The sequence below is a fragment of the Coregonus clupeaformis genome, chromosome 24, assembly GCF_020615455.1.
Source record: "Coregonus clupeaformis isolate EN_2021a chromosome 24, ASM2061545v1, whole genome shotgun sequence".
Classification (NCBI taxonomy): Eukaryota; Metazoa; Chordata; class Actinopteri; order Salmoniformes; family Salmonidae; genus Coregonus; species Coregonus clupeaformis.
Genome location: NC_059215.1, coordinates 40,318,871 through 40,389,492, shown reverse-complemented (window position 1 = coordinate 40,389,492; position 70,622 = coordinate 40,318,871). Strand labels below are relative to the sequence as shown.

Sequence of the window (70,622 nt, the reverse complement as noted above, 5' to 3'; positions counted from 1 at the left end):
CTCACACAGTAAGACCACAAAGTATGTTTTTTTTGTTTTTGTTTGTTTGTTTTTACATCTATTGCAAATGATAATAGTTCCTCACAGTATTTGAAAAATCCCCCTTGATAATCACCAAGCCTCGGTGTGAAAGACCAAAATATAATGTTCTGATGATCCCATCAGTGGAGGCTGGTGACTTGAAAAATTGAGGAGGATGGGAGACCCACGGTATAGGCGCGGGACGCACGGAGACGACAAAGTGTGTTTCAAAAATCATCAAAGACGAATTATTTTAACCTAAAGCATTTAATAAAGACATTTATAGTACAATATTATTTGGAATGGGAATGAGAGGGCTACTTACACAGTGTTGGGAAGGGATCACACCAGTGATTGAATGAGGGTATGAGGCATGAGTTGTGGTGTTCAGAGGCTTGACCAGTGCATGACAGGATTTGACTGGGAAGACAAAAAACAATAACACAACACACTACACAGTTAGACAAAAGCACTAAGAATGAGTTAGTCCAAGCAAGGAGTAAAATCATTGATGTGTAATAATGTGATTGTGTTTGTGTATGTGTATGTGATTGATACACACCCTTGAGCAAGGCACTTAACCCTAATTGCTCCTGTAAGTCGCTCTGGATAAGAGCGTCTGCTAAATGACTAAAATGTAAATGTAAAATGTAATGCATTCCTTCTAAGCTATTCATCACATACAGATCCAATTATGAGAAAATAGAACCCCACAGTTCTCTCGCAGGTGCTTGTAGGGGCACAGATGACAGACAGCACAGTGTATGGCTTGACAATTGTGTTAACCAAGAGTTTGTGTGGTTATTTCTCAAGGACGCACACTGGCCTTGGCTAAAACAAAGAATGCTAACTGAAGGTAATCACAGGAGATGGCTGGAACTTATCACGGCTTGTGTACTTTCTCTAGTTACTTCCTTTTCCTCAGAGATCGCCCAGGATGCTCTGCTCCACATCACCGGTGGGCAGCGCTACAGCTCTCCTGTGACGAACTAATATTTACTCTCAATAGTCTTTCGTACACTCAAATTTAAAATAAATACATCACTGAAGGCTTATCAAGCCATATGAAAAATTAATGGAGATTTACTTACATAATATTGATCTTGAAACAAAATGAAATGAATAAAAACTGACTGACATCTTAGTAAGCAATCAAATGACAAACAAAAACCACATTTTGTGTGCTTACGTTGGTTAATGTTCACATCCAAAACTCGCCACTACAAACAGTATGGCCCTATGCAATATCACCTATATGCGGTGTTCAGATAAACGATTGCATGAATAAACTCACCAGTTGAAAAAGTATATGGCTTCATTAGCCTACTACTGTATAAGCAAGACGAGTGGCGAGCTCAGGAGAGAGAGAGAGAGAGTACCGGGCGACACAGAGCATAACGAGTGACGGTGGATGGTGGTTGGAAGTGCGACCTTATTTGAAATGGAAAAGTGTTGCGGTAGCTATTGATAAAGCAGAACATCAATATGCGTTCTGTGGGATGCACTGTTGAGCGCTACATCCCGAGGGTTTCGTGCTGATTGAACGAAGATTGTGACAGCCGGTTAAATGGCATCCCTTGAGAAGGCAAGAACAAGATGTATGTCAGGAGAACTGCAGCACTATCATAAGGAGACGTATACTTGGAATACGGAGGAATGGAGGGAAAAAGAGAGGCAGAGGAGGTCTAAGAGAGAGAGGGAGGAAGAGGGTGAGATTGAGTCGGTAAAAAATGGCGGGGAAAAGGGTAGATGGTTTGTTAAAGAAGAATGGTAGAAAGTCTAAGCAGAGTGAGCTGAAGATAGGAGGAGAAATGGAAGTGAATGAGGGCGAAGTATTGGTGGTGCAGAGGTGGGTAGAGTAGCCAAAAATTGTACTCAAGTAAAAGTACTGTTACTTCAGAATAATATGACTCAAGTAAAGGTAAAAAGTAGTCATCCAAATAATTACTTGAGTAAGAGTAAAAAAGTACTTGGTGAAAAAACTACTCAAGTACTGAGTAACTGTTGAGTAACGTCTGATTTATTTTTTAACACAAGACAACAATCAGACAGACAAAAATACAAAATAATCATCTTTAATGAATTACAAAATAGCTTAAATTAAAATAATTCAGGTAAATTCAAGTATTAAAAAATAAAATAATAATAAATTAAAAATAAATAAGCACAAGTAACACAAATTTCCAAACCTTTATACTTTTTTTACCAGGCAGAACTAGAACGAGGCAGCCCATAAACTCTCATAAACTGTGTGTGTGTCTCCACAGTGACAGAACAACAGAAGGAAACACACAAACATTTCATACCAGGCATGCTGAACAGAAAACTGCACACCAGAAGGAAGCGGTCAACGTAAAATAATCAATAGGTGTTGATTAGGCCTACTCAGTGCCTTTGTATTGCATGGCAAGCAACAGCCCTTTTTCTGTGTGCCTAGAAATGAATACTCTGATCTGTGATTAGGCCACACTGCACATCTCACTGAGCAGAGGAAAAGAGCAGCAGTACACATCAACTGAAAAAGCACCAGTCCATGATAGATGGCCAAATAAAACAATATTGCAGGCCTAGTATCCCAGAACACAAATTAAGCTGAATGCATGTTCTCTAAAAGGCATTAGAGGAGAGTGATGTAGTTGTAGATCGGGCATTATGTTTACTTCCAGTTCCAATATCTAACAAGAAAAGTCAGCAAAAAAAAGTCACACTAACTATATTGCCACCCTGTGGTTTGTCACTGACACACTATAATCCTAAATGACAGTAACATTATACAGAGTTATATAGGTCAATGTCTACTGGTTCACATTTGAATTGATAAACAAGTATATTTACCAGCATTTAAGATGTTCTCCTCTGTGGTCCAGGATGTTCTGAATCTTGGTAGGAGTATTGCTGCTGCAATCAGCTCAGGCACTTTCATGACGTCTCCAAAACGTTTCTGGATCCCTTGCTGCAGGGCGTGAACAAGAGGTGTACACATTTTGCAAGTTGACTCCAACTTCTTCAGCTTGTCCCGCAACTGGTAAAGTGTTGGCAGCAGGAGGCCCATATGCACAGATGATTCCCCTTGGAGGATATTAAGGGCCATGGCAACAGGCTTCATCACAGCAGCATACTCGACCAAAAACCCATTTTCAGCTGGATTGAACCTATAAAAGATGTAACGATAAAACAATTACTTATAGCTATTTCTGGTACAATGTCTTTATTATGCATCGTACATGTTAAATACAAAAAATATATATATATATATTTCATTCAAGTCATCCACAATTGTCACACCACCATGCAAAGAAAACTTAGTTACTTGAGACAAGTGGATTCACCCATTAATCAGCAAGGCTTATTTACTTTTATTATTCTTTAAAAACAAAATATACATTTTGTCAACTTACATCTTATCTTTAATGCTGTGCAGACATTGCGAATTGCTTGTTCTCCTTGCTCTCGGTGAATGCGCACAATCCTTTCTACAGCGAGGAACAGGGAGCTCCAGCGTGTCTGATTGGGTCGGAGAAACTGCAGCTTGCATTCACGTTCCACTGTTTCATGAGCCATGGTTGACCTGCTGGTTTTATTCCAAAGAGCATGACATTTTGCAGACAGAGACAGCCTCTTGTAGGTTTCGTTTGCAGCTCCTCCTGCAGCAGTGGCATCAACTGTGGATATAAGATTGAGGAGATGGCATGCACACTTTTGGTGCCTTGGAAGTTGGTACTCAAGGCCTGTGTTGTCATCCAGAATTGCAGACATCTTGATACTCCACCTCTGACTCACTCTGATCTTCTGTTGCATCATCAAGGGTGGAGTCACTCTCCTCTTGTACATTGATGGCTTCCTCCTCTTTCTCCTCACCATATAATCGAAAGGAAGTTTGAGCCACTGTCTGTCGTCCTGGTCACTTTTTCCCTGATGTGGTACTCAGAATGTATTTCCTCTAATGCAGCAGCAAGGACATCAAACGTGTGCGAGCCTTTGACAGGTCTACAAGCCAATGTGGAGTGCCTCTCCAGTGAGGTGTTGTCTATCCAGTGACAGGTGACACCTAAGTAGCTACGTTAGCAACATAATTCACAGCACTCAGCTTTTTGATGATTATGCTCTTCTTGTGTTTTGCAGCTTCTTGTATTCTTGTGCATAACGTTTTCCTTGTCATTACTGTATGAGGTTGCAAGGTTTCTATCAAAGTATTGAAGGATGGCGTCTCAACCACAGAAAATGGTTGGTTGGCCTCACATACAAAATTTAGCATCAGCTTGTCAAGCGTTGCTTGTGTTACCCGCCCTGGGGCAGCAAAGGCTGTGATTTTTGCATTTTTCACAAGAGTATCACTGGAAGAGGAGGACTTACGCTTTCTGTGGTTCTCTAGTAAGTCTGTGTACTTTGCCAGTTTGTTGGGGTGAATCCTCTGTGGACAAAAAAAAAAATATGTGAGGCTACAGGGAGATCAAGACATTAAAAGAGACTTATTATCACATCAAATGTGGATATATATATATATATATATATATATATATATATATATATATATATATATATATATACAGTGGGGAAAAAAAGTATTTAGTCAGCCACCAATTGTGCAAGTTCTCCCACTTAAAAAGATGAGAGAGGCCTGTAATTTTCATCATAGGTACACCTCAACTATGACAGACAAATTGAGAAAAAGAAATCCAGAAAATCACATTGTAGGATTTTTTTATGAATTTATTTACAAATTATGGTGGAAAATAAGTATTTGGTCACCTACAAACAAGCAAGATTTCTGGCTCTCACAGACCTGTAACTTCTTATTTAAGAGGCTCCTCTGTCCTCCACTCATTACATGTATTAATGGCACCTGTTTGAACTTGTTATCAGTATAAAATACACCTGTCCACAACCTCAAACAGTCACACTCCAAACTCCACTATGGCCAAGACCAAAGAGCTGTCAAAGGACACCAGAAACAAAATTGTAGACCTGCACCAGGCTGGGAAGACTGAATCTGCAATAGGTAAGCAGCTTGGTTTGAAGAAATCAACTGTGGGAGCAATTATTAGGAAATGGAAGACATACAAGACCACTGATAATCTCCCTCGATCTGGGGCTCCACGCAAGATCTCACCCCGTGGGGTCAAAATGATCACAAGAACGGTGAGCAAAAATCCCAGAACCACACAGGGGGACCTAGTGAATGACCTGCAGAGAGCTGGGACCAAAGTAACAAAGCCTACCATCAGTAACACACTACGCCGCCAGGGACTCAAATCCTGAGTGTCCCCCTGCTTAAGCCAGTACATGTCCAGGCCCGTCTGAAGTTTGCTAGAGTGCATTTGGATGATCCAGAAGAGGATTGGGAGAATGTCATATGGTCAGATGAAACCAAAATAGAACTTTTTGGTAAAAACTCAACTACGTCGTGTTTGGAGGACAAAGAATGCTGAGTTGCATCCAAAGAACACCATACCTACTGTGAAGCATGGGGGTGGAAACATCATGCTTTGGGGCTGTTTCTCTGCAAAGGGACCAGGACGACTGATCCGTGTAAAGGAAAGAATGAATGGGGCCATGTATCGTGAGATTTTGAGTGAAAACCTCCTTCCATCAGCAAGGGCATTGAAGATGAAACTTGGCTGGGTCTTTCAGCATGACAATGATCCCAAAGACACCGCCCGGGCAACGAAGGAGTGGCTTCGTAAGAAGCATTTCAAGGTCCTGGAGTGGCCTAGCCAGTCTCCAGATCTCAACCCCATAGAAAATCTTTGGAGGGAGTTGAAAGTCTGTGTTGCCCAGCGACAGCCCCAAAACATCACTGCTCTAGAGGAGATCTGCATGGAGGAATGGGCCAAAATACCAGCAACAGCGTGTGAAAACCTTGTGAAGACTTACAGAAAACGTTTGACATGTGTCATTGCCAACAAAGGGTATATAACAAAGTATTGAGAAACTTTTGTTATTGACCAAATACTTATTTTCCACCATAATTTGCAAATAAATTCATTAAAAATCCTACAATGTGATTTTCTGGATTTTTTTTTCTCATTTTGTCTGTCATAGTTGACGTGTACCTATGATGAAAAGTACAGGCCTCTCTCATCTTTTTAAGTGGGAGAACATGCACAATTGGTGGCTGACTAAATACTTTTTTCCCCCACTGTATATATATATATATATATATATATATATAGAAATTGTTTAAAACATATGTAACCTAAAAGACAAACATTCGCCTATCCACAGCAAAAAAAAACGAATTTAGGAAACTTACCGCTACATGTTTCCTCAAGTTAGATGTTGAGTTCTTGAATGCTGAAATGTCCGTTTGTTTTGGTAGACACAGAAGACACCGCATAATGTAGCTGTTCTTTCGCACTTTTACTAAGGTAAACATGCTTTCAATATGAGGCCAGGGGGTGCGGGTGTTCCTCCTCGTCTGTGTCTGCATTGCCGACGGCTAATTCTGACATTTTTGTGTTGCTATGACTGTAAAAGCCAACCCGTCCCCGCCACTGAGATTGAGTATGGTAAAGTGACGAGACTGCACAACTACGTTTGATTGGTGAAACACAGTCACGTGGTAGAGCCTTAGCGGAAGTCTCTCTCTCTCTGTCAAAATAAAACATTAAAATAAGGCATATGCGGGGGGATAAAGACAATGACGCGTAGAATACCAAAGAGGTAAAAAGAAAAGAAACGACCTCATTGTAGCCTAATGTAGCGGAGTAAGAGTACAGTTTCTTCTTCACAAATCTACTCAAGTAAAAGTAAAAAGTATAGTGATTTAAAACTACTCCTAGAAGTATAATTTTTTCAAAAACTTACTCAAGTAAATGTAACGGAGTAAATGTAACTCGTTACTACCCACCTCTGTGGTGGTGGTAGGTGTGGTGAAGTTCTTGGAGCCCGAGGATTGCACCGAGGGTCAGGATAAAGATGAGTCTGTGACAGTAGGAGTGAAGTTTTTGGAAAAGTTGGAACCTTGTCTTTTGGCTGATCCATTTGTGGTTTCAGGGTGGGTGAAAACAGAGTTGCGTGCTGTGGAATCGGTGAGGGTAACCAGAAGTGGTCTTGTGATAATTGTTTGTGTTTCTGCTTGTCAGAGGGAGCAGGCGCTCCGCGTTAAACGAATGGGGGCAAGAGATGTGAATTGTTTTGCGCTCAAGAAAGGAGTGATTACTGGGGTAGCAGTAAATGTAAAAGTTGACCAACTGAAGCGGAAGATTCCCGGTGTTTGTGATGCTCTTCATTTGGTGCGACGCAGACAGGGTGGCGTGAGTGGTGAAACAGAAGAGTCATTGTCTGTTCTTTAGAGTTTTGATGTTGAGTCTTTGTCCGACAAAGTGACGTTAGGATATATAAGTTATCCTGTAAGAGCTTTTGTGCCGAATACATTACGTTGTTACAGGTGTCAAGCTTATGGGCATGTGGCAGCAGTGTGTAGGAGGGAGGTTCCTATGTGTGAGAAGTTTGCAGAAGGGCATGAGACAAAGGAATGTGTAGCATTGGGGAAAGTAGTGGTATGTGTTAATTGGGGTGCCCATGGGGCTGGGGATCAGAAATGTCCTTTGCGAGAGAGGCAGGTTGAGGTTTCCAGGGTTAGAGTACTGCAGAAGTTGTCATATGCTGAGGCAGTGAAGAAAGTAGAGGAAGATGGGTCAAGGGGGAGGGATCCTGAGAGGAGTGGTGTGAGTAGTAGATCTGTACCAGTACAGAGGGATAGGCCAACAAGTGATATATGTTTCAGTAAGATTGGATTTTTAGCATTTATAGCAATGGTTATCAACTGTACTGCCGGGATTTAACGTAAGTTACAGAAAATGGAGGTCGTGGTGGCAGCTGCAGAGAGGTATTTGGGTGTGCAAGACTTGACATCAGAAGAGTTACAGGGTGTGTTAAGTGGTGGTGTCTCATCTTTTCAGGTTGTTGGCCTGAGGTAGGACTAAATTGATTTAAATAGTGGAGTAGGGTGGTTGTCACAACTTACGCCGAGGCTGCCTCCCCTCCTTGTTCGGGCAGGTTTCGGCGTTCGTCGTCACCGGCTTACTAGCTACTGCCGCTCCCATTCTCATCACTCCACTTGTCTTGTCTTGTCAATCACACACACCTGGTGCTCGTCCCCTAATTAGTCTGTGTATAAGTGTTCCCTCTGCCCCCTTGTCTTTGTGAGTGATTGTTCTATGTGGGAGGAGAGTAGCTTGGTTGAGATACTCTCTCTTTTATTTTGCCAGGGTTGATTTTCCCCTGTGTCATTACATTTATTGTATTTTCTTAGACTGTGTTTGGTCAGGGAGGATTGTTTCCCCTGTACCTGTTTCGAATCGCCATTGTAGGCGCATTGTATGTCTGGAAGGAATTAATCTGCATCCGGTTATTTTACTCCTGCGCCTGACTCCGTCCATCATTCACCACAGAATCACTCACCCACTGATATGGAGTCAGCAGGAGAAGACCGCATGCCTGGAGTCGTGGCAAGGGTCCAGGAGCATTCCACGATGCTGGCCAGCTTGGGGGAAGCGATGGATCGGGTTCTTCAGGTCGTCCAACGCCTGGAGAGGAGAGGACCCGATCTGTCGAGACCAGCTGGCCAACCGGATCGAGCCACCTACACCCCAGCACCCGGAGGGATCCAGATATCCCGGCCACCGGTGTTTGATGGGACGGCAGCGCGCTGTAAAGGATTCCTTCTCCAACTGGAGCTGTATTTCTCCAGCATCAGGCCGGCGCTGTCACGGTTAACTAAGCCAGAACCCAGAAGCAGACCAGGACACGGTACGTGAGACAAAGGTGAGTGTTTATTTATAGAGTCCGAGTGAAGCTGAATAATCCAGGGAACAGAGCGGGTGGCGTGGATGGGTTGTTGAGGGTGCAGTGGTAGGTCCGGTACTGGCTCGGCAGCCGCCGACCATCAGGCAGAGGTTGGGTGAAGGTTCCGGGTGAGAGATGTTCATGGCTAACGATCCGGCAGGAACTGGATGTTGGGCCAGAGCCTAAGAAGGGTGATGATCAGGACCAGGTGTGCAGATTGCTGATGGGATGCAGGTGCGGAAAACCAGAGCGCTCCCCGGAGCGTTCCCGAACCCTCGGGAAACTGGAGAATACGAGCAGGAACACTAGTCACCAGACAGGACCCGACTCAGACAGCCGGGATCGTCACAGTACCCCCCCTCCGACCGAACGCCACCGGGCGGACTTCCCGGAGCGCCAGGATGGAGGCGGTAGAAGTCACTGATGAGGTCTGCGTCTAGGACCTGTCGCCGCGGAATCCAACTCCTCTCTTCAGGGCCATACCCCTCCCAGTCCACGAGATACTGGAAACCCCGGCCCCGCCGTCTGGAATCCATGATGCGACGCACCGTGTAGGCAGGACCACCTCCGATCATCCGAGGAGGAGGAGGAGGAGGCGGAGGAGGCAACAGAGGACTGAGGAAGACAGGCTTGAGGCAGGAGACATGAAAGGTGGGATGGACTCTGAGCGTCCTCGGTAGTTTGAGTCGAACTGCCACTGGATTGATCACCTTCTCCACCACAAACGGACCAATGAACTCGGCAACAACTTCCTAGACTCAGTCCGTAACGGAAGATCCCGTGTGGCCAACCAAACCCTATCTCCGATGGTATAGGTGGGAGCGGGGAATCCGGCGACGATTCGCCTGGAGCTGATACCGGTCCGAAACTCTAAGGAGTGCCTTTCTGGCCCGATGCCAGGTCCGGTGGCAACGCCGAATATGGGCCTGCACAGAAGGCACTGAGAGCTCCTTCTCCTGAGAAGGAAACAGGGGAGGTTGATAGCCATACAGGCACTGGAAGGGAGACATCCCAGTGGCAGATGTAGGAAGAGTATTGTGGGCATACTCAACCCAAGGCAACTGAGAGGCCCAGGAGGTGGGGTTGGAAGAGACCAGACAGCGTAGCGTTGATTCCATCTTCTGGTTGGCTCTCTCCGCCTGACCATTGGATTGGGGGTGAAAACCAGATGTGAGACTGACCGTAGCTCCAATGGCCAAACAGAAGGACTTCCAGACAGCAGAGGTAAACTGAGGGCCACGGTCGGAAACGATATCACTGGGCAAACCGTGGACCCTGAAAACCTCCCTAACCAGGATCTCGGACGTCTCCGAGGCAGAGGAAGCTTGGCAATTGGCACAAAGTGGGCGAACTTGCTGAATCTGTCCACGATAGTCAGAACGACCGTGTTCCCCTCAGAAGCGGGCAACCCCGTGACGAAGTCCAGGGCCAGATGCGACCATGGTCGCCGGGGAATAGGAAGGGGTGAAGTAGTCCAGAGCTGGGCCGATTGGTACTCTTATTCTGCGCACACACTGGACAGGCAGCAACAAAACCCCGAGTATCCTCGGCCATGGCAGGCCACCAAAAAGCGTCTGCGAAGAAACGCCATAGTCCGAGCCACGCCAGGGTGACAAGCCATCTTGCTGGCGTGGGACCATTTGAGGACAGCAGGACGAACCGACTCAGGCACAAACAACCGACCGGGGGACCGTTACCGGGACCGGGCTGAGTCCGAAGGGCCGCCAGCACCTCCTCCTCAATCTTCCACATAACTGCTCCCACGACGCAGTTCCGGGGGAGGATTGTCTCGGTCTTGGACCCACTCTCCTCCGTCTTGGAGAACATCCGGGACAAGGCGTCCGCCTTGCCGTTCTTAGATCCAGGTCGGAACGTCAGGGCAAACTTGAATCGTCCGAAAAACAACGCCCACCTGGCCTGACGGGAGTTGAGACGTTTAGCCGATTGCACGTAAGCAAGATTCTTGTGGTCCGTCCAGACCATAAACGGTTGCTCCGCCCTCCAACCAGTGGCGCCACTCCTCCAAGGCAAGTTTCACCGCGAGAAGCTCCCGGTTACCCACATCGTAATTCCTCTCCGCAGGCGAAAGGCGACGAGAGTAGTAGGCGCAGGGATGGAGTTTACTGTCCGTGGAGCATCGCTGCGACAGGATGGCGCCAACTCCCACATCAGACGCGTCCACTTCAGCAACGAACTGACGGGCCGTGTCCGGTTGAGAGAGAATCGGTGCGTTGGTGAATCGCCTCTTCAAATCCAGAAACGCTCGATCCGCCTCCGGATTCCACTTGAAGGTCCTGATGCTGGAAGTCAAGGCAGTTAACGGAGCGGCCACCCGGCTGTAATCCCGGATGAATCTGCGGTAGAAATTCGCAAACCCCAAAAATCTCTGGAGCTGCAATCTCGTACCGGGCTGGGCCCATTCCAGAACCGCTCTAACCTTCTCCTGGTCCATCCTAATCTCTCCCCTGGAGATGATGTACCCGAGAAAGGATGTCGTGTGGGCGTGAAACTCGCACTTCTCGGCCTTCACAAACAGGCGATTCTCCAACAATCGCTGCAGAACCTGCCGGACATGCTGGACGTGGTCGGAAGGTTCCTTCGAGAAGATCAGAATGTCATCCAGGTAAACAAACACAAAGAGACCGATCATATCTCTCAGGACGTCGTTCACCATACTCTGGAATACCGCTGGAGCATTGGTCAGTCCAAACGGCATCACCTGATACTCGAAGTGACCCATCGGTGTATTGAAACCCGTCAACCACTCGTCCCCCTCTCTGATCCGGACCAGGTGATACGCATTGCGTAGGTCTAGCTTGGTGAACACCGTAGCACCCTGTAAGGAGTCGAAGGCAGAACTCATCAAGGGCAGGGGATACTTGTTCTTGACCGTGATGTCATTCAACCCCCGATAATCAATACACGGTCGAAGAGAGCCATCCTTCTTACCCACAAAGAAGAATCCTGCCCCCAGGGGTGATGACGAGGGACGAACGAGACCAGCAGCTAGGGACTCCTTGATGTAGGTCTCCAACGCCTCACGTTCAGGTCGGGAGATACTGTATAACCTTCCCTTGGGGTAGACAGCTCCAGGGACCAGGTTGATGGCACAATCATATGGTCGGTGGGGAGGGAGTGACAGAGCCTTCTGCTTACTGAAAACTTCCCCCAAATCGTGATATGTCTCGGGAACCAGGGACAAATCTGGGGGTTTAGCCTCAATCACCTGACTGGGAACCGAATGGGGGCAGGCAGTCTTGAGACAGTTAGCATGACAATCAAGGCTCCAACTCGTTACCTTGCCCGTCACCCAATCGAACGTGGGATTGTGTTCCTTCAGCCAGGGGTATCCAAGGACCAGAGGAACATGGGAAGACGGCAGAATGAAGAATGAAATCATCTCAGAATGATTCCCCGACAACCGCATCTTAACCGGTTCAGTCCTCATCGTGATACGTGCCAGACTACTGCCGTTCAGAGTGGTAGCTTCAATGGCTTCCGGCAATTGCTCCTTGGAAAGCCCCAGCTGTTCCACCAACTCGGCATCTAGAAAGCTTCCATCGGCACCTGAATCGAGAAAAGCGTTAATCGCTAAGCTCTGATTCCTGTTCATAAGGGTAGCCGAAACGGGGTCTGACAGAGGTATTGAGAGGAGTCGAAACTGGCTCGCTAAAAGTCCTCCCAACTTTAGCGAGCCGCGCAGTTTGACGACCCGACTGGATCCTGAGAAGCTGATCGGTTGGACGGGACCCATTGCTTCTCCCTCCTTCGGCTCTCGGACTCGATTATCCACCCGAATAGACAAAGCTACCAAGCTGTCCAGGTCACTAGGCTCCGGATAGGAGATCAACTCATCCTTGAGCTGCTCCGACAGACCCTGGTAAAAGGCCGCTTGCAGAGACTCCTCGTTCCACCCACTCTCCACAGCCAACGTCTTGAACTCGATCACGAAGTCGGCCACGCTGCGAGTTCCTTGGCGAGCGAAAACAGGCGCCTAGCTGCGTCCCTCCCTCGGACGGAATGGTCGAAGAGCTTCCTCATCTCGGCCGTGAACCCCTGGTATGAAGCCATGCAGGGATCCTGTCGTTCCCAAACGGCTGAAGCCCACTCCAGCGCTCGACCACGCAGCAACTCAATCACAAAGGCTATCCTAGCCTTGTCTGTGGCATAAGAGTAGGGCTGTAGATCGAACACTAGTCCACACTGCATAAGGAAGGAACGGCATCTTCCCAGCTCTCCCTCATACTTATCCGGCGTCGGAACCTTGGGCTCACGGATGGACACAGCTTCAGAAGCGGCAGGCGAGATGGGTGAAACCGGTAGTGGATCCTCCACCGGACACTTGCGTTGGTTCTGGACCTCCGTCAGACCGGTAGAAAGGTTCCGAACTGACAACGCGATCACCTGTAGTACCGTGCTATGATGGCCCAACATCTTCTCCTGCTGGGTAATAGCATGGCGAACAGAGTCCAGGTCCGCTGGGTTCATTACTGGCCGGATCGTTCTGTCACGGTTAACTAAGCCAGAACCCAGAAGCAGACCAGGACACGGTACGTGAGACAAAGGTGAGTGTTTATTTATAGAGTCCGAGTGAAGCTGAATAATCCAGGGAACAGAGCGGGTGGCGTGGATGGGTTGTTGAGGGTGCAGTGGTAGGTCCGGTACTGGCTCGGCAGCCGCCGACCATCAGGCAGAGGTTGGGTGAAGGTTCCGGGTGAGAGATGTTCATGGCTAACGATCCGGCAGGAACTGGATGTTGGGCCAGAGCCTAAGAAGGGTGATGATCAGGACCAGGTGTGCAGATTGCTGATGGGATGCAGGTGCGGAAAACCAGAGCGCTCCCCGGAGCGTTCCCGAACCCTCGGGAAACTGGAGAATACGAGCAGGAACACTAGTCACCAGACAGGACCCGACTCAGACAGCCGGGATCGTCACAGGCGCCATTGGAGCGGGAGAAGGTATCCGTCCTCGTTTCCTGCATCTGCGGGCCAGCGGGGTGTGGAACGAAGGAGGAGCCGTGTTGGAGGACTACAGGAAGTTCGCTCGCCTCATTCGGGCGGTTTTCGATCACCCGCCCGAGGGTCGAGAGGCGAGCGAGCGGCTGGTCCAGCTGAGGCAGGGGACAAGGACCGCACAGGACTACGCGCTGGAGTTCCGGATGCTGGCAGCGGTGTCCGGGTGGAACGAGCGGGCCCTGATCGACCATTTCCGGTGCCACCTACGGGAGGACGTCCAACGGGAGCTAGCCTGCTGGGATGCCATGCTATCATTCTCCCAACTGGTGGACATGGCCATCCGGCTGGACAATCTGCTGGCAGCCAGAGGACGTCCTGGTAGGGGTCTGCCCGTTCCCACCCCGGACGACTCGGATCCCGAGCAGATGGAGCTGGGTGGAGCCGCCAGTCGAGAGAGCGGAGGAGGACAACGACAGTGCCACTCTGGTGGCACGAAGGGACAATACATCTCACGTCGCAGTCAACGTTCTTTTGGGTCTGGAGCAGAGCATGTGAGCGGAGTGGAGCGGGCGGATTTTGGACAGAGTGCAGAACAGCATTTTTAAAAGGACGGAGCGTCGCCCTATGTCCCGCTCCAATTTCACTCCGCTCCCACCACGAGTCTGAAGCATGCTCAAGCCTGACCCAGAATCCATCTGTGTCTTGCACAGTCATCAACAGTAGACTATTTTCAGTCAAAACTCGGAGTTCACCAAGTACTTCAAAAAGGAAAATGAGAAGTCATACAGATGTACTATTAATATAAAACTAACTAACAATGATAATGTGGTACAAGAAAAATAATGTGGTGACATCGTTTCAGTCAGTAAAGATTCATTTTGGAATCTAAAAAGACACATCTCTCAAAAATACGAAAGTGTGCTACGTGAAAAATACAAATACTTATTTTCCACCATAATTTGCAAATAAATTCATAAAAATCCTACAATGTGATTTTCTGGATTTTTTTTCTCATTTTGTCTGTCATAGTTGACGTGTACCTATGATGAAAATTACAGGCCTCTCTCATCTTTTTAAGTGGGAGAACTTGCACAATTGGTGGCTGACTAAATACTTTTTTTCCCCACTGTACAGGGGCAACATACCGCAGATCGTATTTACCAAAAGTATAAAAGTGTACTGAAATATTGGAACGTGCAACGACGTGTGATTCGGGTCGTCACTGACAGTGCCAGCAACATGATCAAGGCGTTTAACCTCCTCCCTGGCACTGAAGAGGAGGCGGAGGGTGAAGTGACCGCGGATGAGGGATGAGGGACCACCTGCGCCCTCGCAAGTCCATGTGGAAGTGATAACCACTAATGTAGAAACTATGATAAATCAGTACTTTACTGTGTCAAATTTACATCTGAGATGCCCCATTCACATGCTTCAGCTGGCGATCAAAGACGCCGTTAACGAGCACGACAACATTAATAGGCTGTTAGTGAAAGTCGGGCACCTGTTATGGCAAAACAAACTCAAGTCTAATGTTGCTAACATCACCCTGAATCAAGTACGGCAGCTGACGCACCTTGTCAGTGTGCTGACACCACTGGCAGACCTCACAGACAAAATGCAGAAGAAGCTGGGGAACCTGGGGATGATCCTCCCTGCTGTCACAGAAATCAAATCCCTGCTCACCGATGACACTCACGCTGCACTTCCAATGGGCATCGCTGCTTTTGCAGAAACATTGGCAAACAACGTGTCAATTCGCTATGGAATATATTATACTGATAAACATCTCATTTTAGCATCAGTGTTAGATCCCCGTTTCAAGACAGAATGGGTAATCTGAGATGAGTCTGTATGCAACAAACTCTGGGAGATCCGCGACCTCCTCATAAAAGAAGCGGAGGAAATTAACGCTCCCAGCGGGACACTCGAGACCGACACCCCACCCGCCACTGACCTGAATCCCGAGCCTGAACCAAAAAGAGCTCGCCTGTTCGGGTCATACTTCAGCGATCAGCTACGCATATCCGGAGACGCCAAAGGTGAAGTCGAAAATTACCTCTCATCCCCGAGACAGAACCCGGACGCAGATGTTATTCGATTTTGGAAAGAAAACTCCACGTCTTTTCCCCGCCTGGCTAAAGTAGCTCGCATTGTGTTCAGCATCCCAAGCGGGTCTGCGAGCGCAGTGGGTTTTCTCCGCTGCTGGCATGCTGTCATTTTAATCCACGTGCATGCTGCGCAAAAGTTCACTAATCAGAATTTTGGCCTAATAGTAAATTTACTTTTAAAACTTTGATGTATAGCCTGTACATTTTTATTTATATAATTAGGCCCATTGATTCGTTTAATTTTACAGGACTTTTTGTGTATATTCCTTCTTACATAGGCTAGGCCTAATTTGTAATTTTAAATTAAACATTTCTATTTGGAAAATGTTGTCGTTGCTCTTTAGTTCTTTGGGAGGTAAGGCTGTGGTTTAAGCTAAAAGTGAAATACATGCAGATTTTTTTCCTTTTTTGGAGCGAGCGGGGGGGCGATTTGAGTGGAGTGCGATGCAAACTGCGTTGAGCGCTGAGCGATAATGAGCGGACTGGCCTGATGTGGCTTTGAGCTTGGGGAGCAGAGGGGTGAACAGCTCCGTGAGCGAGGAGCTGAGATTCTCACCGCTCCACTCCGCTCATATGCTCTGGTCTGGAGGCGGTAGGCAGGGCACTCACGCATAACCCCAGGTATCCCGATCACATGGTAGTTCCCCAGTGTAAGGCGCTAGTCGATTCAGGCGCAGCTGGGAACTTTATGGACAGGGTATTTGCATGCCGTCAAGGCATTTCATTGGTTCCCCTATCCATTCCACTCCCCATCAGAGCCCTTGATAGTCGACCATTAGGGTCCGGGTTAGTTAAGGAGGTTACTGTACCAGTCACTATGATCACCCAGGAGACTCTTTTTGAGCAGATCACCTTTTTGATTATTGAATCTCCTGCTTACCCTGTAGTATTAGGTATCCCGTGGTTAGCCCTTCACAACCCCAATTTCTCATGGCCGCAGAGGGTTCTTACGGGGTGGTCACGAGAGTGTCCGGGTAGGTGTCTAGGTGTTTCGGTTGGTGCAACCACGGTGGAAAGTCCAGACGGTACCTCCACCTTGCGCATTCCCCCCGAATACCATGATCTGGCGCTCGCGTTTTCCAAGATGCTGGCGACTAAATTACCACCTCATCCGGAGGGGGATTGCGCGATAAACCTTCGGGTAGACGCTGTACCTCCCAGGAGTCATGTGTATCCCCTGTCGCAGGCTGAAACGGAGGCTATGGAGACATACAGTATCTCACAAAAGTGAGTACACCCCTCACATTTTTGTAAATATTTGAGTATATCTTTTAATGTGACAACACTGAAGAAATGACACTTTGCTACAATGTAAAGTAGTGAGTGTACAGCTTGTATAACAGTGTACATTTGCTGTCCCCTCAAAATAACTCAACACACAGCCATTAATGTCTAAACCGCTGGCAACAAAAGTGAGTACACCCCTAAGTGAAAATGTCCAAATTGAGCCCAATTAGCCATTTTCCCTCCCCGGTGTCATGTGACTCGTTAGTGTTACAAGGTCTCAGGTGTGAATGGGGAGCAGGTGTGTTAAATTTGGTGTCATCGCTCTCACACTCCCTCATACTGGTCACTGGAAGTTCAACATGGCACCTCATGGCAAAGAACTCTCTGAGGATCTGAAAAAAAGAATTGTTGCTCTACATAAAGATGGCCTGGGCTATAAGAAGATTGCCAAGACCCTGAAACTGAGCTGCAGCACGGTGGCCAAGACCATACAGCGGTTTAACAGGACAGGTTCCACTCAGAACAGACCTCGCCATGGTCGACCAAAGAAGTTGAGTGCACATGCTCAGCGTCATATCCAGAGGTTGTCTTTGGGAAATAGACGTATGAGTGCTGCCAGCATTGCTGCAGAGGTTGAAGGGATGGGGGGTCAGCCTGTCAGTGCTCAGACCATACGCCGCACACTGCATCAAATTGGTCTGCATGGCTGTCATCCCAGAAGGAAGCCTCTTCTAAAGATGATGCACAAGAAAGCCCGCAAACTGTTTGCTGAAGACAAGCAGACTAAGGACATGGATTACTGGAACCATGTTCTGTGGTCTGATGAGACCAAGATAAACTTATTTGGTTCAGATGGTGTCAAGCGTGTGTGGCGTCAACCAGGTGAGGAGTACAAAGACAAGTGTGTCTTACCTACAGTCAAGCATGGTGGTGGGAGTGTCATGGTCTGGGGCTGCATGAGTTTTATTTAACCTTTATTTAACCAGGAAGGGCTCATTGAGTACTGCCGGCACTGGGGAGCTACAGTTCATTGAGGGAACCATGAATGCCAACATGTACTGTGACATACTGAAGCAGAGCATGATCCCCTCCCTTCGGAGACTGGGCCGCAGGGCATTATTCCAACATGATAACGACCCCAAACACACCTCCAAGACGACCACTGCCTTGCTAAAGAAGCTGAGGGTAAAGGTGATGGACTGGCCAAGCATGTCTACAGACCTAAACCATATTGAGCATCTGTGGGGCATCCTCAAACGGAGGGTGGAGGAGTGCAAGGTCTCTAACATCCACCAGCTCCGTGATGTCGTCATGGAGGAGTGGAAGAGGACTCCAGTGGCAACCTGTGAAGCTCTGGTGAACTCCATGCCCAAGAGGGTTAAGGCATTGCTGGAAAATGATGGTGGCCACACAAAATATTGACACTTTGGGCCCAATTTGGACATTTTCACTTAGGGGTGTACTCACTTTTGTTGCCAGTGGTTTAGACATTAATGGCTGTGTGTTGTGTTATTTTGAGGGGACAGCAAATGTACACTGTTATACAAGCTGTACACTCACTACTTTACATTGTAGCAAAGTGTCATTTCTTCAGTGTTGTCACATGAAAAGATATACTCAAATATTTACAAAAATGTGAGGGGTGTACTCACTTTTGTGAGATATTGTATGTCACCGAGTCCCTGGGCCAGGGGTATATACGTCCCTCCACTTCACCTGCTTCCTCAAGTTTCTTCTTTGTGAAGAAGAAAGATGGCGGTTTACACCCGTGCATTGATTATCGACCACTGAACAAGGTGACGATACGATTTAGTTATCCTCTTCCCCTCATTCCTTCAGTGATTGTCAATGCATGGGGCCCGCTTCTTCACCAAATTAGATCTCAGGAGTGCCTAAAACCTGGTGCGTATTCGGGAAGGGGATGAGTGGAAAACAGCATTCAGCACAACCTCGGGGCATTATGAATACCTAGTGATGCCCCACGGTTTGATGAATGCTCCATCCGTCTTCCAGTCCTTTGTGAACGAGGTGTTTCTGGACATGCTTGGTCACGGTGTGGTGGTCTACATCGATGACATCCTGGTGTATTCCGCTACGTGCGCCGAGCATGTGTCCCTGGTTCGCAAGGTACTGGTCCGACTGCTGGAGAATGACATTTATGCCAAGGCAGAAAAGTGTGAGTTTTTCCAGCAGTCAGTCTCCTTCCTCGGATACTGCATTACTACCTCAGGTGTGGAGATGGAGGGAGATCGCATTTCAGCCGTGCGTAATTGGCCGACTCCAACCACGGTTAAGGAGGTGCAGCGCTTCCTTGGCTTTGCCAACTACTATCGGAGATTTATCCGGGGCTTTGGCCAGGTCGCAGCTCCCATTACCTCCTTGTTGAAGGGTGGGCCGTCCCGGCTCCACTGGTCTGCTGAGGCTGACCTGGCCTTCAGTAGACTGTGGGGTCTGTTCACCTCAGCCCCGGTACTGGCCCACCCCGATCCATCAGTACCGTTCGTAGTGGAGGTGGATGCGTCCGAGGTAGGGATAAGCGCTGTCCTGTCTCAATGCTCGGGCACGCCACCCAAGCTCCGCCCCTGTGCCTTATTTTCTAAGAAGCTCAGCTCGGCGGAGCAGAACTACGGCGTTGGTGATCAGGAGCTGCTGGCTGTTGTCCGAGCTTTGACCGTGTGGAGGCATTGGCTCGAAGGGGCGAAACACCCTTTCCTCGTCTGGACAGACCACCGTAACCTGGAGTACATCCGGGCAGCGAGGAGGCTGAATCCTCGCCAGGCCAGGTGGGCCATCTTCTTCACCCGGTTTGATTTCACACTATCATACATTCCAGGTATGAAGAACGTGAAGGCAGACGCACTGTCCCGGCTGTATGACACAGAGGAGAGGCCCAGAGACAACACCCCCATACTCCCGGCCTCCTGCATCGTGGCGCCAGTAGTATGGACGCGGATATAGAGCGGGCATTACACGCAGATCCACCTCAGTGTCCAGCTGGGCTGCGGTACGTGCCTACTCTTATCCGTGATCGTTTGATCTACTGGGCACACACGTCAAACTCCTCTGTTCACCCAGGTATCGGTCGTACAGTGCGCTGCCTGACCGATAAATACTGGTGGCCTACCTTGGCTAAGGACGTGAGGATGTACATTTCCTCCTGCTCGGTGTACGCCCAGAGTAAGGCACCTAGACACCTCCCAGCGGGTAAGTTGCAACCATTACCAGTTCCACAACAACCATGGTCTCATCTAAGTATTGATTTTCTTACTGATCTTCACCTCTCCCAAGGTAACACCACCATCCTGGTCGTTGTGGACCGCTTTTCGAAGTCCTGCTGCCTCCTTACTCTGCCCGATCTCCTCACGGCCCTACAAACTGCAGAGGCCCTGTTTACTCACGTCTTCCGGCACTACGGGGTACCAGAGGATATAGTGTCCGACCGAGGTTCCCAGTTCACGTCTAGGGTCTGGAAGGCGTTCATGGAACGTCTGGAGGTCTCGTCAGCCTGACCTCTGGATTCCACCCCGAGAGTAATGGGCAGGTGGAAAGGGTTAATCAAGATGTGGGTAGGTTCCTGCGGACCTACTGCCAGAACCGGCCGGGGGAGTGGTCGGTGTTCTTGCCATGGGCAGAATATGCCCAGAACTCTCTCAGCCACTCCTCCACTAACCTAAAGTCCTTCCAATGTGTTTTAGGTTGCCCACCAGTTCTGGCACCGTGGCACCAGAGCCAGACCGAGGCTCCTGCGGTGGATGACTGGTTTCGGCGCGCAGAGGAGATTTGGGACGCTGCCCACGTTCACCTCCAGCGCGCCATGCGTCGTCAGAAGGCCAACGCTGACCACCACCGCAGGGAGGCCCCGGTCTTCGTACAGGGGGATCGGGTCTGGCTCTCGACCCGGAATCTGCCCCTCCGCCTACCCTGCCGGAAGCTGAGCCCGCGATTTGTGGGGCCGTTTAAAGTCCTGAGGAGGATAAACGAGGTCACATACAGGTTATTACTTCCCCCTGATTACTGTATTAACCCCTCGTTTCATGTGTCTCTCCTCAGGCCGGTGGTGGTTGGTCCGCTCCAGGAGTCTGAGGTGCGGGAGGTCCCTCAACCTCCTCTGGACATCGAGGAGGCCCCGGCGTACTGTATTCGAGGCCTCGTGGAGTGGGAGGGGTACGGTCCGGAGGAACGTTGCTGGGTCCCGGAGAGGGACATCCTCGATCCCTCCCTGTTGCGGGATTTCTACCGTCGCCATCCGGCTCACCCTGCTCTGCGTCCTCCTGGCCGTCCCCGAGGCCGGGGTCGGCATGCTGCTGGAGCCGCGCGTCAAGGGGGGGTACTGTCACGACTTCCGCCGAGGCTGCCTCCCCTCCTTGTTCGGGCAGGTTTTGCCGTTCGTCGTCACCGGCTTACTACCTACTGCCGCTCCCATTCTCATCACTCCACTTGTCTTGTCTTGTCAATCACACACACCTGGTGCTCATCCCCTAATTAGTCTGTGTATAAGTGTTCCCTCTGCCCCCGTGTCTTTGTGAGTGATTGTTCTATGTGGGAGGAGAGTAGCTCGGTTGAGATACTCTCTCATTTATTTTGCCAGGGTTGATTTTCCTCTGTGTCATTACATTTATTGTATTTTCTGAGACTGTTTGGTCAGGGAGGATTGTTTCCCCTGTACCTATTTCGATTGCCGTTGTAGGCGCATTGTATGTCTGGAAGGAATACATCTGCATCCGGTTATTTTACTGCTGCGCCTGACTCCTTCCATCATTCACCACAGAGGTGTTATTTTATTATTATTATAATTTTTGTGAGTGTAGGGTATTTGTTTGTTTGTTAATTTTTTCAAGCAAAGTATAAGGGAGTTGTACTCCAGTCTAGTAGGTGGCGGTAATGCAACATGTATTGTCTCCGAGACGGTGTACAACATCTACCGCGATGTTCAGGGTAGCAGGGTGATATGGAACAAACTTCCCAGTAATGTGAATCACAATCCCTCTGATATTCCCACCATCAGTTTCAGGTAGCCCGTTCAGTCTCAGCCCCCATCGGCGCTTGTATCGGTCCTGTTCAGCACTGGCTGTGCGCAGCTCCTCGTTTTCTATTGTCAGGGCATCAACTTTATTTTTCAACAGTTTCACATCAGTGGTGATATCCTTAATGCCTGCTGCATTAAACTCTGGAGTTTTGGAAACGTTTGCAATCGAGAGGGTATTTTTATGAATCCTCTCATCAAAGCCATTCAGCTGAATAGCTTGTTCATCAAATTCTTGTTTAAACCCTGGATTGCCTCGAAGATGGCTTCATTGGTGATAGGCTGGGGTGGTTGAGTCTGCCCAGCATCACTTTCTCGTAGTCTCTTCAGGTTGGGGGGTTTCGACTGGGTTATTTGGACACCTGCACCGAAGAAAAATTCCTCCGACTTCAGTATCATTACTTCTGGGGGAGTGTCAAAATCTTCCATATAGTTGACAGTATCCACCTCGTTACAACAGAAAATCTTCCATATAGTTGACAGTATCCACCTCGTTACAACAGCTCCCTCTACATTTTTCCTAGCTTCCATATCAACTAATGTTACTAGCTAGCTAGCTAACACAGATTTCTTGCTAGCTAGTCTTAGCTGAACTTGCTTGAAGTATAACAAACTGGAAAAGTAATGTTCAGTAAACCAACAAACTAATTGCAAGAAAAGAAAAAAATACAGTAAGAAACGTAACTTTAACTGTGTTCTTCCGTCAAACTCAAATTAGGGCTTGAATTCAATTTATAGTTCAGGAGCTCAGTTTAACCCTCCCGTTGTCCTAGGGTCAAAATGACCCGCCACTGTGTTGAACCAACTTTATTTAATTTTTATATTTTTGGGATCATTTGTGAGGAGGAGGCAGTGAGACTTTAAAGAAAGCATTTATATTCTCCCTGCTTTTGTTTAGCTGAACGATCGATGTTCTTCAGGTCACTGTACCCACCTTTCGACTAATGCTCAGACTTTCCAAAAAGCAAGCAAGGCCAGCAATACAGGCAGCTTGATGAAAGGCTCCCTATCCTTTTGATACCAGTTGGTATTGAACGCCCTCACCCTTACATCCTTCTTCATGAAACTGATCTCAGGCAGAGGTTGACCCTCGCTTTTAATTCGCATATTTTCCGTGTACCCCATCTTCAACAAAAAGTCCACAACATTTTCGGCAGCGTTGGCCATTCTACCATTTTGGCGGATAAAACTGCACACTTGCTGGTAGCTAATTTAAAGAAATTATAAAACCAAGAAAACTATTTATAATATACCTCCTCCATCTCCTGTAATTTGAAAAAATGAATTTGAATGGAATTATATCCCCAAAATGCTCAACTATCACTCTTCACTCTTAATCTCTATCCAACAATGTCACCAAGCTTCTCCACACATAGAACTCCGTAATGCTCTGTGGCACAATCCCAATACAACACACTAGGTTCATTGTCTGATCCTAATTCTATGATTGGATGGACAACATGTCAGTTCATACTGCAAAAGCTTTGATTGGTTGGAGGACGTCCTCCGGAAGTGGTCATAATTACCATGTATGTCTATGGAAGGGAGTGAGGCCTACGAGCCTCCAGACAGTGCTGTTGAAGTTACTGTAGACCTTCATTGCAAAAGTGTATTTTAATCAATTATTTGGTGACATATGTATATATTTAATATAGTTTTACCTGAAAAGGATAACTTTTTAAATATTTCACTATTTTTATTTTTATGAAATTTCTCTGAGGAGGATGGTCCTCCCCTTCCTCCTCTGAGGAGCCTCCACTGGATCCCATATATCAAGTGGAAACATCATAAAATACCTGAATACCTTTCCCTTGCGCAAAAACAGCTAGCTGTCTGTCCCGAGTTCACTGGCGCATGAAACTCTGAGCACTGCAATAGGCTAGTTGATACAATGTTGCATGTTCGCTAGTGACTGCTTCAGGCCAGACCCAGTTAATTGATTTGATAAAATGTTGCACTTCACTAGCAATAGCTCAAGTCAAGACAAAACGGGAGGCAGACAGGCTGAATATAGAGAGATGAATGTGATTTAAAAAACCTGAATTTTCATCAGGAAATGTTCTGCTGTTTTTATTTTGTCGGTGTCATGTATTTTTACTTAGTTGACAATGGAAGTTATAGGCTTACTGCTGCATTGGTCTATAGGCTATAGGCCATCTCTGAGTTCTATGTGCTCATTTCTTTAGCTGCCACTGTATCGTGGTGTTTCAATGTGTCCATATGGCAGAGGCTGGTGCTCTGGCATTAGTTTCATTTTAACTTTTATATTTTTATCATTTTAATTCAGATCTTTATGATTAAATACGTGACAATGATTTTGAGAAATGAAAACGTTATTATTTAAATGAAACTGTTCCACGAAAATGCATACAGTGAGGGAAAAAAGTATTTGATCCCCTGCTGATTTTGTACGTTTGCCCACTGACAAAGACATGATCAGTCTATAATTTTAATGGTAGGTTTATTTGAACAGTGAGAGACAGAATAACAACAAAAAAATCCAGAAAAACGCATGTCAAAAATGTTATGAATTGATTTGCATTTTAATGAGGGAAATAAGTATTTGACCCCTCTGCAAAACATGACTTAGTACTTAGTACTTGGTGGCAAAACCCTTGTTGGCAATCACAGAGGTCAGACGTTTCTTGTAGTTTGCCACCAGGTTTGTACACATCTCAGGAGGGATTTTGTTCCACTCCTCTTTACAGATCTTCTCCAAGTCATTAAGTTTTGAGGCTGACGTTTGGCAACTCGAACCTTCAGCTTTCTATGGGATTAAGGTCTGGAGACTGTCTAGGCCACTCCAGGACCTTAATATGCTTCTTCTTGAGCCACTCCTTTGTTGCCTTGGCCGTGTGTTTTGGGTCATTGTCATGCTGGAATACCCATCCACGACCCATTTTCAATGCCCTGGCTGAGGGAAGGAGGTTCTCACCTAAGATTTGACGGTACATGGCCCCGTCCATCGTCCCTTTGAAGCGGTGAAGTTGTCCTGTCCCCTTAGCAGAAAAACACCCCCAAAGCATGTTTCCACCTCCATGTTTGACGGTGGTGATGGTGTTCTTGGGGTCATAGGCAGCATTCCTCCTCCTCCAAACACGGCGAGTTGAGTTGATGCCAAAGAGCTCGATTTTGGTCTCATCTGACCACAACACTTTCACCCAGTTCTCCTCTGAATCATTCAGATGTTCATTGGCAAACTTCAGACGGCCCTGTATATGTGCTTTCTTGAGCAGGGGGACCTTGCGGGCGCTGCAGGATTTCAGTCCTTCACGGCGTAGTGTGTTACCAATTGTTTTCTTGGTGACTATGGTCCCAGCTGCCTTGAGATCATTGACAAGATCCTCCTGTGTAGTTCTGGGCTGATTCCTCACCGTTCTCATGATCATTGTAACTCCACGAGGTGAGATCTTGCATGGAGCCCCAGGCCGAGGGAGATTGACAGTTATTTTGTGTTTCTTCCATTTGCGAATAATCGCACCAACTGTTGTCACCTTCTCATCAAGCTGCTTGGCGATGGTCTTGTAGCCCATTCCAGCCTTGTGTAGGTCTACAATCTTGTCCCTGACATCCTTGGAGAGCTCTTTGGTCTTGGCCATGGTGGAGAGTTTGGAATCTGATTGATTGATTGCTTCTGTGGACAGGTGTCTTTTATACAGGTAACAAACTGAGATTAGGAGCACTCCCTTTAAGAGTGTGCTCCTAATCTCAGCTCATTACCTGTATAAAAGACACCTGGGAGCCAGAAATCTTTCTGATTGAGAGGGGGTCAAATACTTATTTCCCTCATTAAAATGCAAATCAATTTATAACATTTTTGACATGCGTTTTTCTGGATTTTTTTGTTGTTATTCTGTCTCTCACTGTTCAAATAAACCTACCATAAAAATTATAGACTGATCATTTATTTGTCAGTGGGCAAATGTACAAAATCAGCAGGGGATCAAATACTTTTTTCCCTCACTGTATGAGAATCAACTGGCATGCAGTTCTATAGAAATGGTAGGATAAATTGTATGCTTCCCCAAACGTGAAACTATGCCTATGTAAATTAGTCTAGCCAGCTATCTAAACTTGTAGTAATCATGGTCGAATTACTGACCTGGGCCCACATTGATTTTGTTGTCAGTCTCACTCAGATATCATATTACCATGGCATAAGCCAGGGCAAGATGTGTAGAATTGAAGCAAACTTGCTTTAAAACGGAAACATTTTCTCTACGCCCCATGGTAAAATGTGTAGAATTTCAGGAAATTAACTCTTAAACTTCAATTTTCTCTCTCTGCTGTTAAGCTTAGGGCCCCCAAAAAGACAGCTTTGACTACATGTGTGGGTATCACTGAGGTGGGTGGGTATAGAGCTCGCCAGCTTGTAGTCCTTAAACCTGGAAATGAGTTAGGCCCCTGGCTCGTTCAGCCATTCCTATGGGGAAAATGAATAGGGAAAGAATAGGGTTTTGGGATAAACACAGAAAATAAGGTCTGAGGTTAACACAGGCTTAGGAGAACTTATACGTTTTGTGCTATGACGTAATATCAGTCAGTTATCATGACCTTTATGAATTATTAAGCCTTTACGTGCGTTATGTTTTTTTAAATTACGTAAATGCTTCAAAATTCACAAAAAGTGACATTAGCTGATGAAGGTTATCTCATAGAACAAAACGTATAAGATCTCCTAAGCCTGTGTTTACCACAGAACTTATTTTCGGCGCTTATTCAAAACCCTACAAAAGCTCCATTCATTTTCCCATATGCTTTGCCCAACGAACAATGGAGGAGTTAGTGCCTACACAAAAACGTTGTGGGTATGCAGGCCAATAATGTACAGTGCATTCGGAAGGTATTCAGACCCCTTGACTTTCTGCACATTTTGTTACGTTACAGCCTTATTCTTAAATGGATTACATTGTTGTTGTTTTTTTCCCCTCATCAATCTACACACAACACCCCATAATGACAAAACAAAAACAGGTTTTTATAATTTTCTTGCAAATGTATTAAAAATACAAAACTGCAATATTACATTTACATAAGTATTCAGACCCTTTACTCAGTACTTTGTTGAAGCACCTTTGGCAGCGATTACAGCCTCAAGTCTTTTTGGGTATGATGCTACAAGCTTGGCACACCTGTATTTGGGGAGTTTCTCCCATTCTTCTCTGCAGATATTCTCAAGCTCCGTCAGGTTGGATGGGGAGCGTCGCTGTACAGCTATTTTCAGGTCTCTCCAGAGTTGTTCGATCGGGTTCAAGTCCGGGCTCTGGCTGGGCCACTCAAGGACATTCAGAGACTTGTCCCGAAGCCAGTCCTGCGTTGGCTTGGCTGTGTGCTTAGGGTCGTTTTTCTGAGTGCTCTGGAGCAGGTTTTCATCAAGGATCTCTCTGTACTTTGCTCCGTTCATCTTTCCCTCGATCCTGACAAGTCTCCCAGTCCCTGCCGCTGAAAAACATCCCCACATCATGATGCTGCCACCACCATGCTTCACCATAGGGATGGTACCAGGTTTCCTCCAGACGTGATGCTTGGCATTCAGGCCAAATAATTCAATATTGGTTTCATCAGACCAGAGAATCTTGTTTCTCATGGTCTGAGAGTCCTTTAGGTGCCTTTTGGCAAACTCCAAGCAGGCTGTCATGTGCCTTTTACTGAGGAGTGGTTTCCGTCTGGCCACTCTACCATAAAGGCCTGATTGGTGGAGTGCTGCAGAGATGGTTGTAAGGTTCTCCCATCTCCACAGAGGAACTCTGGAGCTCTGTCAGAGTGACCATCGGGTTCTTGGTCACCTCCCTGACCAAGGCCCTTCTCCCCTGATTGCTCAGTTTGGCCGGGCGGCCAGCTCTAGGAGGAGTCTTGGTGGTTCCAAACTTCTTCCATTTAAGAATGATGGAGGCCACTGTGTTCTTGCGGACCTTCAATGCTGCAGAAATTTTTTGGTACCCTTCCCCAGATCTGTGCCTCGACACAATTCTGTCTCGGAGCTTTACAGACTTCTACTTCATGGCTTGGTTTTTGCTCTGACATGCACTGTCAACTGTGGTACCTTATATAGACAGGTGTGTGCCTTTCCAAATCATGTCCAATCAATTGAATTTACCACAGGTGGACTCCAATCAAGTTATAGAAACATTTCAAGGATGATCAATGGAAACAGGATGCACCTGAGCTCAATTTCGAGTCTCATAGCAAAGGGTCTGAATACATATGTAAATAAGGTATTTCTGTTTTTTATTTTTAATAAATGTGCAAACATTTCTAAAAACCTGTTTTCACTTTGTCATTATGGGGTATTGTGTGTAGATTGATGAAGACAATAGTTTATTTAATCAATTTTAGAATAAGGCTGTAACGTAACAAAATGTGGAAAAAGGGAAAGGGTCTGAATACTTTCCGAATGCACTGTATATAAACCCTGGATTGCTGATGCTATGTATTGGCCATTGAGCCCCACAGTGGAGGTGTCATAATACCCATAAAACCTAGTGGTCAAACAGGGAAATGGTTCCAATCGTTTTTCCACCATTCATTTTTCCCATATGGGATTTTAGAAACACTTCAAATAAGGGCTGTGTTTCGTGTAGGCTTACCCTGGCGTTACGTTTTGATAACCGTGTAAATCTCTCTAGGACAAGGTGACTTTTATCAATAGATTCAGCTCTATTTACTCTCAGATTTGAAAACGCTAATTAGCATCAAAGTAGACCTGTAAAATTACAAATCCCTGCAAGCTCCTGCACGTCATCTCTAGCTGACACCTTTGCTAACAGATATTGTGTCAATCCAAAAGGCTTCTTAACAGCTTCTACCCCCTCTATATAGCCTTCTTACTGTTCTTTTATTTTACTGCTGCTCTTTAATTATTTGCTATTTAAATTTTTTACTTATCTATTTTTAACGTAACACTTTTTTTAAATCTATTTTTTTCTTAAAACTACATTGTTGGTTAAGGGCTTGTAAGTAACCATTTCACTGTAAGGTCTACACCTGTTGTATTCGGCGCATGTGGCAAATACAATTAGATTTGATTTGATTTGATTACTGTGGTACTCTATAGAGAGGATTTGAAGCCACCTGTCGGCCATATTGGCACTCCCCAGCAGTCGCAGTCCTCCATAGGAATGAATAGTATTTTAATGAAATGTTTCAAGGACAAAATTACATGTATTTACGTATGCTTTTGTTGTAGTGGGGACAGTAACATTAGCAATCTCAAAAAATTCTACTTTAAGGAAAATGTTTTTAGATATTTTATATATTTTTATTTTAAGCTCACATAATATAATTTAGAAGTATGCATTAAGGTGTCTGTAATATAATACATGAAGACATTAATAAATGCATTGCTATAGCTTCCTAAATATTTTTTACACCGATGGGGGAGTGCCAAGATGGAGGCAGGGTGGCTTCAATTGATGCAGACCCGCAAGCCACTGCTGCCCATGATGAGTTCAGATTTTTTGTGACGCCCACCCCATCAAAGTTTCCCATCACTGCCTTATATGAACATGTATTTCTTGATGAAACTGATTAAGTTTGGTGAAAAAGTGACTTTATGATAGTGTGTGTTGTACTTCATCGATTGAAAATGTGCATAGAGTTTTGAAACAACTGCCTTTTTTAAAGATCTGTTTTGAGTGTTGTAAGGATTGTGGAAATGTACCACATACTTGTGAAAATTGCACAAAAGCAATTGAAAAAACTGTCATATCGACAGGGTTGCCATGTCCGCGATTTTCCAGATTAATTGGGCTACTTTGAAAGCAATGTCACAGGTGAAAATGTATTGGTCGCAGGTTGCTGGTTTTTGGGCGACATTTCTCTTTAAAATATATACAGTATTTCACTGTGACCTTCTGCTGCTGACTATCAGGCAGTGTAAGGCAGGCTGTTGCTGAGTGAATGAGTGAGTGAGTGGTGGGGAGGGCCTGAGGGGTGTGTATGGGGAGTGATTCAGGCCAGAATTCATCCTAGTGAAGCTACTGATACCTCTCACCAAGTCATGTAACGTCTTCCTAGCGCCATAAGATACCGCCATGAATTAACATGGACTGTCAATGGAGACACGTTGTTTTCTAATGCGTCAAACTGCAGAGGCGTTCATGTCACGTTCAAGTCATGTGACACGTACACGTCATATAGATGTGGTGTCCACATCCGTGCACACTTGACACTACAGTTTGCTGTTTAAGTTTATTATGAAAGATCTTACCTTGTACGCCTTAAAAACATCTACATGACATCTACTGTGTACATCATGTACATGCCACACTTACTTGTAATGTGTTAGTTTAACCCTCCCGTTGTCCTAGGGTCAAAATGACCCGCCACTGTGTTGAACCAACTTTATTTAATTTTTATATTTTTGGGATCATTTGTGAGAAGGAGGCAGTGAGACTTTAAAGAAAGTATCACTGCCTCCTTCTCACATATGATCCAAAAAATATAAAAATTAAATAAAGTTGGTTCAACACAGTGGAGGGTCATTTTGACCCTAGGACAACGGGAGGGTTAAGTGTCAATTTAGTTTATTAAAGATCTCACCATGAACGCCTTACAAACGTCTACATGATGTCTGCATGTACATTATTTTGTATATATATTTTTAATTGCCAGAGTAATCTAATCAATTTAGTTTGTCGATTTAGCAAAAATATGCATATCACCTCTATAAAAAAAGATATGGCTAGTTGATTTGCAGCCAGCCACCATTACTGTGTAGAGACTGTATGCCTATTTCTCAAATCAATATGGACAAGAGGGCTTCTTTGTTGGAGGGAGCCCTTTTCAGAAACAAGATGTAGCCTAGGTCTCTAGTGTCACGTTCAAAACAACTCGGAACTTGTCAATCTCAGAATTCCAACTTCAGTGCGTTCAAGACAACTGGGAACTCAGAACAAAATTGTTTTGAACAGTCATCCAACCCGGAATTCCAATTCGGAAACTCAGGCATCTTTCTCAGACTTTTCGACCTGAAAATCACTGATGTAATGATTTTACCTTGTGTTTTCCCCCAGAGTACCCAGTTTACCACAAGTTTACCTGTTTAACAGACACAATCACTGTCACCATGCAATCCTTAGGCTATACATTTCTGTGGATATGTCTTATGGTTAAAGGCAGGGCTTGAATTGATGGGGTATGTGAGGAAATAGGCCTAACCCTTTTTATAGAGAAGGGCAAAAAGCATATGCTACCTCTTATTTACTTAGCCTTAGAAAAAACAACGGTCCAGATTACATAAATCGATCTAGGCTATAACAATGATTATTTCTGCATATTCTACTAGCCTATCGAATGTCTTGCTCAGCCTCAACATGGGTTCTTGGTAGGCCTTATGAAAACATTCACTTTAAAAAGTAAAGCAAGTGTCATTATCCCACGGAAAATATGGTTGTTTTAAATGCTCCGCAATTTAGAATATTAGTGGTAGGCTCTGCCTGTAGCAAAAGACCAAAAAGATAGAATCGGTATAGAAGCAGTAGGGGTCTATTCATAGACCAAACAGCTTAACAGATAAACACATTAGCTGTGTTCGAATACCCATACTAACATACTTTACACTACATACTTAATGAGTATATACTACATACTATATACTATTAGTTCATTTTAGTATACTTTAAACGAACGGTATCGTTTCAGTTGAGCGTACTAGCGCTACGCCTGTCTACCGGAAGTTGACGCTATTGCTATGCAACCTCTTGCTAGCTTGTTAGCATAAGAAATGACTAGCTAGACATTTTACGATTTCGGGTGTGTTCGTAAATTCAATCTAGAGTGCCAGAGTGCGCTCTGGGCGTTCGTAAATCCAGAGCGTTGTCAGACTGTCTGTTTGTACATTCTGAGCGTTTCGCTCTCGGAGCACACACTGGATGCTCTGGCCGAGGAGTAGGGTTGATCCGAGCGTTCTATCCTCACAACGGCAGTCAAGCACCCAAGCTAACTGGTTAACGTTGGCTAGCTACCTCCAGACACAAATGAGAGAACACCTCGCTTTGACCATTTTACTCGCCCTGGCAGTTTTGGTTAGGCTGTTTTCATGTTATCCAGAGCGTTGGTGACTGTAACTGTACTACTGGCAACAACTGAATTACGCTTTTTTTTTTGCCAACATTTACTGACACCCTGGCCATATTCAACAGGTGTTAAGTGTTCGTAAATTCATCAGTTATTCTACGCTCTGGCACACTTGGACGAGAGTGCTCTGAAATCGGAGTAGATAGACAGAATTAACATTGTCCATTCAGAACGCACAACGACTATACCACTTAGCTAAGAATGACGTGAATAATCAAGTCAATTAACGTTGGGTAGTTAGTTAGATAGCATATAATTAATATACTGCCTGGGAAGTTCGATGTATTAGTAGCCAACTAACGTTGGGTTACTAGCTAACATACCGGCGGTACATACTGCTGTAATGCTATGGGGTTCATAAGGATAGCTTAGCTAACAAATTGTCAGCCAACATGACTTTATTACATTGCTCAACATTTTCTTAACATTTGTCATAATTAATTAAAGCAATGATTTTGTATCAGCTCTCTCGTACAACATCCGGGAACTTTTGGCATACTAAATACAGTGGCAGGAAAAAGTATGTGAACCCTTTGGAATTACCTGGATTTCTGCAGACATTGGTCATACAGTTTGATCTGATCTTCATCTAAGTCACAACAATAGACACACACAGTCTGCTTAAACTAATAACACACACATTATTGTATTTTTCTTGTCTATATTGAATACATCCTTTAAACATTCACAGTGTAGGTTGGAGAAAGTATGTGGCCGTCCTGCAAAGATGATTGCAAGAGCACAGCGCAGAATGCTCAATGAGGTTAAAAAGAATACTAGTGTCAGCTAAAGACTTACAAATATCTCTGAACATGCTAACATCTCTGTTGACGAGTCTACGATACGTAAAACACTAAGCAAAAATGGTGTTCATGGGAGGACACCACGGAAGAAGCCACTGCTGTCCAAAAAAAACATTGCTGCACGTTTGAAGTTCGCAAAAGAGCACCTGGATGTTCCACAACGCTACTGGCAAAATATTCTGTGGACAGAGTTGTTTGTAAGGAACACACAACACTATGTGTGGAGAAAAAAAGGCACAGCACACCAACATCAAAACCTCATCCCAACGGTAAAGTATGGTGGAGGGAGCATAATGGTTGGGGCTGCTTTGCTGCCTCAGCGCCTGGACAGCTTGCTATCATCGACAGAAAAATGAATTCCCAAGTTTATCAAGACATTTTGCAGGATAATGTAAGGCTATCTGTCTGCCAATTGAAGCTCAACAGAAGTTGGGTGACGCAACAGGACAATGGCCCAAAACACGAAAGTATATCAACAATAGAATGGCTTCAACAGAAGAAAATACGCCTTCTGGAGTGGCCCAGTCAGAGTCCATACCTCAACGCGATTGAGATGCTGTGGCATGACCTCGAGAGCGGTTCACACCAGACATCCCAAGAATATTGCTGAACTGAAAAAGTTTTGTAAAGAGGAATGGTCCAAAATTCCTCCTGACTGTTGTGCAGGTCTGATCCGCAACTACAGAAAACATTTGGTTGAGGTTATTGCTGCCAAAGGAGGGTCAACCAGTTATTCAATCCAAGGGTACACATACTTTTTCCACCCTGCTCTTTGAATGTTTACACAGTGTGTTCAATAAAGACATGAAAACGTATAATTGTTTGTGTGTTATTAGTTTAAGCAGACGTGTTTGTCTATTGTTGTGACTTAGATGAAGATCAGATCAAATTTTAAGCAGAAATCCAGGTAATTCCAAAGGGTTCACATACTTTTTCTTGCCACTGTTTATCCATACTATGACCAATAAGCATACTACATACTCAATTTAGGTCACAAATAGTATGGTTAGGGCTGTTAGTATGAGTGTTCGAACACAGCTGTTATTTTTTCAGGAGAATTGCATTGAATCAGGTTATTCATTTCAGTACAATTGAGTTCTTACGCATAACCTAAAGCCTGAACATTTCAGCTATATTTCTGATTGATTTAGCCCACTATCGCCTACAGATTTGATACACACGAAGGCCTATATTCAATCCGGATTTGACAAACAATACCCTGACTAGGATCCTTTGACTTCTCCCCTCAGCCATATTTGTTCCCAATTAGGCTAAATGTAGTCCTATTAATAAGGTTTTAATGTTTTCCGATTAGATTGCATAGGCTAACCATTGTGATTCATTATATTTACTATCTTCTGCTTTTTATGATTAAACAGGCATCTGTGATTTTTTTTGTTGATTTGTCGCTGCCCAGCTCTCAAATACCATGCCCCTCTCGCACTCTTATGAATGGTCACTGCTATCCGGATTCCTTGGGACGTCCATACCCTGAACCCTAAACCATAATCCTCACCTAACACTAAACTTAAACATTTTACATTTCTACTTGATTGAGGTAGGGACATCCCAAGGATTCTGAATAGAATGGACCCTCTGGGAAATCCTATGAACTCGTCTATTCGACTGAAAGTCACGGACACAACTCCTATTGGTTGTTTGATGTAGGCTACTGGGAACTGGTAACAACACAGTTTGTGATTGGCTAACAATGTTTAGATCTGTATACAGCGAGATAAGATAACATACCATCCCATGAGGTGTTGAGGGAAAGCCAGATTGCCTATAGATGGGACATCATCTTTTCTAGGTTGTGATAACAGGAAATACGCATAGCTCAATGTGGCTACATCAGAATGTTGTCTTTCACGGGAAAAACTGTACGTTTCTAACATTTATGGTTGAGATTTAATTCATATAAATATAAACTATGCACCTTATGACTTTCATTAACACGCAGGCATCACGCAGACGTTTGTAAGGCATTGGTATCACGTCATGTCAGTCAGACGTTCAATGGTAGGCGACAGCCATACGGTGGTAGTGTTGCCTAGGCTGAATTCTGGCCTGAATCACTCCCCGTAGGCGTGTGTCATGAGAGAGCATAAATCCACTATTGGCTGAGTCACTTGAGTGAGAGGAGACAGAGAAGCAAGTGCGCATGTCGTGACAACTTTTTATCAGTTGTTGGTAGGCTATTTAGATTGTCATTATATAGACAACTATTTGTTTCCAACCTTTTTTCCATAAAGCATATTAACATGCTAGAACTGATGCCCATCACGAAATAATGGCGACAAAGCACTGGAAAACAGCTTTGGACGCACTAGAGCGCTTTAGATAAATTCGCTCAAGAGATGGTTTAAACTCTGTTCTAATGTCGACTTTTCTTATAGAAACGGTATCAAGCGAAGTGTTTTATGCATGCTCACTGCGTGAGTGGAAATTTGAAATGGAAGGTATGGAACTCCCTTGCGTTCTTCTGTTATGGGGAAAAGTCCTCAATGAAACTGACATTAAATGTGGAGAATGATACATTTGTATCTGTTGGCCATCAAGTAGCCGATTAATTTACATGCCATTTTAGGCTACTGTAGGCTACCATTTGATCCAGTAAATATGTTGAAATGACGATATCACTGGAGTCATTGCAAATCCATTTGTGCCACTTGTGTAGCATACCTGGAGCTGGCAAACGGGTTTAATAAATAGTGTATACCTTCAGTTTATTGTTGTTATAGCCTTGTGTTATTATGCCAAATATTAACGTCCATGTTTAGTTAATTACATTGGAAGTTATCAAAGCTCTATCGCAATTGCCGATCAGTTGTTAGAACACATTAGATTGATGGTAACAGTAAATCAGATTAGGCTACAGGTAAAAAAAAATACACTTGCTGTTGTTGACAAGAATATTTTTTATTTATTTATTTCACCTTTATTTAACCAGGTAAGCCAGTTGAGAACAAGTTCTCATTTACAACTGCGACCTGGCCAAGATAAAGCCAAGCAGTGCGGAAAAAAACCCTACAACACAGAGTTACATATGGAATAAACAAAACGTACAGTCAATAACACAATAGAAAATCTATATACAGTGTGTGCAAATGTAGTAAGTTATGGAGGTAAGGCAATAAATAGGCCATAGTGCAAAATAATTACAATTATAATTTAGTATTAACACTGGAGTGATAGATGTGCAGAAGATGATGTGCAAATAGAGATACTGGGGCGCAAATGAGCAAAACAAATAACAATGTAAATAACAATATGGGGATGAGGTAGTTGGGTGGGCTAATTACATTGACATTTACATTTACGTCATTTAGCAGACGCTCTTATCCAATTACTGATGGGCTGTGTACAGGTGCAGTGATCGGTAAGCTGCTCTGACTACTGATGCTTGAAGATAGTGCGGGAGATAAGTGTCTCCAGCTTCAGAGATTTTTGCAGTTCGTTCCAGTCATTTGCAGCAGAGAACTGGAAGGAATGGCGACCAAATGAGGTGTTGGCTTTGGGGATGACCAGTGAGATATACCTGCTGGAGCGCATACTACGGGTGGGTGTTGCTATGGTGACCAATGAGCTAAAATAAGGCGGGGTTTTGCCTAGAAGGGATTTATAGATGACCTGGAGCCAGTGGGTTTGGCGACGAATATGTAGTGAGGGCCAGCCAACAAGAGCGTACAGGTCACAATGGTGGGTAGTATATGGGGCTTTGGTGACAAAACGGATAGCACTGTTATAGACTACATCCAATTTGCTGAGTAGAGTGTTGGAAGCTATTTTGGGCAAGTTGCAGCGGAGGGTGCAGAGCTGGTGGCCGGGGTAGGGGTAGCCAGGTGGAAAGCATGGCCAGCCGTAGCAAAATGCTTGTTGAAATTCTCGATTATCGTAGATTTATCGGTGGTGACAGTGTTTCCTAGCTTCAGTGCAGTGGGCAGCTGGGAGGAGGTGCTCTTATTCTCCATGGACTTTACAGTGTCCCAAAACTTTTTGGAGTTAGTGCTACAAGATGCAAATTTCTGTTTGAAAAAGTTAGCCTTTGCTTTCCTAACTGATTGTGTATATTAGTTCCTGACTTCCCTGAAAAGTTGCATATCGCGGGGGCTGTTCGATGCTAATGCCGTACGCCACAGGATGTTTTTGTGCTGGTCAAGGGAAGTCAAGTCTGGGGTGAACCAGGGGCTATATCTGTTCTTAGTTCTGAATTAAGTGAATATAGCCTACATATTATTAATGTTTAATTCAGTGATGGAAATTACGACCCCATCCTCAGTAGCATATTTCAGCAGGCTATTGGGAAACACAAGCACTTCTTACCTTGAAATCACCTTGCTATTCACGTTGAATAAATAAGCCTGTCATTTTGAACTAATCAAGCTGCTAAATGGTTCAGATAATATCTTGCCTACATCTTGCCTAGGCTACTGTAGACTATCTGAAATTAGATGTAGGCCTATCAGGGGAAAGTTGAATACAATCATAAACCCAGATTTTAGTCTGTAGCCTATGCCTATTGAAATGACAAGTCAATCTCTCGCAAATGGGCCATTTATAACTATTTATAGTCTTAACATCTAGCCATAATAAGGCACAATAGCCTAATCTTCGTTTTTTAAAGTTCGTCCAAGTGTTTCTTGCTCAGAGATTTCGAGATCCTCTGTCCAACTTTCATCACTCAAACTCTCCTGCCGGATCAAATCAAATCAAATTGTATTTGCCACATGCGCCGAATACAACAGGTGTAGACCTTACAGTGAAATGCTTACTTACGAGCCCGTAACCAACAATGCCGTTTTAAGAAACATAAGTGTTAAGTAAAAAATACAAATAAAAAATAATTAAAGAGCAGCAGTAAAATAAAATAACAGTAGGGAGGCTATATACAGGGGGTACCGGTACATAGTCAATGTGCAGGGGCACATGTTAATCGAGTTAATTGAGGTAATATGTACATGTGGGTAGAGTTAAAGTGACTATAGTTATGCACATAACTATGTACATATAGTTATGCACATGCGCAAAAGGGATTTCTTTAAAATACCACGGCTAATGGCTGTATCCAGGCACTTCCCTTTTCCTTGTGCCTTATTGCTTAATCATAGCAGTTAAACGATTAAATCGACATCCATTGATGGTTAATGATCTGGCGAGTTTAATAATGGTGAATGATCGTTTATCTTGAGACATATTCAAATTCCTTTATTATGTCACTTCATAGCTCTAATTATTATTTTTGATTAAACAGAATTTTGCTTCTAGCGTTTTTACAAGTTATGTCGATATTCCTTCTTAATTGGCTCGATAACGTTATGGAATAAGGGTTTAGTGTATAAATGTGGCAAGTCATCCCTTGCTGTGTAAAAAAATTGTTGGGCTAGTTTTCAGGCCTTTTGAGTGGGTTATTTGAGTGGTCATTGGGCTAGAAATCGAAGGTAGACCTGGCAATCCTGAATATTTGACGTCATTACGTTAGTGAAGGATTGCGCATTGGTAATCTACCGGTGATGCAAGAAATGTCGTCGAATTGAAGTGAGACTGATCGGGGGATAAAAAAACTTCCTAGATCGTTCTTTCCGCTAACATGTCAGGAGACGAGGTAAACTATTACTTTTTATCATGGTGTATTATCAGTATTGACCGGGGAAAAGGAGATAAACCAGTGACGTTAGTGGCGATCGTTGTTGAATGACTTTGGCCTCAGCCTCCAGTACAAGGCTTTCCCACCAGTATATCAAACAGCAGACCACTCACACATGTTGAGAGCTTGGCTAGTGGGCTAGCTAACTAATGAAAATATTAATCACGTACTCAATTTAGTGACCAAATGTCAGCTATGCTAGGTAGCTAGCTGCAAGTCTATTCCTGTAGCTATTAAAGCTGACCATTATTTAGAATTGGGAAACTTATGTTAGCTGTGTGTGTATGTCAATGTTTTCTATAACTAGTATGTACACATTGTACCAGAACTAGTCTTAGACAGGAAATATAATGTTTATCAACAAACAGCTATTTTTCTTCAATCACACTGGGTCTAAGCTAATCATCATGGTCTAATTCTCCCATCAGATGCTATTCGACCCCAACATGACCAAAAAGAAGAAGAAAAAAAAGAAGCCTTTCATACTGGAAGAAGAAGGTGGAGACGGAGTGGCAGAGGACACACTGCAGGTGGAGGCCAAGGGGGTGGAACCGAACGGTGGGGAGGACAGAGAGTTCGACCTGGACGAGGACGAAGGAAGGAAGAAAGGTAGGAAGGCTCACACCTGACAAAGATCTCAATGGTCTTTCCTCAAATTCTTTGGTCCTCTCCTTCCATCCTTCACTCACTTCCTACTCAAAATGTCAGAGGGAAGTGCGGAGAGGAAACAAGGAACAGAGGAAATGCGAAATGTCCCAGTAGTGACTTTCTGCTCTTCTAGACCAGTAATCTGTCATGATTGGAACGGGGGAGGAACGCAGGAAGACCAATATCAGTAGTGTTCTGATAGGTGATACAGCAGACCATCTTGAATTTACAATATTGTTCAAATCTTTAGAGCAATCCGACAATCTTGATGACCTGAACTTTTTCAACCAGAAGAAAAAGAAGAAGAAGTCCAAGAAAGTGTTTGATAATGACATTGAGGAGGGGATAAAGGTATGTTATATACAGTGCATTCAGAAAGTATTCAGACCCCTTCTTTTACAGCCTTATTATCAAATGTATTAAATATTTTTTCCCCTCATCAATCTACACAAAATACCTCTTAATGACAAAGCGAAAAGAGGTTTTAAGATTTTTTTGCTAATGTTTAAAAAATAAAAAACAGAAATACCTTATTTACATAAGTATTCAGACCCTTTGCTATGATACTCGATATTGAGCTCAGGTCCATCCTGTTTCCATTGATCATCCTTGAGATGTTTCTATAACTTGATTGGAGTCCACCTGTGTTAAATTCAATTGATTGGACATGATTTAGAAAGGCACACACCTGTCTTTATAAGGTCCCACAGTTGACTGGGCATGTCAAAGCAAAAACCAAGCCATGAGGTCGAAGGAATTGTCTGTAGAGCTCCGAGACAGGATTGTGTTGAGGCACAGATCTGGGGAAGGGTACTAAAACATTTCTGCAGCATTGAAGGTCCCCAAGAACACAGTGGCCTTCATCACTCTTAAATAGAAGAAGTTTGGAACCACCAAGACTCTTCCTAGAGCTGGCCACCAAGCTAAACTGAGCAATCGGGGGAGAAGGGCCTTGGTCAGGGAGGTGACCAAGAACAATGGTCACTCTGACAGAGCTCCAGAGTTCCTCTGTGGAGATGGGAGAACCTTCCAGAAGGACAACCATCTCTGAGGCACTCCACCAATCAGACCTTTATGGTAGTTTGGCCAGACGGAAGCCACTCCTCAGTAAAAGGCACATGACTAAAGGACTCTCAGACCATGAGAAACAAGATTCTCTGGTCTGATTAAACCAAGATTGATCTCTTTGGCCTGAATGCCAAGCGTCACGTCTGGAGGAAACCTGGTACCATCCCTACGGTGAAGCATGGTGGTGGCAGCATCATTCTGTGGGGAGGTTTTTCTGCGGCAGGGACTGGGAGACTAGTCAGGATCGAGGGAATGATGAACGGAGCAGAGAGATCCTTGATGAAAACCTGTTCCAGAGCACTCAGGACCTCAGACTGGGGAGAAGGTTCACCTTCCAACAGGACAATGACCCTAAGCACACAGCCAAGACAACGCAGGAGTGGCTTCGGGACAAGTCTCTGAATGTCCTTGAGTGGCCCAGCCAGAGCCCGGACTTGAACCCGATCGGACATCTCTGGAGAGACCTGAAAATAGCTGTGCAGTGACGCTCCTCATCCAACCTGACAAGGCTTGAGAGGATCTGCAGAGAAGAATGGGAGAAACTCCCCAAATACAGGTGTGCCAACCTTGTAGCGTCATACAAGGCTGTAGTCACTGCCAAAGGTGCTTCAACAAAGTACTGAGTAAAGGGTCTGAATACTTATGTAAATGTGATATTTCCGTTTTTTTTAACTGTTTTTGCTTTTTCATTATGGGGTGTGAAAAAACAATTTGGTCACTCTGACAGAGCTCCAGAGTTCCTCTGTGGAGATGGGAGAACCTTCCAGATGGACAACCATCTCTGAGGCACTCCACCAATCAGGCCTTTATGGTAGTTTGGAGGGGGGGGGAAAAACAATTGAATCCATTTTAGAATAAGGCTGTAACGTAACAAAATGTGGAAAAAGTCAAGGGGTCTGAATACTTCCCGAATGCACTGTAATTTACACTGTGTGTTTACCTGGAGTGGAGTCATGTCTATGGGAGCCATATTGAGGTGATATTGAAGTTAACAGCCTTGTGTTCATTTCCAAGACTTTGTTGCACCACATTTCTATCTGAATCTCTACTTTGAGCTGAGTCTTGTCACATCTAATTTGCCATTGTATTAAGGTTTGCTGACAGGTTCTCCCAATCTATTAAAAACAGGAGCTGAAAATTGAAGGAGAGCAGAGCGAGGCAGCGGAAGAGGTTGACCTGGATCTTCAGTTGCCAGCAAAGAAAAAGAAGTCCAAGAAGGTCGACTTCCATGAGGAAGGAGAGATAATTGAGAAGGACGATGGTATGGGATTTAATTATTCACATTAGTGACGGGCAGTGTCTTGATCGTCATTGAGATTCTTGCTGGAATGAGAAGCGCTATACAAATTAAATATATTGTTAATATTATTATTATTATTGAATGCTGATATCTGTCTTATACTTTCCTTTCAATTAGTGTAATTGTATCTGTTAAAACATGACCATGTGGTGTTTTTGCTTGAGCTCTTGAGGACGATGCTGGGAAAAACAATAAAGGCATCTCATTCAGCTCCCAGTCTGGTCCGGCGTGGGTAGGGACAGACAGAGACTACACATATGACGAGGTAGGCCTACTTACTTCAATTCAGTTAAGATGATTTTAAATAAAATTGCAAAGGACATTTGGTTATATTGATTCAAGGCATGCCCCAGCCTCAGGCTGTTTGTCCCTGCAATTCTAGTTGCAACAGTTTGAGAGAGTCTGATGATCATATTGTGATGTCCTCCTCAGCTGCTGAACCGTGTCTTCAACATCATGCGGGAGAAGAACCCTGACATGGTGGCTGGAGAGAAGAGAAAGTTTGTTATGAAGCCCCCTCAGGTGGTCCGAGTGGGCACTAAGAAGACCTCGTTTGTCAACTTCACTGATATCTGTAAACTGTGAGTCAAACATTCTACATACTTTAGGGACTCAAGTTTCTACATCCCACAGGAGAGCTACAGTATATGATGATTGAAGTGTGTTGTTACAGTAGTATTGCTTAGTAGTACATTGGACGTGCACTAAACTGTCAGTATGAAAAATGTATGCACTCACTAACTGTAAGTCGCTCTGGATAAGAGAGTCTGCTAAATGACTAAAATGTAAATGTATTGTTATGCTAAATGACTAAAATGTAAATTTATTGTTCTCTGTAGGTTGCATCGTCAGCCAAAACATCTTCTGGCTTTTTTGTTGGCTGAGCTGGGGACAAGGTAAAGTGGCCTAGTATTATTGTTTTTGCAGATTTCGCAATGGAAATCTTAATATCCAGACTTCTGTTATTAAGTCCTGTTTTTATGAATGACTATTGCATTTATTTTCTTTGCAGTGGCTCCATAGATGGAAATAATCAGCTTGTGATCAAAGGAAGATTTCAACAGAAACAGATTGAAAATGTCTTGAGAAGATATATTAGTAAGTAGGAATTATACAGGAATCCATATTATATTGATGTATTGGTGACCCAGAGCAAAATATGTAAAGAATAGTTATAGATGCATATAATCTAAACTCAGCAAAAAAAGAAATGTCCTCTCACTGTCAACTGCGTTTATTTTCAGCAAACTTAACATGTGTACAATTTTGTATGTACCTAACAAGATTCTCAACAACTGAGACATAAACTGAACAAGTTCCACAGATATGTGACTAACAGAAATGGAATAATGTGTCCCTGAACAAAGGGGGGATCAAAATCAAAAGTTACAGTCAGTATCTGGTGTGGCTACCAGCTGCATTAAGTACTGCAGTGCATCTCCTCCTCATTTACAGCACCAGATTTGCCTGTTCTTGCTGTGAGATGTTACCCCACTCTTCCAACAAGGCACCTGCAAGGTCCCGGACATTTCTGGGGGGAATGGCCCTAGCCCTCACCCTCCGATCCAACAGGTCCCAGAGGTGCTCAATGGGATTGAGATCCGAGCTCTTCGCTGGCCATGGCAGAACACTGACATTCCTGTCTTGCAGGAAATCACGCACAGAACGAGCAGTATGGCTGGTGGCATTGTCATGCTGGAGGGTCATGTCAGGATGAGCCTGCAGGAAGGGTATCACATGAGGGAGGAGGATGTCTTCCCTGTAACGCACAGCATTGAGATTGCCTGCAATGACAACAAGCTCAGTCCGATGATGCTGTGACACCGCCCCAGACCATGACGGACCCTCCACCTCCAAATCGCTCCAGAGTACAGGCCTCGGTGTAACGCTCATTCCTTCAACGATAAACGCGAATCCGACCATCACCCCTGGTGAGACAAAACCGCGACTCGTCAGTGAAGAGCACTTTTTGCAAGTCCTGTCTGGTCCAGCGACGGTGGGTTTGTGCCCATAGGCGACGTTGTTGCCGGTGATGTCTGGTGAGGACCTGCCTTACAACAGGCCTACAAGCCCTCAGTCCAGCCTCTCTCAGCCTATTGCGGACAGTCTGAGCACTGATGGAGGGATTGTGCGTTCCTGGTGTAACTCGGGCAGTTGTTGTTGCCATCCTGTACCTGTCCCGCAGGTGTGATGTTCGGATGTACCGATCCTGTGCAGGTGTTGTTACACGTGGTCTGCCACTGCGAGGACGATCAGCTGTCCGTCCTGTCTCCCTGTAGCGCTGTCTTAGGCGTCTCACAGTACGGACATTGCAATTTATTGCCCTGGCCACATCTGCAGTCATCATGCCTCCTTGCAGCATGCCTAAGGCACGTTTACGCAGATGAGCAGGGACCCTGGGCATCTTTCTTTTGGTGTTTTTCAGAGTCAGTAGAAAGGCCTCTTTAGTGTCCTACATTTTCATAACTGTGACCTTAATTGCCTACCGTCTGTAAGCTGTTAGTGTCTTAACGTTCATTGTTCATTGAACAAGCATGGGAAACAGTGTTTAAACCCTTTACAATGAAGATCTGTGAAGTTATTTGGATTTCTACAAATTATCTTTGAAAGACAGGGTCCTGAAAAAGAGACGTTTCTTTTTTTGCTGAGTTTAGTTATCCTTCACTTGTAGCTACAATATACATATTTTTCGGTGTCATGTTTGCGCGCCTCATCTTGACTTTGTGTTTGACTTGCAGAGGAATATGTGACCTGTCACACATGTCACTCCCCTGACACCATCCTACAGAAGGACACCCGTCTCTACTTCCTCCAGTGTGAGACCTGCCACTCACGCTGCTCCGTGGCCAGCATCAAGACTGGCTTCCAGGCTGTCACAGGCAAGCGGGCACAGCTCCGTGCCAAAGCTAACTAAGGCCACCCCAACCCTGGCTTCCCCCTCTCTGACCCCGCCCAAGGGCCGGAGCATTGGATGCCCTTGATAACTGGACTTTTGTTTGGAGTCTGAGGGGGTTTGTTGTCGCTGCATTATGCCCAGGGTGTGAGAGAAAAAAGCTACATGCTCTGAGGCTCGAAGGACTTGCAGGTCATAAGGAGCTGTGCACAGGTGCATTGGTTTCGCAGGCAAACCCCCAATTTTCAGTTTTCTCAGCTGTGTCAGATTCTTTCAGAGCTTCTCTATTCCCTCCAAGTGAGCCTTTTCCCACATTTCTTCAATCGTATGTAGCCCACATATTGGATCATAAAGACAAAGCTATTATGACAAAATAATTGATATTGACTTTCCTTTAGTTGAAGCATAGTGGTGTGGAAACAAACATTTTAAAGATGCATTCCAGGAGCTAGGTTTCAGTATCATGTATGTACCCTTTTCGCACTGCCAAGCCATACTGTACGGGCCTGGCTACGCATCCACCATAGCTGCATGAACTGTGCTTGCTTCAAGCCAGTACAGTTTCGGCAGCTTGTTTACCCTCTACTGCTTTTACAGGCTTATCTGAGATCTGTATAGTATCATAGCAGACTGTCAGTGGGTGGAAATAGCTGGATGTCCTCTAATAAGAGTACATTACTTTCAAACTGAGACTACAGAATATGTGGGAGAAATGACAATGACATCTATTTATTGTGTGTGTGTGTGTGTGTGTGCGCTTTTAAGGCAATGACAAGATTTTAACTTTGACTTCCGTTCCTCTACACTTAGGAAACACATCCTTCTGCGTTGTCACCTGGGATATGAGAGGTTGTTGATTTCAAATAGCAAACAAGAAACTTACAAGGTATTCACATGGTATCAAAGATACTCCGGATTTGTTCATATAGCATATACAAAGTCTCTTTGTTGTTTAAAAGCTGATTTTTACAAAAATAACATATTTAACTTTCTCCCATCACTGTGTTTAAGACAATATGTTGTCTGTTGCCTTATTGATTTTCTTGAATTGATAAAACCCAAATAAATGTTTATCATGCAATTTATCATTGAAAGTGAGCAAAACTTGTTTTTATATGAAAACGGGTGGAATTAGAACAAATTCATTCTAGGTAGTCATATCACCAGGGATTCGGATCAAAATACTTTTTAAATGAAAAAATGATTGAATTGTGAGACGTGATTATCTGAACAGCGAGACTGCAATGAAGACTCCCTGGAACGCAACCTAAATTGCCGACGCATGTGCAGTGAATGCACTTCCTATTCAGCTCACAGCGCTGCGTTTTCTTGAACCAAACTACTTTTCAACGTAAAAAAAGGTAAACAAACTCGATATGTACACATTTGAAACTATTGCATTTCCCTGCGACAAAAGTAAGCTATTTAGTGTCACAGCGGTGGCTTGGGTGCAGATGTATTGCTAGCTAAGTGAACAACGTGATGGTTTGTGAGCAACCTCCATTCATTTAGCTAGCCACTGAAGTCCAATAGCTAATGGTCCTCTTTCATTATTATCATGTATGTATAATATCACTAATGCATGTAAAGGTTAATCGAATAACTTCACAGTATTGTAATGCTGTTTATTGTGTACTATTTCAGATTAGTAACCGCGTGTTGGCTCAAGACAATCCAACGTCATGAGCTTGTTTGGGCCAAGCGCTGGGTTTGGCGCGGGAGGATTCGGAGCGGCAACCACGGACACACACAACCCAATGAAGGTAACGTAGTTAGCTAGAAAAGAACATTCCCTTTCAGTAACCTGCTTAATGATTAATCTAGTTGATTATTAGAACTTGTTCTGAGAGGTATCATTAATTTGAATAATGTGTGATCTCATATAGGATGTGGAAGTAACCTCACCCCCAGATGACAGCATCAGTTGCTTGGCGTTTAGTCCCCCTGCCATGCCAGGGAACTTCTTGATAGGGGGGTCCTGGGCCAATGATGTGAGTCAAGTCATTATGTTCCACTTCAAGTGCTCACTTCAGATGCATGCCTTTTTGTTATGAGTCTAAAACCATTCACTTTGTAACACGTGACTGTTTTCTTCCATTTTTCCAGGTGAGGTGTTGGGAGGTACAGGACAATGGGCAGACAGTCCCCAAAGCCCAGCAGATGCACACAGGTCCAGTCCTTGATGTCTGCTGGAGCGAAGTAAGCCCTCTCACATCACATATCTTTACGAACCATATGAGGTGTTTGAATGAAACTTGACTTATTCGTTCCCTTGCTCTCTCAGGACGGAAGCAAGGTTTTCACAGCGTCTTGTGATAAGACTGCCAAAATGTGGGATCTCAACAGCAACCAGGCAATACAGATCGCACAGGTAAATATTTCAGACTATGAAAACTGTTTTTAAGTGTTATTTTTCAAATGGTAGTTTCATCACCTCTCTGTGCAACAGAGGGGAATCGCTTCCCTAGATTACATTATGACAAGTTCTGTTGAACCTAGATCAGATTAGAAATGGTATTGATTTGTGTTTCCTCTTAGCATGACGCTCCTATCAGAACAGTCCACTGGATCAAAGCCCCCAACTACAACTGCATCATGACAGGCAGCTGGGACAAAACTCTGAAGGTAAGAAAAATGATTGGTATTGGAAACAATCCTTGTTCCAAAATGATCATCTATTTTATATCATAGTTATTATATAGTTATACAGGGCATAAAAGAAATAGAGCCAAACATTCCTTTATCCCAGTGGCAGTAAAGCTCCTGAATGACGTCTGGCCTACAGTTGACATTGTTGTTGACGGTGTACTGATGTGTACAGTTGAATCATTATGAAATACCCATGAATTGCACTTTTTCTATTCTCATTGTATTTATTGTTTATATTTGTATTTATGTCATTGTATGCTTGATATGTTTTAATGTACACAGTGCCGCAAAAAAAATATCCCCACGGGGATAATAATGTAATTATCTTACTTACTGTAATGGTTAATTTGCTCACTTGTTTGATTTGCTCATATAGTTCTGGGACACCCGCTCGCCCAACCCAATGATGTCCCTGCAGCTGCCGGAGAGGTGCTACTGTGCAGACGTGGTGAGGACCTAGTGCTAACGCTCCAGTGATTCATATTCTTTAAGTGGTTTTCTATAATAACTGAATAGCGAGGACTGAATAGTGATTTGAATTGTGTTCAGCAGTTAAATGTTCAAAACATTTAGATAAGTGTGCTGTGTCCTGGTTTTATAAAATGTATGCACACATGACTGTAAGTCGCTTTGGATAAAAGCGTCTGCTAAATGGCTTATTATTATTATTATGTGTTGTCTGCTGATTGGTGAGCTGACTGCTGTTGTTTCCAGGTGTACCCCATGGCAGTGGTAGCGTCTGCAGAGCGAGGTTTGATTGTATATCAGCTTGAGAACCAGCCGTCTGAGTTCAGGAGGATAGACTCACCACTCAAACACCAGGTGACTGGTTTCACATACCAGGTGACTTACAGGTCTCCCTAAAACAGGTCTTCCTGGATAAATAAAGGTTCAATAAAAAAAAGACCAACACATTTACAGGACTGTCTACTAATGTACATACACACTTTTCTGCCTCGCACATATTACACTCACCTTTTCACAGAGTGCCGTTTCCATTGATTATCAGTTATTATTGAGTAGTTAATGCCTGTAGTGTACACCCTAACACCAACTCTTCCGTCTCCCTGTATCAGCACCGCTGCATAGCCATCTTTAAGGACAAACAGAACAAGCCTGCTGGATTTGCTCTTGGGAGCATTGAAGGGCGGGTCGCCATTCACTACATCAACCCTCCTAACCCGTGAGTGCCACAAACCGTGTGATTTTCCTTACAAACTGTGAGAAAGACCTTAGCTATCACCCATGGCACCCTACTCACCACACTGTGTGTTTTTGTGTTGTAGAGCCAAGGATAACTTCACCTTCAAGTGCCACAGGTCGAATGGAACCAACACAGCCACACCGCAAGACATCTATGCTGTGAGTCCAGCTTGTGCTCTCTCCACCCTGCTATCATATCAGTTTGGCTACAGTCAGTAGGAAGCGTAAGATGTTGGGGTGTTTTTCATGCAAACAGCTTGCTGTTTCTGATCAAACAGGTGAATGCCATCTCCTTCCATCCTGTCCATGGTACACTGGCGACTGTTGGGTCTGACGGTCGCTTTAGCTTCTGGGATAAAGACGCCCGCACCAAGCTGAAGACCTCGGAGCAGCTGGACCAGCCAATCACAGCTTGCTCGTTCAACAACAATGGCAACATCTTTGCCTACGCCTCTAGCTATGACTGGTCAAAGGTAACATTTTGTCTCGCACCTCATGTTATGATTGGTTGATTTTAAGACTCATTCTATTCCTTCAAAATGGCCAGGCAATATTTCTAATAAGTTAAATGTATACATCTTTGTGTTAAACCTCAGGGGCATGAGTACTACAACCCTCAGAAAAAGAACTACATCTTCCTGCGTAATGCTACTGAGGAGCTGAAACCTCGGAACAAGAAATGGTGAGTCAGACTGCCTGTGATTGTCAACACATTAATCGCCTTTGAGCACCTCTATGGTGACCTTTGCAAGACATTCTATGCATAAGAAATCTAGAACCACATGTACAGTGCTATGAAAAAGTATTTGCCCCCTTTCTAATTGTCTCTACTTTTGCATATTTGTGATACTGAATGTTATCAGATCTTCAACCAAAACCTAATATTAGATAAAGGGAACATAAGTGAACAAATAACACAACAATTACATATTTATTTTATTTATTTCATAAACAAAGTTATGCAACACCCAATTCCCCTGTGTGAAAAAGTAATTGCCCCCTTACACTCAATAACTGGTTGTGCCACCTTTTAGCTACAATGACTCCAACCAAATGCTTCCTGTAGTTGTTGATCAGTCTCTCACGTCGCTGTGGAGGAATTTTGGTCCACTCTTCCATGCAGAACTGCTTTAACTCAGTGACGTGGGTTTTCAAGCATGAACTGCTCGTTTCAAGTCCTGCCACAACATCTCAATTGGGATTAGGTCTGGACTTTGACTAGGCCATTCCAAAACTTCCAATTTGTTGCTTTTTAGCAATTTTCATGACTTGATTGTGTGTTTTGGATCATTGTCTTGCTGCATGACCCAGCTGCACTTCAGCTTCAGCTCACAGACGGATGGTCTGACATTCTCCTGTAGAATTTTCTGATACAGAGCAGAATTCATGGTTCCTTCTATTAAGACAAGTCGTCCAGGTCCTGAGGCAGCAAAGCATCCCCAAACCATCACACCACCACCACCATGCTTGACCTTTGGTATGATGTTCTTACTGTGGAATGCAGAGTTTGGTTTTCGCCAGGCATTACTGGAACCATGTCATCCAAAAAGTTATACTTTTGAATAATCTGTCCATAGAACGTTCTTCCAAGAGTCTTGATGATCATCCAGGTGCTTTTTGGCAAACTTGAGTCAACTTTTTGGATGAGATGGGTCCCATTATGCCTGGCGAAAACCAAACTGCATTCCACAGTAAGAACATCATACCAAAGGTCAAGCATGGTGGTGGTGGTGTGATGGTTTGGGGATGCTTTGCTGCCTCAGGACCTGGACGACTTGTCTTAATAGAAGGAACCATGAATTCTGCTCTGTATCAGAGAATTCTACAGGAGAATGTCAGACCATCCGTCTGTGAGCTGAAGCTGAAGCGCAGCTGGGTCATGCAGCAAGACAATGATCCAAAACACACAATCAAGTCTACATGAAAATTGCTAAAAAGCAACAAATTTGAAGTTTTGGAATGGCCTAGTCAAAGTCCAGACCTAATCCCAATTGAGATGTTGTGGCAGGACTTGAAACGAGCAGTTCATGCTTGAAAACCCACACGTCACTGAGTTAAAGCAGTTCTGCATGGAAGAGTGGGCCAAAATTCCTCCACAGCGACGTGAGAGACTGATCAACAACTATAGGAAGCATTTGGTTGGAGTCATTGCAGCTAAAGGTGGCACAACCAGTTATTGAGTGTAAGGGGGAAATTACTTTTTCACACAGGGGAATTGGGTGTTGCAAAACTGTTTATGAAATAAATATGTAATTGTTGTGTTATTTGTTCACTTATGTTCCCTTTATCTAATATTAGGTTTTGGTTGAAGATCTGATAACATTCAGTATCACAAATATGCAAAAGTAGAGAAAATTAGAAAGGGGGCAAATACTTATTCATAGCACTGTATATTGGCGGACAAGCAAAGACTTGAAAGCAACAGACTTAATGACTTTTTGTACATTTTTCTCATGTCTCTAGATTTGTCCAGTGTCTCGCCTGTTTGCAAAATGGAGGGTTGTCAAACACACACCTCATGCCTGCATGACCCTGTTCCTATCCTGTGCCAACACCGATGGTGGAGCTGTTGCTTGCAAAAAGACCAATCACTTGGTCTTTCATCTGCTTGGAATTGGCCTGGCTATTCTGTCCCAGCCACAGGCATTCCAATAGGGGTTGGAGAGTGAGGAGATGATATTGTTTTGTAATATCTGATATTTTATTTTCTATTGTCAGTTGCTAGGTTTCCATCGAATTGGCGACAGACTTTTCATGTGAATATTCGAAAATCTGCTAAAACAAAATCTAAAAACAATATGCACATTTTCCCACCAGAGATGTTTCCATCCAATTGATTTGTTGTGGATAGAAGGCTGTGCGTGATGACAGTGCACATAAAAATAACTTTTGCGGTGAAATTCCCATGTACTAAATAAAAAATACAAGTTAAATGGGTTTCCATCGCATTTTCAACTCTATTGATGGTTTTGTCACTAAAAATGTTGTTATATAGCGAATGTGCCCTTAAGCATGTGCGCTCTAGCCGACAGCTCGCAGATACAGTGTGGGTATAGCCTACTACATGATGAGATTATTATGGTCAAAAGAGCAAGATTATTTTTATTTATCAAACGCCAGCCAAGCATAGATCATGTCACCAGAATAAGACCCTCAATATTTATTGGAAAGTAGCATCAAAGCTCATTACCGTGCACTCACCACCCTGTGCAGTTCATCATAACTTATTTAATCGCATGACTCCAAGTTTACTTCGATATGATGGTTATTATATCAATATTTGCGCATAAAGCATTTCCACCGCCATTACTAGCGTAATTAAGTTTACAGACACAAAAATATGTCACCTTGTCTAGCATATTTTGTTTTGTCGACATTTGTGAAGTTCGACAAATTTGCTGTTTCCATCGGGCCTGTCATTACATTTTTTTATCCGACGTACTTTACTCACATTAAAAGTTTGGATGGAAACCTGGTAACTGATACCATGATTGCATGGTAATATATTTTTTTCTCCTCTGTTACATTGTTGTACAATTTAATGACATTGAAGAATGAAATAAATGAGTAAATAAAGACAAGTTAAGCTGTTCTTCTATCCGACTGGTTTTTACAACACCTTTTTTCATGCTCATCTATTCTACTCTTGCACATACACAGTGCAGTGGGGCACAACGTTTAGAACACTAAGCAAATAGGAATGCATAGAACATATATGTACATGGTATACTGGGCTCCTGGAACTAAACTAAGGATATTCACTATTGTTGAACATGTTGTATTTTTACCCTGTTTTACCCATTTCGATTTATATTAAAGGAATTTCTATGAAAAGGACACGCATTTGGCATCAATGTGTGCAGGTCCCAGTATCTCAATTCTCCTTGTCTATAGTAGGCTACTAGAATACAGAACTAAACTACTCTGTACGATAGACTGAAAAATGCTGGTGGAAATTCAGTTTAGTTCTATATTCTAGTAACCTACTACTACAGACAATGATAATTTAGGGATACTGGGACATACAGACGTACTGACAGGTTTAGATCATACATTTTTTACAGTCTGTTGCAGCGTTTACGTATTGGTCGGAACTATGAAACTTGAATTTCCGACGTGCTAAATGGTTATTGTTATAGTTATACACGTGCAGCGTTCAACGAATCGGCAACTCGGAAATGTCCGAGTTTCCTAGTTCCGACTAGCATATGAACGCGGCATATGACACAGACTCTGGAGTGTGAATTCGTGTATTCTCGCGATGATAGTTCTGGACGTCATGGTCTACATAAAACGTTCGAACTCCTCGGCGACATCTCTTTTGTTAACGGCATTTTGTTATCAATTTGTGAAGTCAACCGAGGATCAATAGTCATGCCTCGCGTCTATGTTGGAAAATTGAGTTATCATGCTCGAGAAAAAGACATTCAGAGGTTTTTCAGTGGCTACGGAAAGGTTATGGAAATTGATCTGAAAAATGGGTAAATTCAAGTTGATCATATGAAGAGAATCAGTTGAACAACAAATAGCTGGCATGCTAACATTAGCTTCATAGCTACTTGGTTTCGGCTAGCTAGCTCTCCCAAAACATATAAGTGAAATAACTAGTTACATTCACATTTGCGTTGATATTCGTGCATGTAATAGCAACTAGATAACATTTGTGATTATTAGATGCACAAATTTGCTTTACTAAAGCATTTCATTTTTTTGTAAAGAACTTCGTTAGCTAGCTGACGTTAGCGTGGTCAAAATGGCTGCTTGTTTAGGCTGCACTGCAGACAGTTTTTTCTTTTTTTGCTGCCATGTAACTGTTCGCTACCCTAACGTTAGCTAGTTAGCCAATTAGCTAGTTTCCTCAAAAGCCCCTTTCATGCACAGGCAATGAGCCCACTAATTTACCATGCTAACTTTTTATTTATTTTTACCAGTTTTGGGGTATATTTTAAACGAGTATGGGTTAAAATATGCCACATTCTGTCTGAAATGAGTATAAACGACTTAAAACTCATTCGTTTTGCAGTTATGCTACCCGAATACAAGGTTATTAACTTTTTGTTTTAATCTTTTAGATATGGCTTTGTAGAGTTTGATGACAATCGCGATGCGGACGACGCAGTGTATGAACTGAATGGCAAGGAGTTGTGCGGGGAGCGTGTGACCGTGGAACATGCCAGAGGACCGCGGCGCGACCGAGATGGATATAGTGGTGGCGGGGGTGGTCGCAGTAAGTGCAATCTATTTCAATGTTCCCTCTGCCCTTTCCCAATGGATCAAGGAAATGTGAATGTGGACCGTATACACACAGACCTGTGATCCTAAAGTGGAGTTTGACCTAGCTCGCCAATACTCAATGGTTTCACCATTGCGATAAAGTAATTAATGTTAGTATAAAAGTGTCACCATTGAGTATGGTCTAAGTTTGACCCAACTTGGCGCAGACATCACCTACTGTTTGTTTAGATGTAATGAAACCATGTTTCTAGTGTTTTCTTCCTGGTGGAATTGTAAACACCTATAAACAACTGTATTTAGCTATTATGAAGTCACGGCTTTGTCACCATATAGCCTAGCTGTATCGTTAAATACCATTACATGTGAATTGTATTTTACGTTTGATTTCAGCATTAACAAAGTCCTTGATGTTTCAATTTGAAAGAGTCCAGCTGCGGGCTGAGGCTGAGTCCGAGTCCATTGAGGCTAAGATGACTGGCTAAGATGAGACTGCCTGTCCCGTTTGGCCTTGGCTTTCACCTTACAATGTGTGTGTGACCTATGCCCCTTGACCCTTGGCTGACCTAACCGGAAGCCATGATGACAGCATCCTTTTGCCAATAGACCAGGGGTGATGGTGAGGATTCCCATTGGTTTCTATGTTGAAAGAATAAGTGGGGCGGCTTTAAGTCAAAAACATGTTACCGCTCGCTGTAAGTGGGCAAACCAACTGAATTGCCCCCAGTTTGACAACCGGTTAGGCTAAGTCATGGGGAAAACTTTTGTAGCGTTATGTCAGTTGACACGCTTACTAAATGTGATACAAGTTTTTGACAGCGACTTTGTGGGAGCCTCTATTTGTCTTTCAGGATTCAATGGTTTGTAAGAAGAAGAACATCAATGTCCATTTGTTTGTACGGCTAAAGAATTGCACTTATTAAACATTTGTCAGACTGGCTGTATGTTGCTGGTAACAGATGCAGTGGTGTTCTTTGCACAGCAGTGAACTACTTCAGAGGCGATACAGTGAGGAGAATATAAACTGACATCCACTAAGACAACAAATGCCACGGCTTTAAGACCTCAGTCACTTATTAAGAGGTTTGTCTTGAGAATGGGTCCAGATGGACATCTTACAGGACCTAGGTTAAACATTACCACACCTTTTATTCTGGTAGCTGCATTCTCTGTTTATGGTCTAATCCACTGAGTGAAATGCCTATATGCCACTCTGTTTTGCTGACTATTTGTATAACCTGTCATTTAAAGGTAGTAGTGGTTACAGCAGCAGCAGAAGCCGCACTGGCAGGGATAAGTACGGGCCACCTGTCCGTACTGAGTACCGGCTGATCGTTGAGAATCTGTCCAGCCGCTGCAGCTGGCAGGATCTGAAGGTGAGTTGTTGGGACAATTTTATATTTGTAGGTGAGGGACAGGCACTAAAGATAAACTGCCAGTTGCTGTCCATGGCAGGCCATTTGTTTCTGAAACATTTGGGATATATTCAGCGGAGTGGCTCTGCCTCTACAGGATTTCATGCGCCAGGCAGGAGAGGTCACGTACGCTGACGCCCACAAGGAGCGTACCAACGAGGGTGTCATCGAGTTCGGCTCGCGTTCGGACATGAGAAGGGCCCTGGACAAGCTGGACGGCACGGACATCAACGGAAGGAAGATCCGCCTGGTGGAGGAAAAGTCTCGCCGCCGCCGCTCCTACTCTGGCAGCCGCTCCAGGTGAGGCTCTACACACCGCCCTGCTCTTTGAGTAGTTTTGATGAATTTCTCATCCAACATTCTGCTTCCCATCTGTTGTCACTTTAAAGGGATGTGTGACATTTGTATTCTTGTACCCTCCTGCAGGTCTCGCAGCAGACGTCGCTCTCGTAGCAGGAGCAGCCGCTCCAGGAGTAACTCCAGATCCCGCTCCCGGTAAGATGGCCCCCCTGTCTACAAATTGATGGTTTAGATTGGTCAATATGGGTACATTTTAGTCATTTAGCAGACGCTCTTATCCAGAGCGACTTACAGTTAGTGAGTGCATACAATTATTTATTTATTTTTCATAATGATTGTAACCAATCGTCAACCCCCTGTAGATCCCATTCTCGCAGCAAGAGGCGTCGCTCCAGGTCTGGAAGGAAGTCCCGTTCCCGCAAGTCTCGGTCCCACTCTCGCACCCGCAAATCCAGATCCCGCTCCGACAAAAGCAAGTCCCGTTCCAAGAGCCGCTCCAAGGTGAAATCCGAGCGTGATTCCCGCAGCCGCTCCAAGGAGAAGTTGGCCAGCAAGAAGTCCCGTAGCCGCTCGGCATCCCCCATGGGGAATGGGAAGGAGGAGCCAACCTCTCACTCCCCGTCCCCAGCAGCTGACCGTCGCTCCAAGTCTCCGGACAAGCGATCTGTCTCCCACTCCCCATCTCGCTCCAGGTCTAGATCAGCTTCCCGAGATTAAAGGCATTGCCCAGTTGTTTTTGCTTCATCCACATGTTCCCCATTAGAGCAATCTGGATGTATAGGAGCAGCTCTTATTTGATTTAACAGATCTATCGCAGCACCAGGTTAATCAAGGCTTGCTCAGTCTTAATCGGTGCCGCACTTAAAAATCTAAACTATGATCTTGACATTGTATTATTCATGGCATAAGAACGATTTAGTCATCTTTATCGTAGATTACAGCTATTAATACGTTTTGTACATGGGGGAGCTTGTCTGAATGGCTTTGTATTTAAAACAAGTCAGGCCTTTTTCTTTCATGTCCTTTTTTAGTTATTATTTGTATTCATTCCTCTGGTCTGCTTTTGCTTACCTCAGGGTGGCGTTTGACCCCCCCCCCCCCAAAAAAAAATGTACTTGCATGTACATCTTGAAGACAAGCAGTTTTTTGGCATTCAATTAGGAGATTTAACCGGGTATAGTGGTACAGATTCTACCCTTTCCCACATGAGAAGACGTCTGATTACTTGTAACCATCTCCATTTTTTTATTGTACATTTAATAAATGTTCTTATGAAAATTGCTGGGTTCTGATTTATATTGCTGCCATGATGACACAACGCACTGCTTTTTTTCGTATTTGGCCCAAAAACGAAAAACTGAATTCTATATCATTTATGAAAATTATTATTGATTCTTCCTTACGGTGAAATGGTGTGTACAGTGTTTATATAACACATTGTATTAACGTGAAAAGCGGTGGGGGGAGAGTGTGACTTTTTATGTAATTCCCTTAATATTTTGGGGTGCAGTCGTTTATTATTGAGTTGGCGCTATACATTCTTCTGGTTAAATGAACATGGGTCCACTGTGGGTGGTCTGCGCATGCGTAAAATTCTGATCCGCAAGAGAAACCGCTGGTAAGCTAAATTGAGTCCCCAATTTAATTTGTAATTGGTCAGCTGATATACATTTATAATGCTTTGACATGCATGCAATAAGCGCTCCAGAATCTTGAAATTATAACTTGCAGATGGTAAGATGGCAATTGTCATTTTATTGTGGTTGATATCCAGCATGCATACACATAATTAGCCATAAAGCTATTTCGTATCGCAAATAATGTAAGATTTCAATATATTGTGTCATATTTGATAGTTCTCAGGAAACATATAATAGGCTACGGTCCGCAACATAAACGGTATTGTATTATTGTTGTCGCTGCATGTCATGGAGCGATGCCATTCATTTGAAATTTTGCCAGGATTGGTTGCTTTGTACATTTTCAAAAATTGTAGTGAGTTTCTTTTTTTTTCTCAAATAGCTTCAAGGATTTATGATCCTCCGCCATTTTACAGCGGAATTGCTGTGTTTTTGGTCAATTAATAATATAATTCGATTTTGCTTTGTGTCTCTACTTTCAATTGTTATTCGAAGAGCAGCGTTGTCAAAAAGCATCGACAGATGTCCTCACAATTAAATTGTTTATTTTTAAATAATAAACCTTTCTCCGAATGTACTTTATCTCCAATGCTGTCAAGTGATACTAAAAGTAATTCATTAAATTGTAAAGGTTTAAAAAAAATCCCCACAATAATTCAGAAATCGCACACAGCATTTTTTAAATTCTTAAAATGAGAAAATGGCAGCATATATGTACAGGCAATTGTCCCCTATATTCTGATATGTAATGGTAATAGAGAACATAATACTGTGGATGCAGGGGATGGATAATATGCGGAATACGTCTGAAGCCTGTAACCCTTCTGACATTCAGGCCCCTTAGCACTGCAATCCAATGTTACCTCACCTGTCACTATAATCCTAATATGTGAAATTGTTATGATCTCTTTACAGAGGCAGTAGGTGAGGTCTGCCATGAGTGCCAAAGTGGAGCTGGATGTTTCAGCCAAAAAAGCAGATCCCACTCCCCTCACTGACTCCAGTGATTCCCTCTCCAATGACAGTCTGTCAAATAAGACACGCCCACAGACCACCACAGCACTCATCCTGCCAGGTGAGATAAGGCCACCATAACTCTTCTGGAACTATGACACTCAATAGCATACCGTAATGAATTGCACCCTGAACATTTTTCAACTCAGAGATATGCTGCACAATGTCCTAAATGTTGACAAACCAGAGAGGGTACATACTACCCTCCTACTAGTCTCACGTAGCTATATCATATCTTCACATTCGCTCAGAACTCAGAAGCCTGGCTCTTCTCTCCCCAGCCCCTGCTCCCAGTACCCAGAAGGTGGAGGTCTCTCTGGGTGTTGCTGAGGCAGGTAATGGAGCCATAGCTGGAGAGGTGGAGACCCCCACTCTAGCCCCCCAGGTTGGGGGGACCTGTAGCATCGTCCATGTGCTGGAGTGGAAAGAAGGGATGGCCATCTTACCCAGCAGCAACCTAAAGGTGAATGACCATCGTATGGTCTCATGACCATCGTGTTTTATTAGAAGCATAGGGTTCTCTGCTAAATTATGTAAATGTTAGTAAGCGTTGGAGTAAAGACGCACCATGTGTGCACATGGTTGAAATCTGTGTCTTTTTCAGTTCTGTGTGAGTGACTGTGGAACACTGGAGATTATCAGCCAAGGGAATATCAGCAGCGCTGAACCAGTAGTGGTGTCTGGAAAAATACCTGACTCCGAAAACAGGCCAATTAACAAAACAGGTAGGCTACTGAAAATTAGTAATACTGTGTGTTGTCTGCAGCTTAACAGTCTCTTAACTAAACCGTAATGGAAATTAACTAGCACGTTCAAACATATTTTTATTTCCAGAATTATCCACATAAAGAATTTGCAACCCCGAATGCAATCCTTTCCTAATCCTAACCTGACATAATGCCTCCATTGTAGATGTGTTGTGTCCTCTCAGCTCTGTGGGTGGTGTGGCTGTGGACCAGGAGAGGCCCATCACGACTGAGCCTAAGACCCAGGGAGGGCCAGGCCAACAGGAGAGCTGTGATCCCATGGCACAGAGAACCTACCCAGAGCAACTACGCAGGGAACCCATGACTGACAAGTAAGTACTGAAGCGTGAAGCCTATCCACACATGATCAAATTAATGTATGAAAACATCCTTTTACTATAAAAAGTGTCTTTTACGCTAAATTAAAATCAAGGATGCATCATACGCATACACTGGATGCTCAGACACAAGAATATACAGTGAGGGAAAAAGGTATTTGATCCCCTGCTGATTTTGTACGTTTGCCCACTGACAAAGAGATGATCAGTCTATAATTTTAATGGTAGGTTTATTTGAACAGTGAGAGACAGAATAACAACAACAAAATCCAGAAAAACGCATGTCAAAAATTTTATGAATTGATTTGCATTTTAATGAGGGAAATAAGTATTTGACCCCTCTGCAAAACATGACTTAGTACTTGGTGGCAAAACCCTTGTTGGCAATCACAGAGGTCAGACATTTCTTGTAGTTGGCCACCAGGTTTGCACACATCTCAGGAGGGATTTTGTCCCACTCCTCTTTGCAGATCTTCTCCAAGTCATTAAGGTTTCGAGGCTGACGTTTGGCAACTCGAACCTCAAGCTCCCTCCACAGATTTTCTATGGGATTGAAGTCTGGAGACTGGCTAGGCCACTCCAGGACCTTAATGTGCTTCTTCTTGAGCCACTCCTTTGTTGCCTTGGCCATGTGTTTTGGGTCATTGTCATGCTGGAATACTCATCCACAACCCATTTTCAATGCCCTGGCTGAGGGAAGGAGGTTCTCACCCAAGATTTGACGGTACATGGCCCCGTCCATCGTCCCTTTGATGCGGTGAAGTTGTCCTGTCCCCTTAGCAGAAAAACACTCCCAATGCATAATGTTTCCACCTCCATGTTTGACGGTGGGGATGGTGTTCTTGGGGTCATAGGCAGCATACCTCCTCCTCCAAACACGGCGAGTTGAGTTGATGCCAAAGAGCTCGATTTTGGTCTCATCTGACCACAACACTTTCACCCAGTTCTCCTCTGAATCATTCAGATGTTCATTGGCAAACTTCAGACGGGCCTGTATATGTGCTTTCTTGAGCAGGGGGACCTTGCGGGCGCTGCAGGATTTCAGTCCTTCACGGCGTAGTGTGTTACCAATTGTTTTCTTGGTGACTATGGTCCCAGCTGCCTTGAGATCATTGACAAGATCCTCCCGTGTAGTTCTGGGCTGATTCCTCACCGTTCTCATGATCATTGCAACTCCACGAGGTGAGATTACGTTTTACATTTACATTTTCGTCATTTAGCAGACACTCTTATCCAGAGCGACTTACAAATTGGTGCATTCACCTTATGATTGCCAGTGGGACAACCACTTTACAATAGTATTTTTTTGGGGTGGGGTAAGGGGGTTTAGAAGGATTACTTTATCCTATCCCAGATATTCCTTAAAGAGGTGGGGTTTCAAGTGTCTCCGGAAGGTGGTGAGTGACTCCGCTGTCCTGTCGTCGTGAGGGAGCTTGTTCCACCATTGGGGTGCCAGAGCAGCGAACAGTTTTGTCTGGGCTGAGCGGGAACTGTGCTTCCGCAGAGGTAGGGGAGCCAGCAGGCCAGAGGTGGATGAACGTAGTGCCCTCGTTTGGGTGTAGGGACTGATCAGAGCCTGAAGGTACGGAGGTGCCGTTCCCCTCACAGCTCCGTAAGATCTTGCATGGAGCCCCAGGCCGAGGGAGATTGACAGTTATTTTGTGTTTCTTCCATTTGCAAATAATCGCACCAACTGTTGTCACCTTCTCACCAAGCTGCTTGGCGATGGTCTTGTAGCCCATTCCAGCCTTGTGTAGGTCTACAATCTTGTCCCTGACATCCTTGGAGAGCTCTTTGGTCTTGGCCATGGTGGAGAGTTTGGAATCTGATTGATTGCTTCTGTGGACAGGTGTCTTTTATACAGGTAACAAGCTGAGATTAGGAGCACTCACTTTAAGAGTGTGCTCCTAATCTCAGCTCGTTGCCTGTATAAAAGACACCTGGGAGCCAGAAATCTTTCTGATTGAGAGGGGGTCAAATACTTATTTCCCTCATTAAAATGCAAATCAATTTATAACATTTTTGACATGCGTTTCTCTGGATTTTTTTGTTGTTATTCTGTCTCTCACTGTTCAAATAAACCTACCATTAAAATTATAGACTGATCATTTCTTTGTCAGTGGGCAAACGTACAAAATCAGCAGGGGATCAAATCTTTTTTTCCCTCACTGTATTAACCACCATGCAGAAGATGTAATGTAGGTCATAGATAGCCTAAGGCAAAGCTTTGTGTAGTGGACTCAACTATTCTCTTATCTGTCCCTTAGGAGGGTGGGAGGTGCAGAGAAGATTCCTGGGGGCAGGGTAGCGTCCCTGGACCCTGAGCTGCTGAAACCCATGAAGAAGAGGAAGAGGAAGGACTACCTGAGTCCATCGGAGGAAGAGTCTGAACTGGATGGCATGGTGGGAATCACTCGAGGGTCACTCGATCCCACATAATGCATTCACAATTTAGTAGTATTTTTTTTTGTAATAAGTAAATGAGCTCACATGCATGTGATGGCCATATGCATCAATCAATTATTTTGTTCAGTACTACTCATGCTGTAGGTACTTTGTCTTTGTTGTAGTAAATCGATGTGTTGTATTTGGGGTTCTAGGATTATTTGAAGACAGAAAGCGGACACAACAGAGCGGGTGAGAATCAGCAAAAATGTATACAAAATGTAAACCCATTTGAACCATATATTCAAGTCATGTTTCTGTTGTATCAGATCTCCAATCTGCTTTGTGTTGTGTTTTCTGTCTGTGTACAACAGGTACTGGTGAAGTTAAGATGGAGCTGTGGACTTGGGGACAGTATCTGGAGGAGGTCAAAGCAGTGGCAGGTCCAGCCAAACTCTTTCAAGAGGTGGGTTTTATTAACTTTCGATACATACTAAATGATAGGGCCGGGACAATACCAGTATCGCAATACTAGTTAGTATCATGGCAAGGAAAGAAAACACGAAGCGGATTCAACTTCTTTAGGAAAATATGTTGGAAACAACATCATTATGTTGTCATCCAGAGTCACATTGATTTATTTTCCAATCTATGGCACACATTATTTTACATACAGCAGGTTTCTAAAGGACCAAAGAGTTGGGTCTGCTTTGTGTTTTCATATTTGCCATGGAAAAACTATTGCGATACTGGTATCGTCACTGCCCTACTAAATTAGAGAACAAAAGTTAATATTCTTTGCAAATTAAATTGTGAGTGTGCATGAATGTGTCTATGGCTTCTCTCACTATGACCCCCTGTATTTCCAGTCTCAGAGGGTCCCGCAGTGCAAAAGCAGCTTCCGCCAGGGCATGAAGTTAGAAGGCATCGACCCCCAGCACCCCTCCATGTACTTTGTTCTGACTGTGGCTGAGGTACTGTGTGCAGCGCTGCTCAACCTACAGTCGCATGCTCTTTGAGGTTTGCTTCTACCTCTCTCCCTGTCCTGACTGTTTTGCTTCATACACACTACACACCCTGACTGTACACACTGATTCATCCTCAGAGAGAGACGGATCCACATAACTGAGGAAAGACACGGAGAGAGAGAGATTTGGGGAGACATGGTTTGACTTCTGTCTGTCTTGTCCTGTTTGTAGGTTTGTGGCTACAGGCTGCGGCTCCATTTTGACGGCTACTCAGACTGTCATGACTTCTGGGTAAATGCCAACTGCCCTGACATCCACCCGGCGGGATGGTGTGAGAGCACTGGACACAAACTGTACACCCCCAAAGGTCAGAGTATACTGGGCTTTAGTTTGTGGTTGGGCTGCAATTTGGACTTCCTGTTCACATTTAGATTATGGTGCAGATCATTCGCCCAAGCACCTAAGGATCTGAATCATAAAGTAATGAATGAGAATGGCCTTATTAGAGTAGTGGTCCAGGGACATGTCCGTATCATATGTTTGTGTCTGTGTCATAGGCTGCAAAGAGGAGGAGTTCTCCTGGGCCAGCTACCTGAGAATGAGTAAAGCACAAGTTGCCCCTAAAGAGGTGTTTTCCAGCCCTGGAAGAGTAAGTCTAAGCATGACTCTTATCCTCAATCAGTGGCATGCATCTACCTGAAGTAACTAACTGTAAGCGGCTAATGTGGTGTGTTTGTGTTGGTGGCCCACTGGTCAGACTGATACGGAGTGTGGTTTCGAGGTGGGCATGAAGCTGGAGGCGGTCGACCGCATGAACCCCTCTCTCATCTGCGTGGCGACCGTGACCGACGTGGTGGACGACCGCTTCCTGGTTCACTTTGATAACTGGGATGACACGTATGACTATTGGTGAGGCCATTATTTCATGTCTTTTCATGACTTCTCTAAATCATGAACTGTGCTGTTTTAGTAGCCATGATGCCATGATTTAAATTCTAATCTGATTAGTCGATGTTGAATTACCCCATTCAGGTGTGACGCCAGCAGTCCATACATCCATCCTATTGGCTGGTGCCAAGAGAGGAGCCTCCCCCTCACGCCACCTCAAGGTGACTGATAAAGTTGTAAGAAATTAATATAGATCTAAGAAGTGAAATATAGGGAATACGGTGGCATTTCACACACACCTATGAACTGTGTCCCATGTGCCCTGTCTGTCCTGTCAGGTTACCCAGACCCAGGCAGGTTCTCCTGGCCAAGGTACCTGGACGAGACTGGTTCTACCGCGGTGTCTTCTGAGGCCTTTAAAGTGGTACATCACTGCGGATTTGTTGCAATGAATACCACCATACACTGTGGTCATTTCAGAAATTGATAAATACAATTGACTTGACTTGAATCCTTTTTTGTGGGGTAAAGTGGAGTTGTGAACATAATTACTATTTTGAAATGAACTATAGGGACTGATTTGAGGTCAGGTGTTGTGCCGTTGTTTGATGACGATGTGACCCTCCGCTCCGCAGCGTCCTGCTCATGGCTTCCAGGCTCAGATGAAGCTGGAGGCAGTGGACAGAAGGAGCCCCGGCCTGATCCGGGTGGCCACAGTGGAGGAGGTCGACACCCACCGCATTAAGGTCAACCAGTAGTGTGCGTGTGTGCATGTCTCATGGTTGTATGTACCAGTGCCACTACTACAGTCGTGGTCAAAAGTTTTGAGAATGACACAAATATTAATTTTCACAAAGTCTGCTGCCTCAGTTTTTATGATGACAATTTGCATATACTCTAGAATGTTATGAAGAGTGATCAGATTAATTGCAAAGTCCCTCTTTGCCATGAAAATGAACTTAATCCCCCCAAAAACATTTCCACTGCATTTCAGCCCTGCCACAAAAGGACCAGCTGACATCATGTCAGTGATTCTGTCATTAACACAGGTGAGAGTGTTAACGAGGACAAGGCTGGAGATCACTCTGTCATGCTGATTGAGTTAGAATAACAGACTGGAAGCTTTAAAAGGAGGGCTGTGCTTGAAATCATTGTTCTTCTTCTGTTAACCATGGTTACCTGCAAGGAAACACGTGCCGTCATCATTGATTTGCACAAAAAGGGCTTCACAGGCAAGGATATTGCTGCTAGTAAGATTGCACCTAAATCAACCATTTATCGGATCATCAAGAACTTCAAGGAGAGAGGTTCAACTGTTGTGAAGAAGGCTTCAGGGCGCCCCAGAAAGTCCAGCAAGCGCCAGGACCGTCTCCTAAAGTTGATTCAGCTGCGGGATCGGGGCACCACCAGTGCAGAGCTTGCTCAGGAATGGCAGCAGACAGGTGTGAGTGCATCTGCACGCACATTGAGGCAAAGACTTTTGGAGGATGGCCTGGTGTCAAGAAGGGCAGCGAGGAAGCCACTTCTCTCCAGGAAAAACATCAGGGACAGACTGATATTCTGCAAAAGGTACAGGGATTGGACTGCTGAGGACTGGGGTAAAGTCATTTTCTCTGATGAATCCCCTTTCCGATTGTTTGGGGCATCTGGAAAAAAGCTTGTCCGGAGAAGACAAGGTGAGCACTACCATCAGTCCTGTGTCATGCCAACAGTAAAGCATCCTGAGACCATTCATGTGTGGGGTTGCTTCTCAGCCAAGGGAGTGGGCTCACTCACAATTTTGCCTAAGAACACAGCCATGAATAAAGAATGGTACCAACACATCCTCCGAGAGCAACTTCTCCCAACCATCCAAGAACAGTTTGGTGACGACCAATGCCTTTTCCAGCATGATGGAGCACCTTGCCATAAGGCAAAAGTGATAACTAAGTGTCTCGGTGAACAAAACATCGACATTTTCGGTCCATGGCCAGGAAACTCCCCAGACCTTAATCCCATTGAGAACTTGTGGTCAATCCTCAAGAGGCGGGTGGACAAACAAAAACCCACAAATTTTGACAAACTCCAAGCATTGAATATGCAAGAATGGGCTGCCATCAGTCAGGATGTGGCCCAGAAGTTAATTGACAGCATGCCAGGGCGGATTGCAGAGGTCTTGAAAAAGAAGGGTCAACACTGCAAATATTGACTCTTTGCATAAACTTAATGTAATTGTCAATAAAAGCCTTTGACACTTATGGAATGCTTGTAATTATACTTAAGTATACCATAGTAACATCTGACAAAAATATCTAAAAACATTGAAGCAGCAAACTTTGTGAAGACCAATACTTGTGTCATTCTCAAAACGTTTGACCACGACTGTACACTCCCATAACTATGTGATAATATACCATACTCCCACAGGTCCATTTTGATGGCTGGAGTCATATGTATGATGATTGGATGGACTCGGACCACCCTGACATCCACCCAGTCGGCTGGTGTGAGAGTACAGGTCACCCGCTAAAAGTGCCCCCCCGTGAGTCCAACAAAACCCAACATCTTGGTAACAGCTACCATACTTCCCTGACTCTACTTCACCTTGGTATGAGTGCTTACATGTTCTGTTTGGGTTGTGTGCGTATGCTTGGGTGCGTGTGTGTGTTTTTTTTATAAGGCCCCAGGGAACCTGCAACCACAGGCCAGTCCAGTTTCTCCTCCATGCCTTGCAAAGGAATCAGCCACTCCAGATCCACCAAGTACAGCTTCCATCACAGGTCAGTAACCCCCAGAAATAGGTATTTGAAACGCCTATGAAACAGTTAATGGAAGTGGATATGTGTTCCATACCAATGCTATGATTATGTTATAATGATGTTATAATGGAGTCAACCCTATTGTTTGAAACAGGAAGTGTCCGACACCCGGATGTGATGGCTCGGGTCATGTGACTGGGCGGTTCACAGCACATCACTGTCTGTCAGGCTGCCCACTGGCTGAGCGAAACCAGGGCAGACTCAAGACCGACCTATCAGATGCAGAGGGGAGCAGAGCAAAGCGGAGCATCTTAGTCTTTGGCCAAAGGACCAAAAAGTCCCGGTACCATGGCAGGTAAGCCTCATGTCAACAGTGGCTAAGGCTGTTGTATGAGGTCAGACTCAGGAGACATAGTGGTGTATTAATCTGCTACTGTAGCCCCCGTTCTCACCAGTGTCTCTCGTTCTCTATTGTCAGGATTGGCCGTCCCCCTAAGTACAGAAAAATCCAGCAGAGAACATACCAGAGTGAGTCTCACAGCTTTAAGCTTTGTACATTTACAGTGAGGGAAAAAAGTATTTGATCCCCTGCTGATTTTGTACGTTTGCCCACTGACAAAGAAATGATCAGTCTATAATTTTAATGGTAGGTTTATTTGAACAGTGAGAGACAGAATAACAACAACAAAATTCAGAGAAACGCATGTCAAAAATATTATAAATTGATTTGCATTTTAATGAGGGAAATAAGTATTTGACCCCCTCTCAATCAGAAAGATTTCTGGCTCCCAGGTGTCTTTTATGCAGGTAACGAGCTGAGATTAGGAGCACACTCTTAAAGGGAGTGCTCCTAATCTCAGCTTGTTACCTGTATAAAATACACCTGTCCACAGAAGCAATCAATCAATCAGATTCCAAACTCTCCACCATGGCCAAGACCAAAGAGCTTTCCAAGGATGCCAGGGACAAGATTGTAGACCTACACAAGGCTGGAATGGGCTACAAGACCATCGCCAAGCAGCTTGGTGAGAAGGTGACAACAGTTGGTGCAATTATTCGCAAATGTAAGAAACACAAAATAACTGTCAATCTCCCTCGGCCTGGGGCTCCATGCAAGATCTCACCTCGTGGAGTTGCAATGATCATGAGAACGGTGAGGAATCAGCCCAGAACTACACGGGAGGATCTTGTCAATGATCTCAAGGCAGCTGGGACCATAGTCACCAAGAAAACAATTGGTAACACACTACGCCGTGAAGGACTGAAATCCTGCAGCGCCCACAAGGTCCCCCTGCTCAAGAAAGCACATATACATGCCCGTCTAAAGTTTGCCAATGAACATCTGAATGATTCAGAGGAGAACTGGGTGAAAGTGTTGTGGTCAGATGAGACCAAAATTGAGCTCTTTGGCATCAACTCAACTCACTGTGTTTGGAGGAGGAGGAATGCTGCCTATGACACCAAGAACACCATCCCCACCGTCAAACATGGAGGTGGAAACATTATGCTTTGGGGGTGTTTTTCTGCTAAGGGGACAGGACAACTTCACCGCTTCAAAGGGACGATGGACGGGGCCATGTACCGTCAATTCATGGGTGAGAACCTACTTCCCTCAGCCAGGGCATTGAAAATGGGTCGTGGATGGGTATTCCAGCATGACAAAAACACACGGCCAAGACAACAAAGGAGTGGCTCAAGAAGAAGCACATTAAGGTCCTGGAGTGGCCTAGACCTTAATCCCATAGAAAATCTGTGGAGGGAGCAGAAGGTCTGACCTCTGTGATTGCCAACAAGGGTTTTGCCACCAAGTACTAAGTCATGTTTTGCAGAGGGGTCAAATACTTATTTCCCTCATTAAAATTCAAATCAATTTATAACATTTTTTACATGCATTTTTCTGGATTATGTTGTTGTTATTCTGTCTCTCACTGTTCAAATAAACCTACCATTAAAATTATAGACTGATCATGTCTTTGTCAGTGGGCAAACGTACAAAATCAGCAGGGGATCAAATACTTTTTCCCCTCACTGTATGTCTATGGTCGCACTCTGATTCTCTAAGGCAGCTATGAGTTTACTGCATCCATACAGTATGTTTACATGCATTAATATGTGTGTGTGTGTTTTCCTGTGCTGCAGCGATGGCCACAGAGGGTATGTGCCCGTCTCTGTTCATGTCTGCTTTGTCAGCCCACCCGGACCGAACCCTGTCTCTGTGCTGGGAGCAACACTGCAAACTGCTGCCTGGCGTCCAGGGCATCCATGCTACACAGGTGGCAGCATGGACCGTGGAGGAGGTGAGAGCTGTACTGCTCGGCCCTATTTATCTTTGGCTGCAAACGGTGGACCAGAGTACATCAGTCACTCTTCTTTGTGTTCTGTGTAACAGGTCTTTGGATTTGTCCAGAATCTGACTGGTTGTGAAGAGCAAGCCTGTGTCTTCAAAGAGGAAGTGAGTACAATGTTAATTGATAAGTTAAAGGTCCAATGCAACCATTTCTATCTTAATATAAAATCCTTTCTGGATAAGAATTAAGTACCTTGCTCTGCTTGTTTTCAATTCAAATGGTCAAAAAGAAACAAAAATATATTCTTAGACAAATGCAATTTCTCAAGCAAGAATTGTGCTAGGACTGTCTAAGAGAGGGGCCTAATTGGAGGAGCCTAATGGGAGGGATGTGTAACCTGAAAACTAGCTGTTATTGGCAGAGAGGAGGGCAAACTCTCTTTGTTATTGGTCTATCAACTGCAATTGATTTTGTTAGTCATTCTCACTCAGATATATTAACATGGCATAAGTCATTATAAAATGTGTAGAATTGCAGGAAATTAGCTTTAAAACTGCAAAAAAATCGCTCCACCCCATGGCAAAATGTGTAGAATTGCAGGAAATGTGTTGTAAAATTGCAAAGTTTTCTCTCCGCCCCATGGCAAAAAAAATTGAATTGCAGGAAATGAACTGATCAATTTAAAATGTTCTCTCCACCATCAAGAGGGGGCGCCTTTAAATTTTTTTGCGAGTTTGTGGGGGGCGGGGGGCCCAACCAAATCTTGCTTAGGGCCTCCAAAAGTCCTCTATTGTTATTTTTGTTTGTATGATTTACTTTTTTTAAATACCTGCTTCTTGTATATTTCTTCTTAGATGATTGACGGAGAGGCCTTCCTATTACTGACACAGACTGACATCGTCAAAATCATGAGCATCAAGCTCGGTCCAGCCCTCAAGATCTCTAACGCCATTTTAATGTTCAAGAGTACTGACGAAGGCCTCAAGTGATCCCACCCCCACTTTGCCAGAGATTCAGTGACCAATCATCATGTGCCAAATTCATCCAGAATCCTACCCCTGTTATGTGTTTGGTGTTCAGTACCCATCAGAGAGAGAGAGAACAGTAGAGGGGAGTGAGCGATGAGAGAGAGTGGAGTTAAAGGGGGAAAGAGATGGGGGGACAGAACTGAGAGACGAAGAAAACAGGGAAAAGTATAATTGAAGTTTTCTATAAGGTTGCTTCACTGCTCATGCAATAAAAGGAGTCAAATCAGATGGATTCTTACCTGAAAGTGTAAGGAGCGTCGAAATATATACTTATTTTCATTTATGCAAAATATATGGAATTATTTATGTGGGATTTAGTTAGATGAAATTATGGTATTTTACTGCCATGCTTTTTCACATATTTGACATCCAGGGGGATTTTATTCTGCTGTTCCTATAGTTGGTCCATGATAGAGCAAATGGTCAGTTTTGAATACCAGAAACGGTTTCAAGTTTCTCAAGCACTTACAGATATTATGTGACATGGTCAATATCATGTTTCAAAATATGAAATTTGTTTGGAACATTTCAAAAAGGTTACATTTTCAGTCAGAAATATCAAGATATCTGGGGATTTATTGTTTTATGTCGGTTTTATATTTTATGTAGAATTATGCACTGTATTTAAATAGAATGTTACAAGGGCTTCAGGATTCTTAGAACTATATTTCTCTCTGGTGGGCAAACTGTGTCAAGATATTCTTGGGTCAAAATCATTCATTCCATATGAACAAATAAATGTCCAGTTCAATCTCGTACTTGTCTAGACTTCAGTTGACTCAATTCAACTAATTCAAAATACTTGATCATTATATCATCTATTGTGCTTGTGTAAAGAGATGTATAAATCATTGGTATCACTGTGTTGGTATTATTTTACATACAGTGGGGAAAAAAAGTATTTAGTCAGCCACCAATTGTGCAAGTTCTCCCACTTAAAAAGATGAGAGAGGCCTGTAATTTTCATCATAGGTACACGTCAACTATGACAGACAAATTGAGGAAAAAAAATCCAGAAAATCACATTGTAGGATTTTTAATGAATTTATTTGCAAATTATGGTGGAAAATAAGTATTTGGTCACCTACAAACAAGCAAGGTTTCTGGCTCTCACAGACCTGTAACTTCTTCTTTAAGAGGCTCCTCTGTCCTCCACTCATTACCTGTATTAATGGCACCTGTTTGAACTTTTTATCAGTATAAAAGACACCTGTCCACAACCTCAAACAGTCA

The 70,622-nt window shown here is 44.2% G+C and overlaps 4 protein-coding genes across 7 annotated transcripts; all 4 read left to right on the top strand.

Annotated features, from left to right (window-relative positions):
• Positions 1 to 38,139: 38,139 nt before the first annotated feature.
• LOC121538125 (eukaryotic translation initiation factor 2 subunit 2) lies at positions 38,140 to 45,642 on the top strand. The gene is made up of 9 exons (XM_041845913.2): positions 38,140 to 38,606; positions 39,077 to 39,257; positions 39,547 to 39,647; positions 41,493 to 41,625; positions 41,829 to 41,929; positions 42,097 to 42,245; positions 42,504 to 42,560; positions 42,677 to 42,762; positions 44,403 to 45,642. The coding sequence occupies exons 1-9, from the start codon at positions 38,592 to 38,594 to the stop codon at positions 44,576 to 44,578; spliced, it is 999 nt and encodes a 332-aa protein (XP_041701847.1). The 5' UTR covers positions 38,140 to 38,591; the 3' UTR covers positions 44,579 to 45,642.
• An 82-nt stretch (positions 45,643 to 45,724) lies between these two features.
• Positions 45,725 to 51,335, top strand: LOC121538124 (mRNA export factor). 3 transcript variants are annotated; one of them, XM_041845911.1, is made up of 13 exons: positions 45,725 to 45,917; positions 46,199 to 46,320; positions 46,444 to 46,548; positions 46,664 to 46,756; positions 46,842 to 46,928; positions 47,096 to 47,182; positions 47,583 to 47,654; positions 47,921 to 48,049; positions 48,283 to 48,389; positions 48,493 to 48,568; positions 48,688 to 48,882; positions 49,006 to 49,091; positions 50,873 to 51,335. In XM_041845911.1, coding segments are annotated over exons 2-13 (1,119 nt in total). In that variant the 5' UTR covers positions 45,725 to 45,917; positions 46,199 to 46,239; the 3' UTR covers positions 50,874 to 51,335. The 3 variants fall into 3 exon arrangements, with proteins under 3 accessions (XP_041701845.1, XP_041701844.1, XP_041701846.1); XM_041845910.2 differs by having other exon boundaries at positions 45,725 to 45,918; positions 46,202 to 46,320; XM_041845912.2 differs by lacking the exon at positions 50,873 to 51,335 and having other exon boundaries at positions 45,725 to 45,918; positions 46,202 to 46,320; positions 47,921 to 48,028; positions 49,006 to 49,095.
• Positions 51,336 to 52,693: 1,358 nt separating this feature from the next.
• On the top strand, positions 52,694 to 56,634 carry LOC121538128 (serine/arginine-rich splicing factor 6). The gene is made up of 6 exons (XM_041845916.2): positions 52,694 to 52,890; positions 53,482 to 53,636; positions 54,893 to 55,017; positions 55,154 to 55,356; positions 55,483 to 55,551; positions 55,719 to 56,634. The coding sequence occupies exons 1-6, from the start codon at positions 52,784 to 52,786 to the stop codon at positions 56,071 to 56,073; spliced, it is 1,014 nt and encodes a 337-aa protein (XP_041701850.1). The 5' UTR covers positions 52,694 to 52,783; the 3' UTR covers positions 56,074 to 56,634.
• Positions 56,635 to 56,716: 82 nt separating this feature from the next.
• Positions 56,717 to 70,145, top strand: LOC121538127 (lethal(3)malignant brain tumor-like protein 1). Of its 2 annotated transcripts, none has more exons than XM_041845915.2 (22): positions 56,717 to 56,974; positions 57,912 to 58,071; positions 58,292 to 58,473; positions 58,615 to 58,735; positions 58,923 to 59,088; positions 61,362 to 61,497; positions 61,695 to 61,731; positions 61,854 to 61,945; positions 62,349 to 62,453; positions 62,679 to 62,814; positions 63,005 to 63,096; positions 63,205 to 63,356; positions 63,480 to 63,556; positions 63,674 to 63,759; positions 63,971 to 64,081; positions 65,742 to 65,856; positions 65,995 to 66,094; positions 66,228 to 66,428; positions 66,552 to 66,601; positions 68,213 to 68,370; positions 68,463 to 68,525; positions 69,216 to 70,145. In XM_041845915.2, exons 2-22 carry the CDS (start codon positions 57,933 to 57,935, stop codon positions 69,348 to 69,350), a joined length of 2,454 nt encoding a protein of 817 aa, XP_041701849.1. In that variant the 5' UTR covers positions 56,717 to 56,974; positions 57,912 to 57,932; the 3' UTR covers positions 69,351 to 70,145. The 2 variants fall into 2 exon arrangements, with proteins under 2 accessions (XP_041701849.1, XP_041701848.1); XM_041845914.2 differs by having other exon boundaries at positions 56,717 to 57,090.
• Positions 70,146 to 70,622: the final 477 nt, after the last annotated feature.

Coding starts and splice junctions, on each gene's coding strand:
- LOC121538127 (XM_041845915.2), top strand. CDS start 57,933: ATGAGTGCCAAAGTGGAGCTGGATGTTTCAGCCAAAAAAGCAGATCCC. Junction 63,357..63,479: donor GATGACACGTATGACTATTG/GTGAGGCCATTA, acceptor TACCCCATTCAG/GTGTGACGCCAGCAGTCCAT. Junction 65,857..65,994: donor CCCGCTAAAAGTGCCCCCCC/GTGAGTCCAACA, acceptor TTTTTTTATAAG/GCCCCAGGGAACCTGCAACC.
- LOC121538124 (XM_041845911.1), top strand. CDS start 46,240: ATGAGCTTGTTTGGGCCAAGCGCTGGGTTTGGCGCGGGAGGATTCGGA. Junction 48,569..48,687: donor CACCGCAAGACATCTATGCT/GTGAGTCCAGCT, acceptor CTGATCAAACAG/GTGAATGCCATCTCCTTCCA. Junction 48,883..49,005: donor CTAGCTATGACTGGTCAAAG/GTAACATTTTGT, acceptor GTTAAACCTCAG/GGGCATGAGTACTACAACCC.
- LOC121538128 (XM_041845916.2), top strand. CDS start 52,784: ATGCCTCGCGTCTATGTTGGAAAATTGAGTTATCATGCTCGAGAAAAA. Junction 55,018..55,153: donor GCAGCTGGCAGGATCTGAAG/GTGAGTTGTTGG, acceptor CTGCCTCTACAG/GATTTCATGCGCCAGGCAGG. Junction 55,357..55,482: donor TACTCTGGCAGCCGCTCCAG/GTGAGGCTCTAC, acceptor ACCCTCCTGCAG/GTCTCGCAGCAGACGTCGCT.
- LOC121538125 (XM_041845913.2), top strand. Junction 42,246..42,503: donor TTCACTGATATCTGTAAACT/GTGAGTCAAACA, acceptor TGTTCTCTGTAG/GTTGCATCGTCAGCCAAAAC. Junction 42,763..44,402: donor TGTCTTGAGAAGATATATTA/GTAAGTAGGAAT, acceptor TTTGACTTGCAG/AGGAATATGTGACCTGTCAC.